This window comes from Limanda limanda, chromosome 15 (assembly GCF_963576545.1).
Source record: "Limanda limanda chromosome 15, fLimLim1.1, whole genome shotgun sequence".
NCBI classification, from domain to species: Eukaryota; Metazoa; Chordata; class Actinopteri; order Pleuronectiformes; family Pleuronectidae; genus Limanda; species Limanda limanda.
The window spans coordinates 24,067,517-24,137,914 of record NC_083650.1 but is presented as its reverse complement, the minus strand read 5'-3'; the positions used below and the strand labels follow the sequence as shown (position 1 = coordinate 24,137,914).

The following is a 70,398-nucleotide window of genomic DNA, read 5'->3' as shown; positions in this document are numbered from 1 at the left end:
ACTCTCACCATATGTCAGATGATGGAGATTAATCTGTGCACACTAGAGGTAGCCTTTTGAAGCCACATTCAATTTTCAAACGAAGAATGAAGAGAGAACGAAGGCTACAGGTGAAATGCAATGACACCACATGCTGTCGAGCATTAGGTCTGACTCCTGAAGGAGACAGATGTTTACTTAAGACTTTTGTATTATTATTCTGATATATTTACTGCTTTTGAGCAGAGGGTTATTCGGTATACATTACACTAGAGGCATTCTAAGCCTTGGCATCTGAGTCTGTACCTGTGTTTTTTTGAGACAGAATTTAAGAGTTCGATCACTTAAACAGACATTTGTCCCGGTCGCTGTTTTCCTCTGCACATAGGCATTAAGTGGAAAACACTACACAAACTGGCGATGAGGTGTAAGTCTGGACACTTTTCCTCACATTCAAGCTGAATATCCACCCTACAATGCTAAGTTAGCAAGCTACGATCTGTAGCGAACCCGGTCAGACGCATAATGGCAGGAATCATAGGACATATGACTCAGACAAGCAATTGGCAACGTATGTTCAAGGATTTTGAGCATTACAAGCGCATTTTGCCCAGAAACCACTCATGATAACAGAGAGGTTTTGCTTCCACAAACGAGATCAAGACGATGGTGAGTCTGTTGCACAGTTTGTTGCTGTTGTTGACACTGGGGCTGCTGATTCACGGAGGGGACTGTACCAAAGCTCCCTTTGACGTGTGCCTCTGCACCTAAGCTGTTCCAAAAGGCTATGGACCAGGTCCTCCTCGGTCTCCCCTTCAAACAGGTACTTGAGTGAAATCCTAATTACGCTTGCTGCAGTCCTGGGAAGTCTGGAGGAGTACAACCTTCATGTTAACCAGATGAATGTCTATTTTTCCAGGAGTCAGTGGTGTACCTGGCCCACATCATTGATGCAGAAGGTCTCCACAAATAGAAGGAACAAGCCATTGTGGCTGGTCCTGCGCCCATCTACGTCAGCCAGTCTTTTCTCTGAATGATTAATTAGTATGAATTGGCAGAATGATTTGTGCAGGTTAGCAAATTATGACACCAAAGTGCTCAATTTTTTTATGTTGCTATGGGGAGGGTGTTATGTGTTTTGTTTCTATTCTTGTTATGTGTTATGCTGTGATTGTTGTTTCGTAGGCGGCACACTGAGGCAAATTCCAAACAACTGTGTTGTGTGGCAATAAAGTATTAAATCCTGAATCTTTTGATGTAGACACATCCTTAGATTGATGAATCAAACCACAACATGGTTCTCCCCTTCAACAAAAAACTAGGAAAACACACCAACATTTAGGGTTCATACATAAGAACATTAAAATTGTGAAACAAACATTTTATCTTCTTTTTATTTCATTCAACTGCCTGTACCTCTCCCATATTGTTCTCTGGCCATCACCGACTGGCTTGATCATAATGTGTCTGTTACCCCTAAGCACCTCCTGCTGTTATCCTTTTACTACTATGGCTTATTTAGCTGGGAAATATCAAAGTTGTTATCAAAAGGAATCAGGAGGCAGTTTGCCATTAGAAGTCCAAGAACTCCTTTGTCTGAATCACCGATGTAAAGTTACGCAAAGAAAGACCTGGTTGTTTCTAGAAGTCATGGCGAATTTTTGGATACTTTTTGCCAATCTCCTTGTTTTAGGTGGTTGCATAATATGGGTGTTTTTGCAAATTTACTGATGTCCAGTACCTCTGCCTAAAACAAGGGGGATTTGGTTTATGTGTCTGTGGTACAATGTTTTATGGAATATTATTGTGTAGCTGCCACCAGCTGTAATACTGGTGGCATAGACTTTTGCAACATGAAGCCAGACTGCATTCGAAGGGCCTTCATCCTTAATTTAACATCCTTAACTTAGACTTAACTTAGACAGCTGGCTGTTCCATTATGAGTGTTTGGAGATGTTTCGCTAAACGCCAGAACAGGAGTACAGAGGATGCCATCTCCACGGCACTTCACTCCGCACTCTCTCACCTGGACAATAACAACTCCTATGTAAGAATGCTGTTCATAGATTTCAGTTCGACTCCACCGAGAAACAACAAAAAGACGAACCTGGATTGATCTGTCCAAAAATCCAAGAGGATTGTCCCTACCCTGTCTAGTGCCCCTGAGCAAGGCACCTTACTCCCCCAACATCTGCTCCCCGGGCACCGTACATGGCTGCCCACTGCTCTGTGTGTCCTGCACCAGATGGGTTAAAAGCAGAGGTTAAATTTCCCCTTGCATGAGTGTGCCTGTGCATGTCTATGCATGTGTGTGGGATAAATAAATGTATCTTAATCTTAATCTGTACATGGTTCTTATACCATTGTCAAGTTTGCAGACGATACAACGGTGATTGGCCTCAACAGCAACAACGATGAGTTGGCCTACAGAGAAGAGGTCCAGCACCTGGCAGAGTGGTGCGCCGACAACAACCTGGCTCTCAACACCAAGAAGACCAAAGAGCTCATTGTGGACTTCAGGAAGAAAGGTGGCACGCACACCCCCATCCATATCAACGGGACGGAGGTTGAGCGTGTCACCAGCTTCAAGTTCCATTGGTGTCCACATCTCTGAGGACCTCTCTTGGACCCTCAACACCTCAACCCTGGTCAAGAAATCACACCAGCGTCTCTTCTTCCTGAGGAGAATGAAGAAGGCCCATCTGTCTCCTCAGATTCTGGTGAAGTTCTACCGCTGCACCATCAAGAGCATCCTCACCAACTGCATCTGCATCTACAATAAAGTTGAATCTAATCTAATCTAATCTTATATGATATGATATGTAGTGTCGTAATCATCCCTTCACTTCTCAGAAAGGTGAGTATCATAGGCAGCTATGGCACTTCCATCCTGAGTCAGCTGGAATAGAATGGACTCTATCCAGGTGAAGCAAGTGAACAAGTGAAACACAGATTCCACTGCTTCATCTCCTCAGATACATCCACAGTAAAGGCAGCTGCCCTGATCTCCTGGGATGGTCCCTTTCCCTTCCATGTAATCTCAATCGATTTACAATTGTTCCAGGACATCTGTTTTATTTTGTACGACCCAGTTCTCTTCAAGAACCAACTTTGGTCACTCCTTCAAATCTGAATGGTGCCTCTTGACGGTAAGAGCCAAAGCAAAGGTAAAGGTTTTTTTGAAAGAGTGCCTGGTGGTAATGTCCTCCACAAGGAGTGACAGAACTCTTGAGTTCTCTGGGGGGGATTAGAGGTCCTTAACCTTGCAAAGGACAGATGGTTATTTCTCAGCATTATGCTCTGACTATTGCTTCCAGAACTACAGCAGGAGCAGCCCAGACAACAGGAAAACAGCTAGTTCTGGCTAGGTTCTCCAGGTTGTTGGTCAAACGGCTTTCTCAGAGTAGTAACCATGAAGTTCATCACCTCCCTTAGAACAGTGTCTTTCCCAAAAGTCATCCCTGAAGAGAAGCACTACATTGCCTGTAAATGATGTACTTAAATTAGACTTCCCAGCACTAGAAAAAATAGGTAAAAGTAGTTCAAACTTTACCAATATAAACGGTCAAATCCAGTTTACACAACACACACGTTTTTGGTCCTAACATAAGATGACCCATATGAGAAGAGGAAACTGACCTATGTCTTCATGCTTGCTAAAATGCAGAGGTTCTCAAAGTGGGGGTTCTCAAAGTGTTCTCAAAGTGTTCCCAGGGGGGCGCGCGAACACTCTCCGGGGGGGGCGCGATGTCACAGAGAAAAGAGAAAATTTAAAAAAAACGTTTTTTATTTTTATTCATTGCTTTATAAACAGTCTTTTTAAAGACTCACTCCTTCCTTAGTAATACCTTTCTGCACGTGCAGTAGGCCTATTCGTGGCCTAATCTAAGGAGTAATTTGCTTTATAAAGCTCGTAGCCCCAAGAGCTAGCCTTCTAGCTAGCTAACTTCTTCTAACTGCGGCTAGCCCTTTTCTCCTTAACACCTACCTTTACATCTTCAACCATCCACCGTGTTGCAACAAATAAAACACCAGCACTTGAATACTATTCAAGGAAAGTTTACGGCACATCTTTCCACGGGAATATTGAGCTCGGGAATTTGGGGAATTTTGAAAAAAAAAAAAAAAATATGCAAATTAAACGCTGAGCAATAAAAACATCATTCAAAACTCTATTTTAAAGATGTATGGAATGCCGCACGTTGAATTTCAACCCTCCACTGTGCATTCCTACAGCAGGGCTATTGAGGCCTGCTGTAGTGTGCAGGACTAGTCAGGTAATTTTCGATGATATTACTCGGGAAAATATATTAGCATGCTTATTGAGGATTGTTCATTCAGCGTATTTCCATTAATTTATCCATCAATTGTAAAATATTTTTACAGACTATTCCAATTGTTTGGCTAACTATTTATATCTCTGGCATTGCATTAGTGTTTTTTTACAAACTTTTTTCTAACCAACTACCCCTAACCAGCTTTTGGGGGGCCCAGCTTGCAAAAGTTTTAGAACAGAACCCCTGCTATAATGAGTTTGTTTGAGGATAACATAAAAAAATTGAAAAAAAAAACTTGGTTAGGTTAAGGTAAAAAATACACTTCTTTTTGGATTTAGGCACCAACAAGTTTAAATATCTGGGCATACCGCTGGACTGTACTCTTAAATGGAGTGCCTATGTAGACTTTCTGCGTGGGGAAGCTAGCTCAAAGGCTGCACTTCCTACTTAGACTGTTTGGTGTGAGCACCGACGTCATGTCCAAATATTATTCTGCTGTGCTTGAAATTAGAATATGGAAGGACAGCTTGGTATGGCACTCTCCCAGTCCAGCCAAGATCAAAAATTGAGAGCATAATAAAAACGGCTATGAAGGTGATGAACAAAAAAGACTATCCTTCCCTTTCAGACCATCTACGAAGGTTTTGTGGTCAGACTAGCACACAGGATCCTTAATGACCCGTCACACATTCTTATTCCCCAACTCGACAGGTTACCATCAGACAGACCTTATAGAGCCTTTAGGTGTAAGACTAACCCCCTCAAGCTCTTGTTCATACCAGCGTCCATCATACTACTGAACAAGGAGATGCATTGACTTGGTCATGCATCTTATAACCCTCGCAATTGTCTAGCACATTTCACACTTTGGTTTTGAAGTTTTAATGCAAGTTTCTGTTATCTTATCTGTCTATTTTCTTTTAGTATTTTTAATTTGAAATGTTTTAGGGCAGGTGCAATATTCAACTCACTTTTATTCTGCATTTTTATCCTGGGTCTTGCTTGATATGTCGTAATATGTACTGTTCTGCAGAACTTTGGCCCAAAACAAATGTCCCTATGGAACAATAAAAGTACATTTGATTTGATTTGAAATCAACCTTTTTTGGTTGAGCCACACAAAACATATTTTGTTATTTTTTGGCACAAAATAAAACATTTTTAGGTTTACGTTGTAATAAGAAATTAGATGCTTTACTGCAAGTACTGCAGTCAAAAACCTATAACCTATAAATCAAACAATAAAACACACCTGGATGCAAACCACTTTGTATAAAACCATAGAAACTTAATTTCACTTGCATTGCAATTTGGTTTCTTTATTCTGAGTCAGTGACAAATTGCTGAAATACTTTAATTGTACTCAGCAGTGAATCTGTTCGGCAATCAGTAACAACAGCTGCCATTATTTGGATTATAAAAAATAAAGATAAATTCTTTTGGAAAAGCACAAAACAATTTCATTACCTTCTTCCATTGCGACACCACACTTAAATAACAGGTGTAGGTTGCAGCATGTGGGCTGCAATGAATTCCTTACCTGTGGTTGTAAGTCATACTGAATCATGGAAAACAATCTTACACATATCAATTCAAGGTGGTGTTAGCATAGAAATCGGCACAAAGGTCACTCGGCTATCAGATTTCTTTTGACTATCAAGAGAAAATCCTCAAATGTCAAGTTAATCTAACATTCCAATATAAAGAAAAAAAGATGAAAAACAAATGTAAATAATAGTGCTGAATACAGGCTAAACAATAACATGCAAGTTCTGTATAATGCCCACTTACCCATCCTCAAATACTGTTCTAAATTGATAGTACAGAGTTTCACATCAAAAAGAATTATATATAGAATATTTCCTTTTTATCAAAATAAAGCAGGGTGTTGAACAGTGGTTATGTACACTTTATTTCCCACTTTATCTTCGTTTTGTTACAAATATAAATACTAACAGTGTTAGTCAAAACAAAACAAAAATATTGTGCAACTGATCCTGCAAATCCAAAGTAGAGACTGGTAATTTTTCCCTTGTAGATTGTTCCATACCTGAGTGATACACTTTCCTTCTTTCACTGCTCTTGTTTGGATTCGGTTTAGGTAGATGGATGACATGCCAAAATATCTTGATTGCCACCTAGTGTCCTGCTACAGTATAGATCATAAACTCCACCCCTACAAGTTAGAAAATAGGTCATGGACCAAACCATTAATTCAGAATACACATTCAATAAATAGTTTTCCAAAGAGGATGTCTGTATTTGAGGGAGCTCTCATCACACTGGTGTATATTCAAGTGTTTTGTGGCATGTTTAACTTAAAAAATGTATGCTATAAAAATTTGATGAAACGTCAAGAATGCCTTTGATATGGTGTAGTACTGATTAATGATCATTAATGCACAGCCATGGGCTCCCATTTAAGTCATACGTGTCAGATGGCAGCACCCGCATCCATGATATTTTTGTTTTCATGTTTTCAGTGGGAGGACATGTCAGCCATCTTTATTTTTAATCTTTGTGAATTGGGACAGATCAATAATAACAGTACTAGTACTATTATACTATACTATTTTTTGTTATAAGCTTGATGTAAAAACAATTAAGCAAAATAAATTGCTGTCTGTTTATCATCTCAATGGCCAATCTCTGAGTATTATGTCTTAACAAGCTTATCAAGTGAAAGAGTCACAGCAAGGACATTTAGCGCAGATACAGCTTCACATTTGACACAAATCAAAGAGTATATGTGTATTAACGGTATTATGTCCAGAAACGACTTTTGGTGGATGGATCAAAATTTACACTTGTATATATTACATAACCATATATTCTGTAACCCTTTGCTCATATAAAGGCTACATTGTTGCTATTCTATGGCTTAAAGATAGAGACAGGTTGTGGCAAGGCAAACCAAGGAAATATGGCAAATGTACAAGTTGCTCTCACGTTGAAAGAAATGTGTTAGTTTCATATTGTGCAAAAAAGAAATGTGAAATATAGAGGCAGAAACTAAAATAACAACTTTCAGGTGTAAAATGTTAAAGATGAAAACAACCGTTTTCTTACAACAATCAGTTCTGTATGGAAAACAATCTGTGAGTGTATATATTAAATAAATGAGTTGCTGTGTGTTACATTGCCTGATGGGGAATACATTATTTTAAATGGTAACTTAAACTATCAAGCAACTGAAAAATCAATTGCTATTACCATTAGCCTTTGTGTATGTCCAAGTGAGCTCAGGCCACTGTATTACTTTTTTATAAAATACAAGATGGACAATGTGATCAAATGGAGAAATTTCAATTATTTACACAAAACAATTAAATAGAGAAAACATATCAGAACTAAACAGTGAAAATGTAATGTTTTCCTTTTTTGCTCTTGTTTCCTAAAGTTACAGCACTCTGAGCTCTCAGACATCAAAGATTACTATTTAAAATTCAAATGTGTAGTCACTCCAATAATAAATCCTAATTTACATCCTGTAACTTTTTATGAAGATTCCATTCACACAAAGTACAACTATTGATTTAGATTAAAAAAATGTAACAGGCAAATCTCACCCACTAAACAATGTTTTGTAGCCACACATGCACCTTTTGAGACAATGACACTCTTAAAACAATTACATTTTACATTTTGCAATTACTCAAGAAAATTAATAGAAGAAAAATCAACAAATAAATAAAAATGAAACACCATTTTGACCCCGGTCTGTTTAAAAGGCAGCTGTCAATATGACATAAGGAATGCTTCTGGACATTTGATTTGAAACAGGATAATGATTATTTGGATTTTCAAGACAGATGAACGGCATTTTTTTTTGCTTGTACAGTCACTGCTGTAACAAGCTACTTTTTTGAATTAACTAAAGATGAATTCACATCATTGGTGACAAAGCAATAAATGATTTGCCATCATCTGATGAAAGTTTTTGAGTCGAAAGGTAAAAATAGATGTGTATTTACATGCAGTATATCTCATGGCATGTTAGAGAGCCTGGATATGCAGCATGCAAATGTAGAAATTGCAGACTTACAAAGTGTTGGTTTACACGAGGCCAAAATGTTTTTTTCAAAAACCATAACTGCAGAAAGTTTTAACTACGATATAATCAACACATGAATACTGACCTTTGTATTCCCACTGTATGTGAAATCCATGTTTCATCAATGCAAACTATTTACAAAGACTAAGTACTTTTATACATACAATCCTTTGTCTTATATTATATAATACTTACAATTACAGCATTGAATTGTGGTGTCCTTAAACACCTCAATTGCAGAGTAAAATATATATAACTATATCTCAAATATGACCAGAAATGATGTCAAAGCTGGTATTTCCTATACTGCACAATCATTCAAATAAAATGTAATAGCTGCAGGTAAAGTGATTTAAAAAAAAAAGGCAGTGTCATGAAGGAATCATCAAGAGGGTCTCCCTTAGTTTTTTTTCCCGTGTTTTTTTGGCTTTTCATGAAAACACATGGCATCTCTCTGCTCTGTGAGCTGCTCTGAAATCTTAATCACAGTTGCAGTATTGATGTCACAATTGGAAACACAACAAACGGCATTTGCTAAAGTGTCCATGACTTTCACTAGAGTTTTATAGATCTATGTGTATGTAGTCATCAGCAACACATCAGTAGGTACAGCATCTCTCCATGGCTTGTGATGGTTGTCCTGTCCTGAGAGCCTTCAATGAATAACTGGCTTGTACTTTTCACTCTTATTGAAGTTAAAATGCTCATTGCTGCCACTGAAGCTTCCAACATTACTGGCCCTGGGTCCAGCCTCCTGGAAAAACGTTGAAAATGCCAACTCCAGATTAGGTTAAAAACTCAAAGATATCTCAGAATGTCTTCAAGTTTCCTCTCTGTGTCTTCTCGGGGACAGTCTTGGGTAGCCCTACTTCTTAGCCAGTTGGAAAGGATGTTGACCCTTTAAATATATGTGAACATATACAGATTAATCACATCAGATGCAAAAGAAAAAGGGATTATTTATCCTTTATATCCAGAGTTCCTTAACCTGAAAACCCTTCGAATGTTGGTATCAGAGAAGTGACTGCTTAGTAAGAAGTGCTTTTCTACACATTGGATTGATAACTCTGACATAGCCCAGAGTTAAACCCTGACGTTACCTCACTAACCACAAATTCGACAGGTCTTTGTTCCTGCCTCTGTGTATGCGGTACTGTAAATGGTCATGCTAGTTTAGCTTTGTTCAATTCGATTGGATTTTTTTTTGTATAGCGCCAAATCATAAAATACATTTTATCAAGGCACTAACTATAGTAAGGTCAAGTCTTTAAAAATCAAAGAACTAAATAAATATTGTTGAGCATAATCAATATGGCTTCTAAGTTGTTGAGCCCTACACAGTGGCGTGCACTGGACATCTTAAACATCACTAAAAAAGCTAAAACAATGTTATGTTATACAAACCATGCTGTGTGCACACACAGTTCAGTTTCAATTCAAACAGGGTTAGCAGAGATGATCAGCACTTTATTATTTAGATTGATCAAGTAAAAATCAATGTAATTTCCTCACATTAAAATTATCTTATTTTGAGGAAAATTGTCGTACACGACCAGAATAGAGATGTGATGCTCATTATGGACATTTGGAAGTTGTATTGAGATTCTGAAGTGAATTAGTGCACAGAGACAATCCTTTTCAAAGCCCAAGGCTCTTATTTTTAAACATTAGACAGGAAGGATTTGTAACACTGTACCAGTGTCATTCTGTAGTGATTTGATCTCAGATTTTCTTAGTAAGAGATTTACAACTCTAACAATATGGTGCATCTTGTATAAGTTATAGCCAGATTATCATCTTAAATGTCATGTATATCATTTCATTATTCTGTAGATATATATGCTAGTATATTGCCCCAACAATAACTATGATTATTTTTCTATTAGCCTTACTTGACAGTGTCAGATCTTTCTATATTATTCTCGTCTTTCAGATGGTGCACTTGAGATACTGCATTCATCAATACACTCACCAAGCACTATTATCAGGGACAACTGAAATTTAGTTTTTAGAGACTATGGTTTAGTTCCAGACAACACAGGGTTAATTCCAAACCCTTGATCTACACTAAAACGAATGAGAGCAGCCATATAAAATTTAACTAATCAATTTCTGAAATGTTTTTAATACAATTGATTGTTTTCATTAATTATATTCATACTTTATTACACTGTACTTAATGTAATTAATCTTGTGGAAATCTCTTGTTCCATAAATGGGCAGATTTAAAACCTTTTTTGAGAACAAAACCAAAAGCTTCAGAAATTAATATTTAATTGTCACTTTAAACACCATAAACATTTGAAACATTTCAGAGCAAATCTGGACTTAGGTATGCCAGCTGGAGACTAAGGCAGGAGTTAATGTGAGGAACTGTGCAGCACCTGCAGCACATGATGGATTTATAACTGTCAAAGCTTAAAAAAAATCTCGCATGGCTGTAGACAATCAAACTCAGGCAAAGCGACACACAAATGAAAGGTTTGTCAAAGAGCAGCAGCACGTAATGGATCAAGCTTCACTCTGGTCAGTCCATCCATTTCTTCAACACCAACTCACTTGGTAAAGTTACTGAGGTTAGCTTAACAAGTACAGTTACACCATAAACAACTCATGTGGATAAAATCATCTAGTTCTTGATTTAAAAAAATAGTCCATAGTCCAGGCAGGTTAGAGCTTTCTTCATAAACGGATGAGAAAATGTGACAATTGCAGCAGTATGCCTTGAGGGTGAGCAGCAATATTTTCATCCAACAATATGGGCTGTACTGTGCCTCAGATTAGAAGGCAGATGAGCAACACAACAAACAGTTAATACATAGAGCCTGACAATTGTAAAGCAGGAAATGGCCCGAAATATTTGGCAAAATTATTTTCAGTGACCTGAAACTAGAGAGAATATGTGTACAAGAAGCTTAGATAAATAGAGCCGTCGCTTTCCTGCTATACAACTAAGACTTTAAAGCTTCAAATGGTTAAGACGTCTTGGTTGACACCCTCCTCCATGACACAAAACGTTAACAGCAAACTTTGATTGTCTGCAATACTTGTTGATAATGAGCCATCAGACCTTAGACACAGAATTTAAGGCTGTCACATAATGATTAGCCCACCACCGTGGAATAGTGTGGTTTGGATATAATGCCTGTTGAAAGATTCAGTCCATAATCACAGCTATCAGATCTCACCATTTAAATACCACGGCATATAAACCTTAAATTGCATTACCTCATGTACTTTATTACACAATTTATATTTTTTGGAGTGGATTCATCCGCTGGCGAGCATATTTTGCAGAGCAGACTTCATAGCATTCACTGCAGTTATAAAAACAACCTAGATCATAAACTCTTTGGGAGCCTTTAGTGCAAATCTATGTTTTATTCTATGTATACTGAAAGTCCTATCATATTTAGTCAGGAAATTATTTTTGTTTCATTAATCATTTTAATTTAATTATTATTATTTTTCATTTTTTAACAGAATATAGCCAATATTATTTCATTTTTGTTTGGTGCAACACAAATTAGCAAAAATGAGCAAAGGCAGTGAAATGAAAAAAAAATAAGACAATATAATTAGGGCCCGAGCACTGACATCAAAGGTCAGGTGAGACCCTGTTGAAATTGTAATTATTTTTGTTTTTCCTTCACCTCTCAGATGAAAGTTTCAGTTTCTTTTTCCACTTGATTTCAGCTTGTAAGCTAATAGCATGATACATTGATGTATACAGTTCTATTTAGGACTTCTCTGATTTTAATGCCTTTTGTTGATCACAGGGCTCAACCCTTAAATAATGAAAAGGCTGCTGCACAGTAGAATTTGTTAAACTCTTTACCGATTTTAAAACGTGGGTGGCCACAGACCATATGACCGATTTAAATTATCTTCTTATGTCAGAATGCAAACACTAGATCATTTGTTCACTTTCACACTAGATTTCCAGAGACTTGGAATCTCACAGAAAATTTTGATAAACAACATTTTGGTCCATTACCGCCACCTTCTCAACTGGAGTGTGTGAGTGTAATTTAGAGGAAAAACTAACATGGAGGAGGACCAATGTTGTCTGACAGCCTTAAATCTGATATGTCTGATAAGTCTGCATGTTCATCGGTACAATATGAGCACATGACCAAAAATTCAAAGTTCAGACTTTAAAGACCTTTCTGTCACTCTGTCTATATTAATGAAATTTGAAACAAGTGTTACTGTACTGCTTGTCCATGTTTTTAAGACTTCATCACAAAGAGGAGAGTTCAACTAAGACTTTCAAAAGGCTAACACATAATCTTTCCAGCCCCACAACTCAGTGCAGCATGGTCTATTACAATAGAACAAAACAATATAATGCAATAAGTTAATAAGCATTATCACTCACATTATGCACAAATATCATGCATATGTTGCAACATTATAATTTTTACTTATCCAATATTAAAATAATGCATTGGTATAAAAATTGAATACGCAAACATTAGCATACGTTTTAAACAATCTGTACAAAAACTTTGCCATATATTTTTAGGATTTTTTAAAAACATTTTTCCACGTTTAACAGAATAGAGATAAAGTAAAAAAATAAATATCCTATGTACAATCACATCAGCCATTCCAAAGTTATTGTCACTGCAAGAAAAAGAGCAAAAGGCGATTAGATATCAAATGTTAGTTCAAACAAGTTCATGGTGAAGTTTGCACACAGCGTGTGAGCTGCAACGGCGGCGAGCAACAACAGTGTCAAGCTCTCTAACTTACTTTATTCCAGCATCCTGGTACAGGTAAGCCATCGTCCCCCTGGAAGAATCAAAACAAGATTTGGAATGAAAAATAGTGTGCACTACAGAGATGAACAATATTATCATGCAAGTTTGAAGCCACTACAAATAAAACCAGTTTACAATTCTCTTCAGTTGAGTGGCAAAGTGGTGAGAGTAATTTCAGAAACCAAGGTTCTGGAAGTAGTCGTGTTCTATCAGGTCATGTTTTGTTACTGTATGTCTGTGCCCAAATCAGACCATTCAAAATGGAAACACATTTCCTTGTTACTTCTTGTGATATGATTTTCTACTCAAAATGATTACTGGTGGGTTGTAGCTATGATTGTGAATATAAAACAATGTCATGTCCTTAGTTATATTATAAGAAATTTGGTGCTTTCTCTTTAATGCTTAAGCCGGTATGTTCAAGTCAGTAGCCATCCTAACCCCCACTAATATAATAAGGCTAGGCAGTAATAACAGGTATTTTTTTTAGCTCCACTCTTGTCAGAAATAATGGAACCATGACATTCATTTTCATTGGCACAATGCTATGAGACATTTTCCTTGGTGGGTAACTTTTGTGACTCTTTGCATTCCATTAGAGTTCAAGCAGCACTGGAACATTGTTCTGTCTGTTTGAAGGGATTGAAGCAAAAAATAGAAAAAAGTAATTATGTGTACATTTACATATATATAAATATACATATATATTTTATGGAACCTGAAAAATAAGATAAAAGGAACCCTTTACTTCCAGAACCAGTGGATCACCCAAGCCCTCTATACCATATCGTAAACAAAGATTTCATTATTATGACAAATACAACAAAACAAATGAGAACAAAATCAAGGCAATCAGCAGCCTATATAGAAATCCCTTTGGATTGTGTCATATCAGAGAAATGTCTGTATGATTCTCCACACAGCAGGAGGTTGACACTGTTGTTTCAGAGCTAGCTGATGCCTTACACTTTCTGAGGTGTCACACTTAAATGGACAATTTGATGAGGATGATGAAGTAGAACAAAAACCTTACCTGTACAGATAAATACACATATTAAAGAGACTATTGTTGATTCCTTTTTCCATTACCAGACTTAAGAACAATGACCCAGGTACTGTACCTTTCAGTACCAGATCTAAGAGCCTACCTGTCCCGTCTGCTGTAATCACAAGTATATACAACTAATTTGAAGCCTCATTGTTACCAGATTACATTTTCTATTCTCTTTTAGTATTATCTAGTCTAGTCACAACATATTTGGTTTCTTTGAGTACATCCTATCTTGCAGTACACTCTCCAACTGTGGTGACGGCAATATTATGGCTATATCCAGGTTCAATTTGAATATGAATAGGGAATTATCATGGTCTGATTTATTGCAGAAAGTCCACATTCTACTTTCTCTAATCTAAACCAAACCCCAGGCTGAATTCTAGATTCAAACCCCTGGCTCTGGTGTCATATTAATTCATCTTATACCCGCACCAAACCTCCACTGCAGTTCCTAAATGCAATGCTTCATTCATTCACAAAAGATCTTAGCTCTGAATCCTAGCAGTGCTTATGTTTGGCACTACAACATTATCGGGAAAACAATTCAGTGTTGCTTTATTTTGCCTGATATTTTAAGGCTAAAGGTCTAGACATGAAATCCACATAAAATGAACAATGTTTCAGCGATGTCTTCCAGATTGATACTCTTTGTCCAAATAGATTTATCTTGGTCCCACTGCTTTCATCATCAATGGTATAATGTTGCCTCGAAGATGGTATAAATTGGTGCTCCATGCGAGAAATGTTGTAGGAATCAAGGGGTTATGTTAAAAAGCTCTAGTATTCTTAATACAGACTCTTCAAGGCTCTACATTAGAATATAATTATTATTTCTGGTAATGTAATTGTGATATTAGTCACTTTCACAGATCTGCATTTGAAGTTAATATCTATATATATTGTGATGGAAAGGTTTTGTCAAATGAGTATGTGTTCTTGTATGTGGGAAATGCTTGCTCGTGTTAGTTCTATAAGAGGTCAGTTCAGGAGGTCAGTTGGAAATGTTCTGGCTTGTAACCAGGTCAGTTGACTAAAAGAAGTTTAATTTGATGCAAATGTGCATGTTCTCTGTGAGTTTACAGTGCAATATCTGAGTGCCATCATGCAGGAGTGTGGTTAGAGATAGCTAGAAACATGCTGGGAAAAGTGAAGGGAAAGAAAGAGCACCATACCACAGGGCAAGGGGCATCCAGCCCGTCCAGGCCTGGCAAACCTGGTTCACCTTTCTCCCCTTTAAAGCCTCGGAAACCCTGTTTGTGAAATCAACCATTTAAAAAAAGGACGCAGCTCAAGTGCAGCAGGGAGTGTTTGTCCTCCCCTGCTCGATGGAAGGAGGATCTCCGCTTCCGTCCCGTTGAGTGGCTGGAGCCAGGTTTCCTAAACATGCAGGCAGCCTGAGCCTGACAGGAACTAGGCTCACTGAGATGAGTTCGCAAAAGTCTATTTTTGTTGTTTCTAACTTGTCACATATTCTTTAATGTAAAGGTCACAGTAACAGAAGGGAGGATGACATATGAGACAAAATGCTTCGGTACATTTTGATACTCATTAGCAGCAGATTTCTGTCCGTCTCATTCCTGCAAAAAAAAAGAAGCTACCCAGGCAGAGTTGTGGTATGTGATCCATTGAAGTAATTGAGTTTTTAAATGTATAATACAATCTCCCGTTAAGCTAAGAATTTTCTATTTCAATTCAGACACACATCTCCCAAGATCTGGACCAAACTCTTCCTGGGATTGATTAGAACCATTGAATACCAGAGCCAAAAGGAAGGTGACTACCGAATACAAACCTTCAGGGAAACTGAAGTGCTATGCCATTACAATATTGTATTCGAAAATAGTTCTCCTTCCCTTTGCCTCTTGGCTACACACGAAGCTACTGACATACCAACGGACAGGGGGCATCTAATCCAGGTGCTCCTTGGTCTCCCTTATCCCCTTTGGCCCCCCTGTTGCCTTTCTTGCCCCTCTCTCCCTGCAAACAGTGTATTAAAAAAAGACAAACTTTAGTCCTCCTGATTTTAAGCCACACATGAAGCAAATCTTAGTTTTTTGCTTTCACATACATTCATTAAGACAATATGAAAAATAAGTCTCCTTATTAGTTCAATAATGAGTTTGATGTTTTTTTAAGGAAATTGTGATTTTTAATAAATGTAGTGGAGTGGAAAGGTTAGTAGAGGTAGTTAGGGAAGGGAAGTTTTAAAAGCCAGCGTAGTTGGTAAGCAGGTATAACTAATTTTACACATCAATGTCTGTATATAGATTTGAGTTCTACTGTATATATGAAAAAAAAGTGGGAGAAAAAGTTTTGTGGCTCCTGACGGAGCATTAAGAAGTTTGATTGTGTCTTGATGACATAAGTCAATGATCAAACTTTGGGGGTGTAAGGTTAAAAATAAGCGTTCTACTAACATAATCTCTATAAACAGATTGTTTACATAAATATTTAGAATCTGTTGGTCAGGGATTTTGTAGGAGGTTTTTTTTGAGTGACCAATCTGTGTGGAGACCAAAAGAGGGGCAACACATTGACCAAGATTCAATGAATATCAGCTTTTTATTCATATGCAGATAGCTAAGTCAAAATTTCGTCTGGACTTGTAGGGCTGTAAACAATACATCGTGAACAAGATCAAGTCTTGGCCCAGATACACTGTCTAAGCCGGAAACACCAATATATTGGCCGTTGCCCCCAGATGCAAATTTGTTATCAGACCATAGCTGATGTGCTCTGAGATTGCTACTAACGTAACATATCAGGGTAGTTGCACAGTGGTCATCAGAGTCCAAGTATGCTATAAAAGTGCAATGTATGACTTCATTCTTACTGTATACAGTTAACAGAATGGGACGGCTTAGTCATAATATTAATTGAATACCTGCTCACCAAGGTCAAAGGCTGTAAGTGTCCAGATTAATCTGCTGCCTGACTGCAGTGTTCTCCCAGGACTGTCTTACCATCACAACTGCACAACTCGAATCTCACTTTTGTGCTGTTTAAGCCCTGATCAATCTGTTTTGGTGTTTTGCAGGCGAGGCCATGTGAAGTGACAGACTATACTTTCTTCGGTTGAAGCCAACATAAAAGAAGGATGATTCTGAGGCAACATTAAATCACATTAACTCAATGTTGTGAAGTAAACTAAATTCACGTTATTTAAATAGCTCAAAACTGGAGGGCACCTGCTCTCAGAGGCTGTACCATCAGAGAAAGCCGACCTATCAATTATTGAATTTGGAAAATGGGGGGAAAATACTATTTTCAAGCACTGCTCTCAGGTAAAACTTTTACTTTTAGGGTTTTACATGGCTCCTGCAAAAATACAAGGCAGTCCAAGAGTCATGCAGGACAAATGAGCAGGATTCTTTTTTAAATTTAAACCAATTCAATTTAGCAGAACACACATTATCCCAAGACACTTTATTAATAAACTCAACAGTTCCCACATTGGGCAAGCAACTTGGTGACTGTGGAGAGAAACCTCCAGCAGCAACGCGATTTGTTTTTAATGTAACTCAACCATTTCTTTCCAAGTCCGCAAATTGCTTTGAGTATTTCCAAAAGTTTGAACTTTTATGGTGAATGTAAGTTTCCATAAAGCTTGACAGCACATTTAGCTTTTAAGCTAAGTTTGGTAGCAAGCTAGCCGTATAATGCGCAAACTGCTTCCATATTTTAACAAGAAATTTCACAAAACTGGCTACAGACCTTGCAGGTATTTGATGCAATGAATTATTATTCATGTTTTTGCCAAAAACTGCGAAGTACTTTGTCAAAGTACACTAGCTTCTCCCCATAGCATCAGTAGCATCTACTATTAATTATAGACACAAAAATGTGTGAAAAAAAATAAGCTATTATTCACCGAAAAATGAGAATTCACTCATTATCTACTCAGCACTATGCCGATGGAGGGATGGATGAGGGGTTTGAGTCCACAAAACAATTCTGGAGTCTCAGGGGTAAACTTTGTTTACAATTGAAGTAGCTGGTGACCACTTCTTCAGACATAATAAAACAACATAAACACAATAGCATGCCCCCATACTGCTCCTGTGGTGTCCTACAAGTGTCTGTAAGCTCCAACATTCATTTACACCATGTTTTTAGCCTAAATGTCCACTGATATCCTCCTGGGAGCTGCATTCATGTTCGCAAGCACACACTGCAACAAGCTCTCACCCAAGGGCACGCACTGAGTGCATGTTAGCATCGCTGAGACTTGGATAACACCGCACGAGCAGTATGGAGATTTTTTTTACTTTTGATTTACGCCATCTGAAGAAGAGGTCACCTTGGCTGCAACGGTGTTTACTCCCCTGAGACAAAAGTGTTATGTGTACTCAAACATCCAATCCTTTGAAGGCTTTGATCCCAGATGCAATGCCTGGCTGAGTGTTGCTAGTAGCAGAAGCTCAAATTCTGAGATCATGCATTAAAAACCCTTAAAATATATATTTTTTAAGTGCATTCTTACTTATTTTGAAAACTGTTGTGCTACTTGGGAAATTATGAAGCCCACTCCATTGCTTTTAGTTGTTTGCAAATCATGACAAGGCTACAGATAAGGCAAATTAATTATCAGCCCATATTATGAAGAAGATTGTTAGAAGTCAAAAAGTCCTATAACATTTCCCCCAAAACTTTCTAAGAGATGTTTTGCTCAGAAATATGCTAAATCTCTGATGTGCTAGCATCTAGCTATAACATTTATTTTGACAGGGATGGGAGAGCACTGCCTGCCAATTTGGGATATGGATCACAGGGTCAGGGGTTGGGAGGGATGACATGAAAGGTTGCAAGGAAAAGGAGCTGTTAAGTGGGAGCAGGAGGAGTAAAGAGGAGGTGTAAGAGCAGTAAGATTAACCAAGGCCAAGGATTGTGAGAGGGAGAGAGGGCAACCCGGCAATAAACAGAGCCACGGGCCACAGAGCAAGGTGGAGGGAAGGAAAAGGGGATAGGAAGACCTGTGGAAACAAAGGAAGACAGGACAAAGAGTAAAAACACAAACACTATCCCATAGCTTTGTCTTCAACACCTTCAACTGGACAGTCTCAATGAGGTCTGTATACTAAAAGTATTGTTTTTATCCTGTGCTTTAAAAAACGTAGCTGCTTTTGATGAGAGGCCAGTTGAACGTGTTGAGAGAGCTTATGAAATGTGAATACTTAAAAGATGGGAGTGGAAATATTAAGAGTCACAGGTTAATGGGAAGGAAACGGAAACATTCATTTAGAGGAAGGGTACGTGGAAGTTACGATCACATTCTCTGAAATACTACAACCTGGTGAAATACAATATTCACAGAGTGTCATTTAGCAGGGCTTTATTTGAAGAGCTAATGAATGGAATAATTTGGTAATTTGGGAAACGTGTTTGTTTGCATCATTTCCAAGACGAAGAAGAGGGATATCAATTTCATTTTTTTGTGCTAGATACGGAGCTGGAGTCAGGATTTTGTTATCCTAGCTTTGCATTACGGCAATCTGCAGGTAGGAACAGCTAGTCTGGCTCTGTCTAAAGAGAGACAAAAGTTATTCCATCTGCCCAGCACCTCTGACTAAAGTGCATCACCTCACACCATCCATCCATTCATCCATTCATCCATTCAAAGCACCTTGCTGTTCACCAATAATATATGCTACACTAAAATCACAAACTATGTGGGTATTAAACAAATAGGAACTGGACACAATTTCATTTATGATTTCTGAACAGATTTTTTGGCCAGCTACAACAGCTCAAAGAACATAACACTGACACTGATATTATATCATATTAACAGCATTTAAATTAATTTTGAGTGGTCTGTCTGGCCATTTAATCTGTGTCTTATATTCATTCTTGTCCAAGTTTTGGTTGGGTCTCCAAACACCAAAACTTGGTCTCTTCTTATGTCTGCTGTCATGTGCAGGGAGTTTTGTCTATCAGAGTGTTTCTCACTGAAAGCAGCAGCCTGTTACTGCTGGAAATGACACTGAGAGCAGTGAGATTGACAAATGTGCAACACTTTCTGACCCACAACTCAAACTTAGATTCTTCCATTGCTGTTGCAGTATTTATTATAAAGGTTTTAATATGAGACTGATATCCACCTTCTCTCAAGTCAGACATTATGATATCAAATCGGAGACAACAAAATGAGAGACCTAATTGAGGTTAACATTGCTTGCTCAAGATCAAGATCCTGAGCAACCAAAAAACTGGTTCATAACAAAGCCACTGCGAAACCAATACAAACAAGGCAAAGAATAGCAAAAGACATCTTGATGTAAATTATTCAGTCATTAAAGAACACAATCAAAGCAAACTGTCTGACTCATCTGGTTATCTTTTCATGTATGATATCAAAGGGATCATCCCGTTTATTGATATGCAGCTCTTTAATTCATGTGCTCTACTTGAGAATATCTTTGAAGTCATCACAAGTCTCCTCAGGTGACCTATTATGGCCCAGCGAGGCATTTGCTAGAATAATGGCAGAGGCTGAAATACAAGACTCATAACGTGTTTAGTTTAGATGCTTAACTCAGTAGGTAAAAACATAGAAGCCTGTGTGTACTCCACAGGTAAAATGTAACGTGTGCCCATTAGCTATATCATGTCCCTGCCTCTTCTCTCTTTATCAATGTTTAAATAGCATTACAGTCAGTATCTTACCCGGTTCCCTTTGAGTGCTTGTGGTCCTACTAAACCCTGCAAAAAGAAACAAGACATCAAATTAGTGGCTGAATATATTTCCAGCCTTGGGGGAGGAAACAAAGCTCATTTGCGCGATTTTTGAAAATATGCTTGCATGCTGTCTTTGGTTATGTTGAGACTGACATGAGTGTTGTATTAACATTTTGTTTTAATTTAATGAGCTCCTCTGCCTCCCTGATTCATTACAGTGAGGCACAGAAATTCAGGTTCATGCAGTGAGAAAGTTGAAACTGGCTCAGCTTTGGCCAGAGTGTAATGAGATGATATGTGTCAGCAACAGCCTGCATTGGCCTGTCACATACAGAGTGTGCAAGTGTATATTCCCAGTACTTAGCAGTAGTAGTAATGTGAATTGGCCGATACTATTGTTCTCTACTGGACCGTTAACCTTTTGGTTGTCTATCTCTTGGTTGTTTTTTTCAGAGTTTTTTCACTTGTTGGTTGCAAGGATGAAGGTTGTGCTCGTTGTGGTCAATAATATGGACATATCATATACTGCATGACTAAAAAAAAGGAAAAGTTTCCTCAAGTATGTCTCATTTAAAATTGAATTACAGGCTTACAGGGATGCCTTGAGGCCCAGTTGGTCCTGGTAATCCTCCGTCTCCCTTTTCACCCTGCAGTGAAATAGAGCAAGAAAGTGAATAGTGCATATTGTTCTAAAACTCTATAATGATTTTAGAAAATGGTTCTAGAAACAGAAAAACACTCACTCTCTCTCCTTTTGGTCCCGCTGGCCCTGACACACCTGCTGGTCCTATTAGACCCTTTGAATAAGAATAATGAAAATAAATACCTGTCCGCAGATACAACCTGAATAGTACCAGGCCATTTATCATGGTTCAATCAGTAAATCAACAAGCTGTCTGGTGCTCATGAATAGCACAGATGTCAAAAAAGATAATGTCATGGACCAATTAGACACATTTTTCAGAGGAGAGGTCCTGACACATGTAGCAAAGCACCAAGCTTGTTGAGCTACTGGCAATACTGTTAAAAAGGGAGGGAAAATGAATAAAATGTCAACGGCTGCATATCTCTGTTTGAGTAGCAGTCAGGATCGGAGAGGAAGACCTTGCATCGCAGGCATATCCGGCAAGTACAGTGCTGTTTGCAATACAGCTGTCCAAACGTACTATACGTGTCAACATGCAGCACGAGCATCCCTGCATGCTCCTTTCTGGATTCTTAGCAATGGCAGCTTCACTGATACAGGATCAGGACGCAGGTAACTGTGAAGGCAGGATTGAGGACTGAGGATATACAGGACGTAGTTGTGGCATCTAAGATTAGACATGATGGGTAAAGCAGAACTAGATATCAATCCATGCTCATGATTTGTTTAGGCCAATATCCAGGTTCAGCTTTCAAACAACCACAACTTGTTTATTTCATAAACTTGAGGTAAAAATTAAGTGTTTTTGTTCCAGGCCTTTTCTCCATAAGTCTGTATTTATCTCAAGTTGAAAAACATTGCTGAAGAGATTAAACGTGTGTTGAAGAATCTGGACTTGAAACTTAATATAACAAATGTTATATTTTCAAAATATGCGGGAAAGATGCTTAACTCTAACTGAAAAAATGGCAAAGTTGGGACAACTGGACCCACTCGGTTAGTGGGAAATATAGTTTTGTATATTATTGTCATGAATTTATTAGGGCAGCATCTGCATGTGGCAGAAATGGATCACAATAATCTTTTTAGGAGAAATTTTAACCAGACAATTTTTACAGTTGAAAATAATGTTGCAATTGGCCACTTCTGTAATGGTGCCAGATTTCTACATGATAGATTCTGTGGGTGTCTCGTTTATGGACTATGGAATACACTTCTTTGCTTAATTTGAAATTTAGGCTTTACCAAATGTTGTATTACTGCTGTATGGGTTGTGGTAAGTAGATGAGTTTACATAAGCCTTGGCAACCTGGGCAACATAAGGGTGTGTACATGAGAAGCTTGAATCTCAGTGCCGGTGCATCCTCAGAACCCAACCCTGAACAGTTCTGTCCTGACAGAGATGCTATAGGAAGGAAAGAGACAGGACAAGCATGGGAAGCAGGAAAGCAAGCAGACATGACAGGCATACATGACAGACATCAAGCAAGCTGAAGCAAGGTGGAGGGAGGGAGGGGTCGGAGGAGGAAGAGAAGGAGAAGGGTGAGGGGACAGGACTTGCGCCACTCACCACTGGACCCGGTCTGCCGTCTAACCCATGAGCCCCCTGTATAGCGTTGTACACAGTTAGAGCAGAGATGTTGGGGGAGATGGTGGAGGGGGAAAGGTGGGACGGGGTGGGTTGGGAGGTGGGGTGGGGATGGGATGGGGAGGTGGGTGAGTGAAGCTGTGACTCAAGTGACTTTCAAAAACACATCAGGTGATGACAAATGAAGGGTGATGGAAGTGGTGGAGGTAAAGTGAATGACAGTAATAGTGAGTAACTTCTATGCTGGACACGGTGGGTGGTGACGTCCGGTCTGCGGCTGTGATGTTAATCAAAGTAAAAATTATAGTGTGCTCTGTTTTCGCATTCATAGTGATGACATAACATCATGTTGGTACTGTGCACAACACCATCTCTATATATCCCTGCATTAGTCAGTCTCACGTTGCCTGTTTGTCTACTGCTCCCAGTCTTTGTTTGAACAGGGTAAGAAGAAATGTGTCTAACTCGCCTTTCACTACTTCCCTTTCCACTTTTTAATTTTCTTTTGATATATCTTAATCAGCAGAATTATTCACATTTTGTGCTATAGGAACAGATCACTCCCATAACTACACACAAGAATTGAACATATCAACCCCGTGAAAACGATTACACTGGTGAAGTCAGGGGCTGGAAGGGGAAGAATCTCCTCAAGGAAACAATGAGACAGACTTAATGTTAGATAACAATGTTATGGCTCCACTGAAAGAGTCATTATTTACACCCTGAAAGTTGGAGTATTGCAATATATAAGAACAATTGCTAGTACCTGTAAAATTTCATGCACTCAAATTCGAGCGCAATGTACTTAAAGGGATAGTTCACCCAGAAATGAAAATTCCCTATGGCAATGGGGGGACGTTTGAGGAACACTTTACCCACCCCCTGACCAGCATAAGGGTGAGAAGATAATGAGTGAAATTTTTTGATGAACTATCACTTTAACTCTCAAAAGACCTACTATTGTTCCCAAATACAATTGTTTATATCTATTTGCATGGGTTTTGTTTAACTGCAATACAATCTTGGCCACTGTTTATTTCACTGAGATCCTCTTAGCCCCCTGGGTCAGCTGGTTAGCGTATATTTGCTCAGTCTTGAGAAAGGTATATCATGAAAGGTTTCTATATCACTGTGACAATACAGGATTATGTACAACATGATCCATACAGTCACATAAAAGAGGAGAGTGACTGTATACAAGCAGAGAAGATAACTGTTTTTTGAACGTGAGTGTAAACCAAGAATAAAGATTAGAACCCATGTTAACACCATTTTGAAGAGTTTGTTAGCACCCATGTTTAAAACAGCCCAAATATCATTTGAATAACATTATGAATAAAGATGGGAGTGTATGATGCTAACATTAATAATCAAGACTGATTAAGAAAACGTAACCACTGTATAGAGGTCAAATGTAAACCCTAATTAAAAATCATGAAGAATTTTGAAACTTACAGGTAGTCCAAGATGGCCTCTGTCTCCCTTGTCGCCCTTATGACCTGATGCTCCCTTTTCTCCTCTGACGCCGATGCCTGGCTCTCCCTGAGGGTATCATTTTAACACTTTAATCCATAGAATGGCTGTCAGGTAGACAACACAGCACTTGAGAAGGGTTTTAAAAAAAAAATCAAATAATAATAATGTCTCACCTTAGGCCCGGAAAATCCTTGGGATCCCTAGATGGAACAAAAACAGTGGGATAAGAGACACAGTCTATACTGTATTGGGTTGTCTAGGTTACAATGAGCTATTTTATAGACTCTTTTTAACATGAAAATGTATAAATGCTTATTTACAGATTATAAAAATTTCGCTAAATTACATTGTATTTATATAGGAGCAAATCAGGATGTTTGAATATTAGTAAAGACTGCCAAAAATAATATGTCAACATAAGTGCATTAGATAGAAATACTAATGAGGAAGTGACAAACGTGTTGTGTGACAAAGACACTCATAGTCCACTTATTTAAACTTATTATCACTCCTCTATATATTGACTCATAGCATTGAGTGTCTACACTCAATGTAGACACTCAAAAAACTTGTCCTAACTGATGAGTAAACAACTTTAGAGCATGTATTGGTTGTTTTACTTTTGTTCATTTGCATTTTGTTTTTTGGCTGTGATGTATTAATTTTCCATTTCCATTGCAATGCTCTATTTAAAGTTGATATTGTTATCAGTGGATAAAATATCTGCTTCAGTTTGTAAACTGTGAAAACAAACAGATCAAAAGATCTTTTCTGAGAGCTGTGTGGGGACTCTCCTATTGCTCTTGTTAAGGTGTGACAGTGACCACTTTATGACAGTTGTTGGGTTCTTAGGTTTGGAGATGTGTTTCTCAGCATATAGTACTTCTGGCCAGCTTTAACCTGAACTAAGGCCTGATCAGTGAGTGTGTCAGACTTTAATCTTTGGGGTTGCAACATTTTTGACTCACTGCTGGGCCAACTGGTCCTGGAGGTCCTGAAGGCCCTGGAGGACCATATATCTAAAGACGGACAAACAAAACACAAGCAACAGATTTCAATTTAGAAAAGAGCTCCAACACCTTGTGTTCGAACTGTCAGTGAATAACACTTACCATTTCCGACCTCGCTACTTCCCCAGGTTCGCCTTTATGACCCTGTCAAAGAAGGTAGCAAAGACACAAAGGGACACAAAGTTGAACAAATGGTCAATCAACTGATGAACTACTAATTAAATACAAAGAGAAACACAATAATTATTCACACAGCACTTGGGATGAAAACAAGATGTATTCGACTGTGCCTCCTTTGTCAGGCACTGGACATCCATAAAGATGCAGCCTGAAGGGGCACCATTGCATACCATTGCGCCAGGTAATCCAATAGAGCCAGAGGCCCCTGTAGCCCCCTTTTCACCAGTAGGGCCATCTAAACCCTACAGAACAAGGAAGGGGAGATAGACGTCACGATAATGGCTGAGCATTTCAATTCAGGGACTGATGACCTGATCTTCATGTTTAAATCAAAGCTTTAAAGAGAAATTATAATGTTTTCTTAATGTCCAATCTCAGTGTTCATCGCCACAACAATCAGTATCAGAGAGTGTAATCCTTTTTATTTATTTTTTCTCTATGGGACATAATCTAATCTTTTTTTTATACCTGTGACAGCAATGGAAGAAAAACTTTAAACTTTATCCATTTGTATGCTGTTGAAGTACCTTCATTTTTATCTGAATTTAATTAGCTAAATATTCCTGAAAAATAACTTCAATGCACAGTTTTTCAGTTGTTAACTGTTCTCAATGGCTCCATCCCATATAGTATTATTTGCAAAGCAATTTGAGTATTTCTTCCAACCTTGATGTACATTCCCAATAAGGGTAAATAAAAAGGTGGATAAAACTTGCAATCATTTCAAAATATGCTGCAAGCGTTAGGAACATAGGAACTGCACAAAGTGCATGATGGGACCATATGGATCAGCCATTATAAAATGAAACAATTGACTTGAAACCTAACGCTGTTGCCCTTTGTCAAATAAAAAAAAGAAATATAGTGAGCAAGAGCAAAATGTGTGTCCCTTTGCTAAATCTTTAACAAAACCACATATTTGTATGTACATGTGGGCTCTCAGAGTACCAGCACACTACTAATAGCATTGCCCTTTATATAGTTGCACATTTGGGATCCATGCCACAGTGAGTTAAAGTTAAACTCTCTGTCATTCCTGGGGTCTCTTCCAAGCCAGTGAGTCTCTAATTAGATAATAAGAGGACAGATGGAAAAAAACCAAGGCCCTCCCTCTCAATGATGACAGATGCAGGACTCTGCCTTTGACCAGGGAACCCCAGGCAGTGATGTGGTGTGGTGTGTGGTTAACACAGTGACTCACAGGTGAACCAGATGGACCCATGTCTCCCTTGGGACCCGGGAAGCCCATGACACCATCCTCGCCTCTGGGACCTAGAGGACCAGCTGGGCCTGAAGGACCAGGCTCTCCTGGCTTCCCTCTGGGTCCCTAAAAATACAAGGTCACACACATTTGAAATCATATTTAACACGTATCTATCACAATAGACATACATTTTACAATTCAACTGTCAACTGGCTAAAATATGGAGTAGCCTACTGACAACAAAGTATTACCTTCTCGCCGTCCAGTCCAGGTGGACCTGGTAGACCGACATCGCCCTGAGGACACACCAAGGCTTGATTACAAACTAGAATCCATGGCAGAAAAACACTTTTTTAGTAATATGATTAACTACACATTTTTTAGCTGTGTTGGTTTTGGCCGCATTTTGCTTCAGGCACTGGTGAAACAAAATGTACCTTTCAGGAAGTCCAGTTTGAGATCCAAAAAACACTGCACAGTGGTTTTCAATGATCTCAGGCCACTCTGGACATTTTTCATAAATTATTCTATCTCTTGTTGCATGGACTGGTAGAAATAGGGTTGTGTTCAAGAAATCTTCCAAGAATGAGACTGGCCAATATAGATGCTGAGGTATATTGTTGCGATTGAAAGTGAGCATTGATCCCATTGACCATGCCTTTTGCTGAAGCCCCCTGTGTTGGCACCACCAGCTGTGTTGCAAGACTGACTTCATTTAAATGAAGGAAGTACTGCATTCATATATGTATATATATGAATGCAGTACTATAAAATATATAAAGTAAATATATGTATATATATATTTACTGGACTTCAAAAGTCCAGTATGTAATGATAACATGTTTGTACATCAAATACCAAATGTCACTCTAAAATTACTCTACCTTGACACCTGAGATGCCAGGGGACCCTGGAGGTCCAGGTAATCCAGGGGGACCCTATTAAAGGCAAAGATAATGTAATTGAAAAGTATTTGAGGTTCTGTATTTGCACATGTTGTAATAAATACTAGACAGTACTTACCATCAAAGGTATGTTGCGAATATCCTGTGAGGGAATATTAAAATGTTAAAATATTTTACTTCGTTCTTTAGTTTTATTACCTCTGAGAAAAAACAAGAAAACAGCTTGAGATGAGTGACATACATTTTCATTATTCTGAATTTCAGCCTTTCCTGGCTCTCCGGTTGGGCCTGGAGGACCCTGTATGGTGAAAAACAAACAACATTTTTTAGTAAAAAAATCATATAGAAGACAGTAAAATTTTGTGTACTATCATCAATTTTTGCAACATGTTGACATAAGTGCGCCAAACATGACTTACTCTTGGTCCAGCTGGGCCTTCAGCACCTGTATGCCCCTAGAGGTTAAATGGAGGTATGAGACTTAGATTCTCCACAAATATTCTCAACTTGTGTTAGCATTTGGAAAGTCTTCATATGATATCTTGGCTTACCTCGACTCCTGTATCACCCTTTTCACCCTGTAAGAAGAATGTCATGCTGTGATATAGAATACATGCTCCGGTGTATGTGCAGGTATCTGTCCACTATCCAAACAATTTACCTTGGGTCCCGTTAGGCCTGGCAGTCCCGATGAACCTGGTTCTCCTTTAATACCTGTGGCTGCTGTGCTTGACTGTCCCTTCTCACCCTGCCAGACATACAAAACAAGGTCTGAGCAAAGTCCAAACTAAACAGAGAAATGTGTATTATTAATAATGACCAGACAAGAATAATAAATGAAATGGTTTGACTGAAGTATAAAATCACTTAATAAACGAAGTATTAAGTGGTTCACACAATGCATTGAAGCAAAATGTAATCTTCACTGCTGGTTTATGTGATAACAAGAAATCCACATCAAACAGCAGTCAGGATAAAGTAAAAAGCACAAAAATTCACATATACCTTGGAAATATCGGTTTGATTAAATACTTCTCAGCCCAAATGTCCACTCACAAGCTTTCACCCTAATTTCTTGAGAAATACGAAGTTTGCTTAGTTGACAGGGAGATATCATAGTTGGCACCATGTAACCTATGTTTATAGTTTTGTTTGTACTGTGTAGTCATATTGGAGGCAACGATATCCCGTATCTGTTCAAATCACTAATTCACAGACCATCTCTAGGTGTCAATACGTCAGTCTCTTGCTTGCTTCTATTCCTGCCACCCTCTGACTCATCATCAATGACTTTTGATCTTCTCCTAGTGCGACACTGGGAGGAAGTCTGCAGGTCACACAGGGCTGGTGTTGCAGGATAATGTCATGATGGTGATGTTGATTGTTTTTTAGTAAGGGGGCTCCTTTTGAGTCGCAGACTTGGGCTGGCTGTTCTAAATGTCATCACGGAGAACCACTAGCATACTTCTTGTGGTCGCTGGTGAGATCAAAGTCTGTCCTGGTCTTGAGTCAAGGTTGCACGGTATAGTCCTCATGGCGAACAAGAGATGTTAATGATGATTTATTGATATCTCATGACAACTGAGCAAACGGAATCTGTAGAAAGCTTGTATGTGAACTTGAGTTAAGATTATTTTCTAAACCAGTATATCTGTGCATTCCAATAGATCACAGCATATTCAAGAATGGATTCCAACAATCCATTCTTCCTTGATCCAGAATGTATTAGTGCATGTCAGGGTGTTGTGACAAATAATATGATATGAAAAGGATAGCCAGTCCAGTCATTAACGATGGCTGATTGTACCATCTATGACCAAACACAGAACCAAGCAGAATCTTTGACAGAAACACAAAATAGTGATGTGATGAATATAAAATTAGTTGGATGACTGACAGAAGCACAGACAGTGGATGAACATTCCATTCCACGCCTACCCTGTAGCCCCTCTTGCCAGGGATGCCAGGGGTACCAGAGATGCCAGCCTGACCCTTTGCAGTGGAAGAAAGACATTTATGACCCACTGATCTGACTTAGTATATAATATTTTCACACACACACTGCTCAGGTATAACTTTACCTTTAACCCAGGAGCGCCTGGGAAACCTCGGTCTCCCTACAATGGAGTTGGAAATGCCATAAATGTCAAAAATGGAAGATCAGGAAGAAAAAAAACGATTTCTCAACAATACATGCACACCCCCCAAAAAGACAAGGCTACGAAGAGAAGACTACAGATAGCAACACTATGACCAGAACAAGAAAATGACCACCCACTCCAAAGAGTTGCAAAATGGCCTAAAAAACAAATGAAATAACATCAGAGACATGCATCTCTGACCTGTACCTGTTTCAAGTACATGCAAAGTGCAAAACTGCAAAGCAACTTCAAAAAGCGTGTCTTTTAGTCTGGGAATGATTTTGTGTGTCTTATCCTGGTTGTCTATTTTCTTTGTCAGAGGTCTGGCGGGGGCAGGGATTTATTGTTTTATAATCCACATTCACTTAAAAGTGTAAAGTGTAATGAAAAACTGTGACTGATTAACATCTATCGTGTGCCAGGCACCACACGATGAACCCTCTGAAATTGGTTGTTAAAAATAGAAATGAAAACACACTCGTGTAGATCATCTGTTCTTGTGCCTCTTTTCAGATTAATGAGTAGATGATTTAAAGTTGATCTACAGTCGCAGCTGTGACCACACAAGCACACATATACTGTAGCTGCTTGGTAGAGGGAGTTTCTACACTCCTGTTTGTCTAATGCTTTAATATGTTTGCTCCATATTTGTAGTCAGGGGCTGACTGCTAGACTGCAAACGTTGTCTCACGTTAAAAAAAACCAACCTGTTTAGCCATGTGCATAAGAATTAATTTAACAAGCTACTATAATTGAACACATAAAGTCAAGTCTTTGAGAATATGTTGTGCATGTTTTAGGCCACCAGAGAGCAGGGCAACACTGTTTAACAAAAAATGTAAGATGTGAGAAGAAGTTGTCCTGTTTTTGTATGTCTTTTTGTTGGGAGCAGAATGAACCCTAGCATGAGCGCTCAGGTGGCAGTTCTTTTTGTCTAGTAGTAAATCCATAAATTTTAAAAAAGCTATCACATATGTATGTACAACACCTTTCACAGGAGAAAAGCTGACAAAACAGGCCAGAGCTTTGTGATTTTTTGTGTGCTAAAAACATGGGTCAACAATTGAATGCAGCAATAGCAATGCACAGCCTGATCAAAGATTACTCACACACTTCCTAAATTAGATTGAGAAAGCAGACCAGACACTTTACAATCCACAATGGCAATCAAGCAGACGTTACCATGCTTAAATGAGACATATAGCTGAATACCATCAGCATATAAATGACTTATATATCTCTGAAATGGATAATAATGTGACCTAAACTCATATCTAGCAGCGCCAAAATGGAACACTAATTCACATCAGAGGACACCACTATGAGACGAGTTGCTTCAGTGGCCTGCCGCTAATGGAAACCACCGTCATTTTTTATTGATTTATTGATCAAATATGATTAACCAATGACACATTATTGCTGTTATAATTATAAATGTTGATTGTAGAATATCTGAACAGCAGGGTATAGTTGTAAAATGTCATATAGGTCATGAAACTGTCACAGCTAATGGTACAGGTCCGATAGTTGACACTAATACTTACGATCGGCCATAATATGGAAAAAGTTTTCCTCTAGTGCAAATAAACTGTTGTTTGTAGCTGACATTCAGAGGTGTGTGACTTTACTTTCACAATCATGCATCAGCCAAAAGGTGGAAATGGAAAGGACTGTGTGTCCGGTAGTGAATATGGGTTTGTGGTCAGATGAAAGCATAACTGGAGCTTGGTTATCCCTGCTATACCCTCATGATTAATGATGACTCTGAACACACAGGCGGGTTCATTAAAGACGCTTCCCAACAACCAGCTGCCAAACAGGAAACAGCATCTCCCTTTGATCTATGACTGCTTCGATTGGCTCGCCCTGGTAGCCTCAAATATTTGTCGTTCATTCTGCCATGTTTCCATTTTAACAGCTCTCTCTTTCTGAGACACACAGCAGGCACAGGTCCACATGGCTCTGTGACAACGGCATGCCATGTCATGATTTATCACTATGCTAATCTCTTTACTGAGGCCATGCAGTGTATTTGTATCTCAGAGGAAAAGTAAATGGAGGGTCATTTCAAAGCAATCAGTTCCCATCACTCCTAAAGGAAATGTAATCATCCCCCTTTGATGCTAGAGGATCACTTCTGTGCTGTCATTCCAACAACCTGTCATTCCCTCTAAGTCAAGACCAGCAGCTGTACTCTGTATTTTGGCCTGACTGCTTCCCCTACCTTCCACATCCACCTCTACATTTGCAACTAATCACTGATCAGCTCCTCCTGTCCTTGTTCTAGGAAAGATCAACGCTGTGTTGCTTTTGTTGCCATTTACCACTCTTGCCTACGTTAGCCTTCCTGGTTCATATCTCCTCCTGTAAACCTGCCTATGCTACGTGTGTGTAGACCTGTTGCCGCTTGGGCTGCCAAACATAGGCCAGTTCAATGACAATTCAACAGGCAGGCAGGTTTGTTCTGCTTGGCCTTGGTGTCGGTGGCATCTTCCTCTTGGCTGTACTTATGAAATATGACATTGGATTTCGTCTTGATCTCCACAATCGTCAATTCACAAATGGTCTCTACAGACCGGAGCTAGTTAGATAAACCAAATGTGTCTCCTAAGTGAATGAGACATGGAAATGTCAACTCTTGTCTTTTTCATAATTTCTGTACTCAGCGATGAAAAGTTAAAGATTCATTGAAAAAAGGAAACAGCTTTGTAAAATTCCTTCCATTTCAATTCGCTCATAGAAATCAGAACAAGAAGAGTTTCATAGAGACATTGAGAACCTCATTTCCTCTTGCTGGGTACCTCATTGACCCTCATTTGCAATGGAAGAAAGGCTGAGAAACCTTCTTCATCGAGTCTAATGAGTGCAACTGCTGGCACACACTCCTTTTTCCTGAGTGCTGAATCGTAGCTGATTCACCCTCAGGGACACAAGCCCATTAAGCTGTTTTCAAAGAAAGAGCTTATTAGATCAATCTAAACAAAAGTCTCTGGGGGAGTTGTTGTGTCTGCGTCCTTGTCTAGAAGTAGGCCTGTTATCTGCTAGGCACTTTGGAACTGAAATGCTTGGGTCTAGAAAAGTCATTATTCATGGCCTGCACCATGCAGATGTTGATAATCCTTGTGTGGACCACACAATTTATACCTGGCCCACTTTACTTCACTCACAAGGTACCAGCAGCCAGCTCGATGAGATTATATACAGAACAGATTTCCTTTGGGTTGATTGAAGCCGCAACTCCTCAAGCAACCATACCCAAAGAATGAAGGAGCCGCCTGCAAAAGCACTTTCTCTTTATTACTAAACAATGAGGGCCATTTCCAGATCGCTATTTCCTGTGCATATCAACAAGTATGCACTTCGCTTGAAGTTTTTATCCACTTTTGACTTTTTCTTTCCCTTCCCTCCCATCTGTGTAGCTTAATGGAGAAAACACATACTGCACAATACTGGCTTAGACTGCTACTGCCATGCTACCATGACCAAGTGGACCTGCTGTAGTTGTAGGTCACCTGGGTATCCCGAGGTGCTGGAGAACACCAGATAATTAAATTAGAAATTAAAATAACTAAGAAGAAATAACTAAATAGGAAACATAAACCATAATGGCAAAAAAGTTTTGATTCTGTCTGGGTAATGTCCGCACAGCACGAATACTAAAGCTGTGTTAAAAATATATTCATGCGTAGGTTTCCAGGTTGTTTGCGTTAAAAAACAAACATCAGCTCTTCAGCAAAAAGGGCTTTCCACTCCGAGATAAATTTTAACCAAGTTTCACTCATCAAGACTCAAGCAGCAACATCTGTGATATCACCATGCATAAATAAACCTCAACATGCCACACACACACACACACACGCCCCCACACACACGCACACACTACACCATGCTTGCCTGTCACTCTACCTTCTCTCCCCTCTCTCCTGGGAAACCTCTCTTTCCTTCATCTCCCTATAGAGTGTATGAGAAAAGCCGCTCAGAGAAGCAGCGGGGCAGTAAAAGCAGACACGCTCTTTCAACCAGGACTAAATCAGAGATGAGCAAAGTCTCAGGGGGGGAAAGGAGTGCTCCCTCTTGACATGGAGCTGACAGGAGGAACTTTAAACCTCTAGAGATGACATTAGTCTATCAAATTGGCCCCTGGATCAAAGCAAGCAAATGATTGCCTTGAAAAAAAAATGTAACTGTAGCCAGCAGAGAGATGATTCCTCATCCAGACCAAAAAAAAAGGGATGACTCATATTAACCCTCTTTCATTAGCACAAGCTTCAAGTGAAATATATAATTTAAATCCAATTAGATAACATAAACTCCACATGCGACAAAGCTGAAAACTAGCTGGAGATATAACTGCCAAAAGTAGACTGTTGACCTAAGGAGAGCAGGTAGGACTCAGGACATCAGCACTTCTAAAGATTTGACTGAACAAAACATAGCAAACAGGTTGCAAGCTTCAGCTATTCCTAATATGCTATGACACAGAAGAACATTTTAGAATCTTACCTCAATTCCCTGATCGCCTTTAATTCCCTGTAAAACAAAGCAAATACTGTCATTAAAAAAAACAAACTTACAACAGATACAGCAGTCCACTAGATGGAGTACAAGATCCTCTATATCCATTGGCTCCGGCTGATCTGACAGGTGAGGTATAGAATAACAAGTAATCTAGAAATAACATCTACAAGAGACATAGACTGAAAAAGATTTAGTACATTAAACTGAGGTCTCAGTTTGTTTCTAATTTACAGGAACTATCTCTATGACATGTGAGGCTGTGGAAGTTAAACAGTGTGTGCATTCTACCTCATTCAGTCTGTCCCTCCCAGATTACTAGCGCTAGCTAACAGAGGTCTGCGATATCAGGCTGATGTGATGTCAACACAAACAGTGCAGATGAATTGAACATGTCTGTGGTCTAAGTGATTATTAAAGCAGATCTGTTCTACTTTGTCCAAGCATCTGCTATTGACAATCCATGTTTAAGCGTTGCATTTATTTTCTTACAAGCTGAATAATTAATAGGTAATTTGCTTTTGCCAAGGAAAATAAATCCATGTTTAATAATTTAGGGTTTAATAATTTGTTTCCAGATCAACTTCCTGACTTAACTGAATTAAATCAAAATGAATAAATAAAGGGAGGTTGTAAATCAAAATCTAACGATATTGGGAAAACAGTGGTAATATCTGGCCTGAGTCCAAAAGTTGTATGTGAAAGCTGGAGGAGCGGTTTGCATTTCATCCAATTTATCTAATCTCTGTTGAAGAACCTCTCGTTCAACCACTGTGCCTGTGAGGCCCTCTTCTCTTCTCCTCTTAGTGACCTTCATCTCAGTAGCATCATTACCTCATAAAGCTCATGGCAGAGAACAGATCGACAGGAGTCCAGTTTGATTTCAAACAACAGACAGAAGAATGGTTGAAGTTTACGAGGCAATAATCTGCACAGAAGCGAACAGCAAAAGGTACTTCAAGCAGTCAAAGCCTCCGAAAAGCTGCAGTATATAAACTCAAGAGGGACATTGTGTTTTCAGTGTGACCTTTTCAGTTCACTCAATCTCAGTTTATATGTCTTGTTTCAGGCAAAATGACTTTCACAAAGAACCATGTTATTGATAGAATGTAAACTGTGGCTGTGTTGTAGCTGCAGCAGCACCACATCCACCTCACTGGAAAGCTTTGCTCTATATGGAATTTAGTAGAGAGGTAGTGAACATGGGAACCTATTCATATTCTATACTTAATGAATGACACAGTTATCAATTAAGTTTTCAAAATATTACATTTGAAGGCTCTGTGTAGCATAAAAGAAAAAACTCAGACTGAATCCTCAAAGGTCCATTAATGTATTTTTTTAAAAACATGAACAACGAATTAAATAACAAGGTAATAATAGTAGAGCGACTGCAGAGGATCACCAGATCACTGGATCTCATTGGAAGGATCAGTAACAGTGTTCCCCACTCAGTCTGCGTGGGTAACATTTGGATTCGAACAGCACACAGACGTTTTTTGAGGAGCTGGTGAATGTAGGGGATGAATCTAGCAGCTGAAGAACGAGCAGCTAACAGCAAGCTGACAGGAAAGTCAATATTTAACTTGGCCAGAAACTCAACTCCAAACGGATGCTAATGAGGCTCTGTGTCTGCTCGATGTCTGCTATTATGTTATCCATAGCAACTTCACGAGGTGTTGATATGTCAGACTATCATTTTGCCCTTAACACTCTTCCCAGCATTTATGCTCCTTCCCTTCTTATACTATTTCACTCCTACTCAATTGAAGTTAGAGCTTGGTCTTCATTCCTTCAACTTGAGTGAGACACTTCCTAACCATGACAACCCATCCCCGGCCTGCAACAGACGCAGAGGCCGCTCATTTTTTAAAATTTTCTTTTTAAAGTTAAATTCTCCTTTTCCACTTTTGGCAGCTTTGCTCTTGTCATCTATAAACCACCCAAATATTCTCATCTAGTAATGCCATATAATGGCTTGGATTAGAGTTGAACAGTTGCTCTGTACATGTGCATGTGTGTGTATGTCCATGTGTGTTATCCAGAGGAACTCTACTAAGCCATGGAAAGGTGGAGAAGGACAAGCACGTGGAGAGAGCAGCGGGCAGAGCTCACTTTGACCCCCAACACACAACTTCAAAGCCAAGGTTATATCAGCTGTCATCACAAAGAGCGTGTGCATGCTTTTGTTTTGTGAGTGTGTGTGTGTGTAAGTGTGTGTGTGTGTGTGTGTGTGTGTGGGTGGGGGGTATACACACTGTGTCCATGCCTGAGAATAATGCTCAATAATAATAACACTTGCCATCCATTGATTAAATGTCAAAACCATAAATGTAGCAGCAGATGCTACCTGTATCATTTTGTGAGGTCAGGGCCACTGTAATTCTATGGTATCAGTTCTAAACAACCCCCAAAGCTTTATATAATACCTTGTTGTACCATTGAATAGAACAATAATGTGTTTTTTTCCAAGACTAAACACAGATAAAAAACCTACACAGCTACTAAGTTGAATAAAGCCTTACGCCACAGTGAAATATACAAGTTATAAAAAAGGTAGCAAGTGAAATACCTTATGGCCTTCAGGACCTAATGGGCCTACATTGCCTCGATCACCCTGTGGAGAGAGAGAGAGAGACACAACATTTGACCAAAGAATGATTCACATGAAGTTGACATAATTCTTGTGAGTGAGCACAACACAGGTAAAGAGGCAAAATATGTTCAAACCCATCTTTTCATGAGGAGCTTTACTTTTTGATTTCCTTGATGTGTTGTTATCTCTGCTAAGAGGTTAAGTTTTCACTGCCATTTGTCTGTTTTTCAAGGTGTCTATTCTATCAGTTCCGGGAGAGGGATCCCTCACATGTGGCTCTTTCTGAGGTTTCTAGTATTTTCCTCTGTTTTTGCTACTTTTTCCTGAGGGTTACCAGCAGAGGATGTGGCACCTTGTAAAGCCCTATCAGACAAACTGTGATTGAGCAGAATTACGCAAAAACTACTGAACCGATTTTCTTGAAGCTTAGTGGAAGGATGGGGCACGGACCAAATCAGAACCCATTAAATGTTTTATCATCTTCTATAACAATGTGAGTCAGAGATTTTTTAATGATTTGTTTGTTTTTTCATCGATTTCCAAGGAAATAATGAATGGATCTTGATAAAGAAAATCCAGCATATTAAGGGAACTGATGTTCCCTTAATACTGAATTACTGATGTACGGCTTGATTGAATATAGATGGACTGTGGCAGAGGCTGGCATTCTATTTAGTGCCTTTCTTGTTCATTCTGATGCGTTTCTATTCGCATGAATAACAGATGTGTATTTCCGACCAAACCATGCGATGAGAAATACAATATTACTGCTACTGCATACACCACCCACATGTACATACAAACGAGTGAAACATACATGTCCATGATTACAATGTGTACAATAGGTTGTGTACTGGAATAAATTATACACAATCCATCAACATCCAAGCTACTGTACATAAATACATAAGGCAGCTCACCTTATGCCCTGGAACACCTGGCTCACCCTGGATGGATAAAACACAGTGTAAACATAAGTACATATCTAGCAAGTGTGACAAATGCAAATGTACATTGACAAATACAAATGGGGACACAGATAGGTACAGAAATTCAGGCTTGGTTTGTGACCTACAAAGCCATGTTTTCACCTAAATGCTTGTGTGGTTGTTCAGCTTTTACTGCTCATGCTTAAATCTATTATGGTGAGAACAACTGAGATTCAGCTCTAAACAATGTAAAATCTACATTGCTCTTTTCAATAATTTGTGACAGTTGATTTGTCATGTGAAGATCCACTCATCCTATCCAAAGAAATAGAGACCAAGTGAAAACATTTTGACTTGAGCCCTGTTTCTTGTGGCCTGTTTTATTTGGGCCCGAGTGTGTTTGTGTGTGTGAGTCATCTTGAGAAGGCACAGTGATGCTAATGTAGTTTTTCAGAACTGCAATTTCACAGTTTGGAAAAGAGGAGAAATTGGTTTACCTTCAGTCCTGGTATGAGCTGCAGAAAGAACATAGATATAAGATAAATGTCATATAAACAAACTTTTCCTAATGAGAAGGTTCTGGAAAAATATAGGTGGAAAAGTCACTGAACCAGACTTACCCTTGGGTCTTTTCCTGGTTTGCCTGGCTCACCGGGTTTACCCTGTATGACAAGAGCAACAGTTCTTCACATGTATTCTACAAAACTAACTGTGATAGCAGTTGCATAGTGCAGTTAACATTTGCAACAATTTTGTGCAAATAATAAGACTGAGACTGAAGACTGAAAATATTCACTAAGGTAATGACCTTAAACTAGCACAATAGGAAATTGAAGAGCCTTTTTCTTTCATAAAAATCAACATCTCCCATGGTTGTCAAAGTGAAAATGTTGAGGTTCTTAGGTGGAGACATGAAAACATAGTCAGCTGTTTAATAGCCGATTTATTAACAGCATGTTCAGACTGTAGGTCCCTGTTCTGACTGAAACTGTACTTGTAGTATTCTTACTATGTTTTCACTTTTCTGGGAGCAGTCTGAGTTTATTTATCATAATGCTGTAATATTGGTTTTACATGTTGCATTAAAGGTTTTTCAGGCACTTTTGCATGTTTAACAAACACATATAGTGGAACATTGTTCGATGGTGTAGCTTTGATTTGGATGTGGATGTGAATACTATTTGTAAGACTGCAAACTGATAATGCATAATCCCCAGGTGTGAAACAAAGCCCGAAACATTAAGTATTAAGGAATGTGTGCCTGGTTGATTGAACTCCATCACTGAAATCAAATCACCAATAGCAAGAAGGTCGGTTTCTTTTAAGGCTCCAAGTTATTTGCTATTTGCTGAACCAAAATGATTTGGACCGTAGCCTTGTCTACGATGTGAGAACAGCAAGAAACGATCCTTTACATTGTTGTAAAGGAACTGGGTTTTGCAGAGATGCTTCTATTGCATCAGTTAAATCAGAACTGGATCTCTTCTTTGAAAGAAGAGACTATTTTTGGTCTCCCAGCTGACTTTGGCAACATGATAGACAGGGACCTGCCTTTTTTGCATCAGTTTCCAACAAAGCCCTCCCAGATTGTTATATAACAAATCATGTGCCACAACAGCTTCAAGGTAAACTAACACATCAAATTACTTTTGGGGCAAAAAGCTGAGATGTTTTGTAAGATTGAAAATTAACAGGTGTATAAGTAGTGGGACTTACCGGTGTGCCACCAGTTCCAATCAAGCCTGGGGGTCCAGGGGGTCCTGGAAGTCCTGGGGGTCCCTGCGCTCCAGGCTCGCCCTGCTGAGAGACCTTGAGTTACAACCTGCCATGTTGGAAAGAGCCTTACCACACTGGCCATGCCAACACAACAACATCACACTACAATCCAAATCAATGCAGCAGGGGCGGAGATGCAAAGAGGAATAGTTAGATGGGGAGCAAGGCAAGTGGTTTAATGCTTGAGCATCGACGATCTTGGCAATTGACTTGTCTCTGTGATATTATATTGTAATCTCGAGGTTCTCTTATTAGATTCTGTGGTACTTTGAGCATATTCCATGCACTTCATGAAATGTAACTTGTTCAGGTGTCTGGATGTGATCATGGAGCCTTGTTACAGGTTCTTAGATAATTCCCTGGGTGAGAGGACACCAGAAAAATACATTAGGTGTCTTTGATTTTAAGACCAAAGCTGGTCCCAGACTGGAAATGATTTGACCTTAAGTACGGAAATTCAGTCATACATTGAGGAATATTTGTGGTTATGGGAGCCTTTTACTGACTTTGATGCCTTTTCAATAAATGGGGACAAAGTACCCTCAGTACCCCAGGCATCCCCGGGAGCCTGGTCTGGATCCCAAGATTCAGGACCAGACAAATCATCTGTCTGTGACTGTGGGCGTAAAACTGCTTTCAAAACTTTGAGAAACGATGGATCATTACAGGGTATGAACACAGACATGTAGTTTCCGCCATTATGTTACAAAGTTTGGTACTTTAGGTCCAATGATTACACCTGAGCAACTTCTATTTGGTTTCTAAGACCTTGTGCTAAGGGTTACTTGAGCAAATACGAGTTTCCTTTAGCCTTAGTTATAATTAAATCACAAGAGAAAGTTTTTATTATTTACATTTGAAAGAGATAGGTTTGAGTGGGACATTGATATTTCCTGTGGTTTCTTGGTAATAGACAGCTATTTTGTGTGTGGTTATTCTGAGGAGTCTCCACTGACAGCGAGCACATTGGGAATTATCTCAAACCAAAACCAAGACTAAACAAAATCAAATAAAGGAAATTTACAATGAGCACAGGATATGAAAAGAATAAACACACCTCACCGGCTCAAATAAATCTGTCAGGCTGCTACACATCCTGAAACCTGAAATTATTTTGTGTTTCATTCTTCTTTTACAATTTATAAAATCTAATTTCCTGATTGCAACTGGTTTAATATTTTCCCTGTATGGAAGTATCAATTGTCATACAGGGCAATGAGTTTGGCACAAGATTTAATGCATGATGCTGTATACTGCATGATTTATTTTCACATGTGGTCCAGCTTAGACAAAACACCAAGTGCTAGGCTTACTTCAGTCACTCAGCAATCACTTTGTAACTGAAGGAGAACACACACGTACAGCAGCTCAGGAGGAGAATACGTTGCCAAGCTTCTATTCTCCTATAATGTAGAACATATCCATCTACATTGGCTCCATATTTTATCTTTCCTCCCCTATACTGCGGTGCAGAATGTCTCCAGATATGATTTATGTCTCTGGACATGTTGGGCTTTTCTTAGAGGCCATTCAGTACACATCAAAAATGTAGTACACCCCTGGTAAATATCACTGTAATGTTAAGAAATTACGAATCCTGAACTTAATACAATTTTACTGGTTTGTAGCCAAAGCCCAGAATCAAAATTAAATTATGATGAAAGATCCATACTACATTCTTATGCAACGCAGGTCAATACAGCCCGAGATTGATTGTTTCTTTTTAAATATGTTTTGAATTATTAGCATTATCTGTGATGACAGACTGAATCCTCCTTGGCATAGATACCAGTGTTGTACAATTCTCTGGAGAAACGTTCAACCATTGCCTTGGCTCTACCTTTTTCTTTAAAGTATTCAAAACAAGGATTTACTAATGGATTTAGGTTGGTAGATTTTTGCAGTTTATTTTGGATCATTGTCATGTTGGAAAATCCCTTCTTCTACCAAGGTCCTTGAGTCTGGAAGTCATCTTTTAATTCAGTAATCTATTATACAAACCTACTCTATCACTTCCCGTACATCTTTTTTCACTCTTGCTGACCCACAACAGCACACCCTCCTCTCCATGTTTCATGGTGAGTACTGTGCAGTCACTATAGAAATCCTGCCCAGGTCCAAGCCAAATATTCTGGGCCTCATCTGATTCAAACCAATTCCTTGTGGTTTAATCTGACCCAAGAATGTTCTGCCAACATCCATCAGGCTTCTCTTACTGTACTATGACAAGGTTGAATCTTGCAGTTTTGTGAGTAATGGTTTTCTTTTTGGACGCTAACCTTAAAGTTGACATAATTCAATGTCTTCCATATTGAGTCATCAGTCAGAGAAACTCTAATTTCCACAGACAATCCTTGTGCCAAGTCAGAAGCACTTACTAATCTTTTTTTTTAAATGTCAAGTTAAGTTAAGTTCATTTTGTTGTTTGGCTCTTCCCAAACATCCTTCACCTCCTAATAACTGCTGCCCACTCGCCTGCTGATGCTCCTCTTTCATCTGGGTCTCACAGTTTGAATTCTCACTGCAGTGAGTTCCTCGCCAGGTGGAGACATGGAGACTCAGGCCTAAAATGACACAACTGTGGGGCCTACAGATTATTTTATGATCTTGTTTGGGACCAATATTTTTTGATTTGCTGTAGCTAACCTGCTTATTTTCAAAGGACCCGTTGGATTTGAGGAATCTTTTAATATAATTTTAAGAGAATATTCAAAATTTTAGTTTAGTTCAGTTTAGATTAGTGCATAATTACCTAAAACTGAGAATTGCAATGTTTTCCTTATCTAAGAATGAGCTATTTCACTCTCATATAGAATCTCTTCCACAGGAGCCAACATGGCGCCCTACCATGTAGCTGAAGTAGCCCAGAGTAAACCAACCCTGCACTAGCACTTCAGACAACACTGAGAGCAAACATTTTAGATTTAACCTTACATAGGTTCTCCTACACACATAGTTTCAGTTGGTTGCCAACTCACCCCTGACTGGTACTAAACCCTTTACAAGTCTGATAAGATAAAACAAGTTGAAAGTTGGTTTTATTAAATAAAAATATTTGAGAGATATTGCACAGGGGTGTACCAATTTTGGCTGTATTATACCCATCTAGGTTGACTTTATCTCAAACATAATTTGAGAAAAATAAGGATGAAAATACACTTATTTTTCAGAAGGTTAATAGTGTGTGTCCAACTTCCCTTCCCTATCTGCAGATTACGACCACATGGTTAGAGGGCCATTAACGTCAGTTTATTAACCACACAGAGACCTACTCAGCTCATGAAACAGGAAGCTTAAGTTACAAACTTCGGGCATATGAAGTTTAAATCATGAAGAAGGAATGAGATACGTAGCATTTTGGAGCTGAAACAAGGACATAGCCTATATCTACTTAGTTTTGTCTGAGTCCTGTCTTTTTATTGAATTAAAGTCAGTGCAGTGTTCCATAAAAGACTAAGAATATAATTTTTTGTTCCATTGTACATTAGATTATTTTTTTACATTTTTTGCCTGAGACCAGGAAAATAAGGCTTTTTTGTATGATAACTTGCCACGCATCCATAAAAGACAAATCCTTTTCACTTTAGTAAGACTCAACATTCAAAAGCAGTAGCAGCCAAAAGTTGGTTAATTACAGCATGATGGTGGAAGGGGTCGGGGAAGTTGTGGCAACAGATGACGGCGGTTGGCATCTACAGGGCGGACAGAGAATAGAGGGCAAGTAGGGGCAGAGAGAATTGTACCTTGAGGCGTTTTAAGATTAGAGGGCTTATTGGGGGCATGTTTCGCACGGTGATGGGCAACATCTGCTGAGGGGGAGTCACAAAGCACAGGTGGCCACCAGTGCAAAAAGGTCACCAGTCAAAGGTCACCAGGAGGCCAGAGAAAGGAAACAGGGTAGAACCAGGTGAATGATGGAAGGAGGGGGGGTTGTGGAGGAAAAAGAGAAATAGAACATGAGAGTGAAAAGCAAGAAAATGGGACGGCAAAGGAGAGAAAAAGGAAACAAGGTTGAAGAAAGAGAGAACAAAAATGAGGCACCGGCACAGCAAACTATGGGCCTGGAGTGGCAAACGGGATGGTTGATGTATTGTGATAAAAAATGTGAATGCAATCTAATTTCTGTTGTTTGCAAATCAAACATCCCTCGTTGAGGATTTTAGAGCATCAATGTCCCCAACAGTTCACCAGGCCCGTAGATTGCAGCGGAGCAGAGGTGGGCGCCTGTCTTGCCACAAAGAGAGTACAGCTGCATAGTTAACAGTTCACATCCAGACTTACTGTGGCCAACTGTCCAACACAGGGCTGTACAATACGCCGCTTCTGTTGAGATGACCAGCATAATCAGATACAAGTTTAGGAGAGGGTGGTACAGGTGAGATCCCGCTGACAGCCACATACAAGTATACCCACTGACACCAAGTAGAACCAGCTGCATGCAACGTGCCTACTTTTCACATAGTGTACATATTTCCACAATTTCTATAATGCTGTTTAACTAACGTACTGTAACTTCTTTGCCCAATTTTTGACTTGACATCAATTTATTTCTACCATTCGGTTACGTTCTCAATTCTTTTGCCATTGTCAGATCAACTGTGTAATCTTTGGGACGATCAGCTGTAAAAAAAACAGCATTATTTCTATGGAAATATATACAGCATGTTATGAGTAATTATAAGTATGGGTATGAATGTAGTAAAAGTAGGCAAGTGCGCGGCTTTGTCCCATTTCCAGCTATCGGACACCAACCTGGGCTCAGGATTGAGAATATAAAAGTAAAGAGCTGCCAATATTAATATATAATATAATAATATAAAGAGATTTTATTTTCCATTTGTGCTTTTTAAATTTTATGAGATGAAATTTATGCAGATGCTGTTATATTACAAGAACAATAACTGCAATTTCAACTTGCACTACATTTGTTTTTCAGCCCATTGTCTTTTCTGTTTGATTTTAATTCAGTAAATTTTTTTCAAAAGAATTAATTACAGGGAAAGATAAATCCCACACATCCATAATCATTATCATTAATTTCAAATTAACTTTCAAAATGACCTGAAAATTCAATTGTCACTTTTGTTATCACATCATGAGCACACAAATGGATTTCTTTTAATGAAAATTAGATTTTAATATTGGCATCGCTGTGCTTCAGCTATAGCTTATATACAATTAACCTTAATTCCGGTAACAATTTAAAGAGCTATTGTCTCTTTTATGAAATTGTCACTTGGAAAATTGTTTCCGACAACCTTGTTATGACATTTATGTTTTCTGTGTTTTCCTGTGTGTGGAGAGCAGAGGGATGAGGAGAGCCTTGGCTCTGGGGCACTGGCTCTCTTTGCGGCACGACTTGGTGACACCTCAGCTCAGGGTTATCTATCAGGGTGTGGAGGCACCCACAAACCTTTAACATCAGAGACTGACTGGAGCGCAAGGCAGCCAGGGTTTTCAATGGAAGATCCTGCACAAAGAGGTCCTACACACCAAGGAAGTGGTCATTTCAGTCAGTGCTGGGAAACGAGTCATAGTCCAGCCACACGAAAAAATATCCAGTTTGAGTTTAAAGGTTCAGTGTAGGATTTAGTGGATCTATTGGGAACATTTTTATTAAATATGCAGAATGATGCCTTTTGCATTTCTAGGTCACACGAAGGCCACCAAAGGTTCTCCTACATGTTGGAAGCTCCGGGTGAAGGGAGAAGCAGCGATTAGTTGTGTACACGCTGCAAGCTCTCCACTAAATGTCGCTTAATCCCAAACATTGAACCTTTAAAATGATTTCAGTTTAAATGAATAGCTCAAAAGTTGTATTTTCTTTCAGAGAGTGAGATGTTAAGCACAGAGCTAGAGTCCGAATGTGCGTAGCCTAGCATAGCATGGAGACTGGAAGATACAGCTATACTAGCTTTTTGCATGGCGGAATTTTTTATTTCTCGTATATATGAAAGGAACTGTAAAATAAAATTAAGTGAGTTGGTAAACTTGAAGGTAATGCTTGGTGAACCTGTTTTATAGAGAGAAATACACCATGATTAGTCAAGAAACTATTCCCACTGCTTCCAGTCTCCATGCTGTAGGCTAAGCTGAGCACAACCTGAGTGCAGCACTGTGCTCACTGAGGTATGCAAATATTGAAATCATTCCTCTCATCTCACTGTCTTAGAGAGAGAAAAGTGTTTTCCTAAAAATACTGAATCATTCCTGTAAACAAATGTCATAAAATGAGTTTTTCTTTCTTCTTGCTGGCTTTGTCTTGAAAGGCAAACTCTCCAAACACTGAACCTTTACCTTCACCAACAGTAACCACCACCCCCAACCCCCATGGGTATTTCTACATGATTGAGGCCTGGAGTGTGAGCACACACAGGGCCTGGACCTCCCATAAAACTGCTGTAGGGGGCTGAGAAAAGAAGTGTATGAAAAACAAAATCGAGAGGTATTCGGCTTTGTTAGGGAACTTTACTTTCTTCCAGGCTTAAAACATCAAACCCCCAAACCTCTCTGGGTCCTTCTTCCTCTGGACTCCCCATTCTGAAATTTGTCTGGCCTGAGGCATTTGCAGTTCAGAGATGTATATCACAAAATGATGCATTACTGATAACAGCTCATAAAAAAACATCCCAACATGCATCACACTGTTATTTTGAGGGGCTTTAATAATGGTGGTGGTTTAATAACCGAAAGGTTGAATTACGCTGGAAATGGACTAAGCTATCTAAAAAATCCCCATTTACACAGGAGACTCATTCTTGGCACCAACACCACCACACACACAGACTCTTATCATGTCTGACTGTGTGCTGCCTGTAATTGCCCTTTTTTTTTTCCTCTCAACTAACCAAACCCCAGAGTCCATGGGCCAAAGAGCTGCAGAGCTCCGCATGTGCTACACATCACTGTGCTAGCAGACATGTGTCTGTCCAGCTTATGCAGTGGTTTCTCCTGTTGCAACTTTTCTTTTCTGTCTCCTCTGTAAAGACAATGTTTAAAACTTAAGGGTTGACAACAGAACAGATTCAGCTTGTGGCATTATAAACAACAAGTTACAATGCAATAGGTGTATCCATTTCTCAATTTTACCTTAAACATTGATGATGAAGTGGGAGAGAGAAAGAAGTGCACCGTAAAGTGTTCTTACCCGGTGTGTGTAGTCTCCACATACGCCCTGGAGAGAACAGAAGAACAAATTACAATCAGAAATCAGATGTTTCCACAGACCTTTATACTAAGTGGTCATAGTTTTATACTAGGGCTGGGCAAGTTAACTCGTTTAATTGAGTTAACTCAAGTGATGAGTTAACTCGATTAATTATTTTATCTCGCATTAACTCAGGTTTGATTATTTATTGTTTTATTGTGAAAGTCAGGCTTTTATTTTGTGAAAGTCTGTTGCTGACTGCTGCAGAACAGGAAAAAAGAAAATAATTGGCGGATAAACAATCGAGTTAACTCATCACTTGAGTTAACTCGATCAAAAAGAGTTAACTTGCCCAGCCCTTTTTTATACTAAAGATGTTACAGGTGATGATCAGCTATGATAAGTGCAGGTCAGCCTTTGAAAACAGTCTATGTTCTGAGGCTTAAGAGCTTGGCCATAGTCGGAGGGCACATCCTGATGCTGTCATGGTGATGTCATCAGATATATTCAATATGCCCCAAAGTGAATGATCTGAACTAGGCTGGTAAACTCTGTGAGTTAGTCATTGGTCAAATTGTGAAACTACTGAAAACCATGTCTCACCTTCTCTCCTTTGGGTCCAAGTTCCCCCTATAAAGCAAAAACATGTGGTTATACAGTTAGCTTTCAAATAAATCTGGAGAAAAAAGGCAGATCAACATTTAAGATTCGGACTTCAGAAACTTACCGGCTGTCCCTTAGGACCACGTTGACCCTGAAAGACACCGGCAATGCAGTCAGTCTTACAGATTAATTTAGGAATTCATTTTCCTCCGAACACAAATTCTTTTCTTCATGACTTTGGGGGGCTCAAACGCAAAAGTTCAAAAAGGCAACTAAAGTGAGTTTAACAGCAACACAAGGTTCAATGCAATTTTACATCAAAGGCTAAAGCTGCTCAAATGTGGGCTTCACTGCTGGTAATAATATTATAGTGCAATTCAGCTTCTGAAGAATGTAAGAAATGCTCACCATGTCTCCCTTCCCTCCGTTCTGACCCTGTGTAAACATTAAAACAAGAATGAGTGCAGGGGATAAAATCACTAATCTCAATCTAAATAACTTGATTGATATAGTTATTTTGTTATAAAGACTCTTAGAAACGGCCATAACATGTTTAACCACAACCTGTAATAATAGTAATGACGCTAATAGAGATTTTATTACAATAATAACCATAATCATTCTTAGCTTAATTATTGCTCATTATCTCCACAGGGAGCTGGAATCTGGCCACTGAATGAACACTCAGTTATCCACTAGTTTAACTATCAGACAGCTGAGAGGAAACTCACAGATTTGCCATCCAAACCAATTGGACCCTAGAATGAAAGAAAAGAGAGAGAGAGATATTAGAGGATACGAAGAGCAGGGGTTGCATCACAAATACATCACAAACGCAGCACTGCAGCGGAGCAGATAACAGATCATTTATTCTGTACCATTTCTGATGGTTGTCTTAAATATTAATATATATATATATTAACATATATGTTGACAATATAAAAAACTACTGCTACTACTACTTATACTCTTGCCTTGGACCAATGACCACTTTCTTATGTAGAAAATAATCTCAGAATGAACAGACTTTGCTTCGTCGTATTAATTCAACTATTGAAAGTAATCATTTACAGAATTAACACAACAAACATCACAGTGATGACTCACCGGAAAGCCTGGAAAGCCTCTTGTTCCGGGTTGTCCCTATACAGAAGCAGAAAAAGCATCAGTGAGTTTGTTATCATTCTTAAATGTATGGTGGGAGAATCAGTTGGAGGCAGGTTAGTGAAAGGAGATACCAGCGCTGTTCAGCCTTTTTGAAAAAATGCTAAAGCTTGTCAAAGAGCAAATCATAAGATCGAGAATTAACTTCCATGATCAACACAATTGTGGAATTAGAGTCTCGTAAATTCTCAATGGCAAGGATCCATCCACTCGACCATGACATAAGTTTTATTTTGTCAAGTAAAAAAGTATCACTCACAACCACTTACTAAAAAATGTTTATAGAGAAATCGAGATGCAGTGAAGGTAAAAAGCTTCTGTAAAGGCTTATGAATTAAATATATTTAGCTAGAGTGTTTCTAAGGTCAAGGTTTTCCTTTCAAATTGGCATGGAAATGCATTTTGTATTGAAAACTACAATCATTTCCTTTAACAATGTTCCCTGCATACATTTAATACATCAGTGTGTACATGCAAATAAACACCATACACGTGTGCTGCTGTTTGCAGCCCACAGTCAAACTGTAAAGTTGAAAACCTGTCTCTCAGTGGAAATGATCTCTGCACCGATCTACCCAACCTGATGACCCGATGACAATGTGGCAAAGAAGTCAGGGCACTTGGCAATTCCTCTGGTTCCTTTTACCTCTCTGTTGAAATACCTGAGTTGTTTCATCTATGGTCACTACTGGAGTTCCTCATGTCAGTTTTATCTGCTGTGGTAAACAAGCTTCTAAGTGTAAGGGACTGACTGGATCTCTAGGTTCAAGACTTGGCTCCTACTGTGCGGAGCTTCCTCCACAGCCTGTTACTAATTAGAAATGCCTATTACCATCCAGGAAGTGTGGGCACACACAGGTATAGATTGTAATAGCCATCAATTAGAAAAACAGATGTGTGCCCCACTTAAGTTGACTGGGCCCTTGGTTATGCCATATTCTGCAACTTAGGAGGCAATATTTTCCCGGAAATTGAAAACAAAAACTTAAGTAATTTTGCCTCCCAAGATTTTGTGTTATAACAAGAGGAACCATTGAGGCCTGGTGCCTGATGAAGAACACTGACCCCAGTTGGACCAGGATGAGGTTTCTCACTCTGCTTCCTGATAAAACAAGCATGACTAATGATCCAATTTAAGGCCAAATTACACCTCCAATCCAGTTGCACAACGCTGCTGTCTCTACAGTCTGTAAAGAAACGTATTATTCCGTCATTTGTGGTGAATTCTTCCATCTTGAACTATGACGGTTTAAAACCTGAGCCCAGAACCGCTCAAGTCTAGAAAGAACAAGTCACTCAGTCACTCCAATTGTCAGGTTTAATCAACAGAAATGAAAAATGTCGGTCAGTGTCAGACAGGCTGATGCATTAAGCAGAAGTCTACTAAAATGGTAGCCCATAAAATATTTTGGCATGCAGGCAGGCAGCAGTAATTGAAGATAAGAGGTTTAGTAGGTGTAGGGACATGTGAAGATACTTACAGGAGGTCCTCTTGGTCCAATGATAGATAGACCTGGCTCGCCTGGTGCTCCCTGTGGACAGATAGACAGACAGGAAGAAAACATAAGTTGCTTTCCAAGTCAACCCCAGAGATCAGTGAAATTCAGCACATCGATGCATTCCTCCGAAGGTAAATACAGTAGCAGCAGACAGGGAAAATGACACCACCAGCACCTACACACACAATGTGTCTACTTCCAACACAAACAGTAATACAACTTCTCAGACAACCACGTGGACATGCATAATAGTGTAAAGCTCTGAAAGTTTCACAGTAACGTTAATCTGCTTTGCCTTGTGAAATAGCTGGTGGTACCTTAGTGATTATTTGAAGGGAATATTGGATCTTCAAATGTGATTATTGGGGTCAGATAGTCAGGTTTTAGTATTTCTGAAACTTCAGAATCTGAAATTATCACTCATGAGTCCCGAGAGTTTTACTCAGAATGGTGAGGAAAACAAAAAACATCAAGAAATGTGAGGCTGAAGTGATGCAGTCTCACCAACACTGCACAGTTGAAGACTGAAAAATATAGCATGGTCTGATGAATTGGGATTTCTACTGAGGCTTCTGCTTTTAAACTTTAGGACATAGGACATTAATAATATTAATATATTTCTGTCCATTTCCATCCCTTAATGGCCACAGTTTACCATCCTCTAATGGCCACTTCCAGCAGGATTATGCTGCTGAAACCGGTTTCATTAGCATGACAGTGAATTCAGTGAATGTCAGTGATCTCTCCAGTCACCAGATGTGAATCCACTTAGATGATTTTTGAAAAAGTTTCCAAAATCTTGTGGAATCAGTGTCAAAGAACTGAGGCTGTTTTTAGAAAATGATGAGGCCCTTCCAAGTATCAGTATGGTGTTCCTAATAATGTGCTCGGGCTGTGTATGCTCCCTGCATTCAAATAAAAAGGAAGCCAAAAGATTATTTTAGATTTTCATCTGAAGAGTGATCCAAGCAGCAGCCCCTCCATTTCCCTGCACTTGGGGGGGGGGTCAGGTTACTATTTTACTGTTTCCCCGTGCTTTGCTAACAACCACTTATCGCCGTAGTGTGACAGTACAAGAATGTGCGTTTTCCTTTTCGAAGCACACTCAACCCGACACATCACAAATCATGTTGTATTAGAAGAAAACAAATCTATAAATCTTCTGTTTCTGCATTTCATACAGTGGATACAACATTTGTCAACATTGTCCAGAGTCAATGTCAGTGGACACAGATTAGTCATCGTCCTTTCATAGCGTTGCATATACATTATATGTCAATTATTCCTTTGGCTCTGTTTTGACTCAGATGCTGAATGTTACTTTTCTTCACCAGCGAGTTGCTAACTATGTCTGTCTGCTGTTGGGTGCCTGGCAGGTGACACTGCTGCAAACAAAGTTGATAAGAAAATCTGCTGGCTGGAAAAAAAACAAAAAGTCCAGAAAGGAGGCTAAAAAGCTGTAGAGCTGATGGGGGGGGACCCCAGATTTACTGATAATAACACAAAAGTGAGCACATATGGTCAATTTAGTCATTGTTAGAAGGAAAATTGCTTACCACTGCAGATGAAAAGAAAAATAAACCTTTGGGGAAATATGGTCAGTCACTGAAATTAATTTCCAACTTTGAAGGGGCTCAATGGAGTTTTCTTTTTACATTTAGAGTTTCATACTAAAATGCAGTGTGTGAATCCTTGAGGCCGGATACCTGTGGTGAATACATGTCCTTCCTCATTAAATATTAAAGCCCCAGTTCTGTTCCTTTCATTGTTTACATTCATGTTTTTTGGCATTCAATTTCGCTGCCTTTTCTTTCCATTGGCTACATCCCCACTAACTCGTCTTGCTTTTTGCCCTAGCTGTTCCTCGTTCAAAGACCACAACCAAGGTTAATTTCTTAGTTGTATTGAATATATTTGATCTGGTTACTTTTGGTCTCACATTTTAATTTAAGGAGCGTACTAAGACTTATGTATGACTTGTTGTCATCACCTACATGGGCTACGTCTATGCCTACTGCATCTCTACTTGACATTGATTGGTTTGTAGACAGAAGTGATTATTAAAGACAAAGAAATATATATTTTCATTTTATTGAATTTATAGATGGGTTCACTTAATTAATTTGGTTGCCACTGTAATATCATTAGGGTGTCACTAGCAAATCGTCTGAGGTGAAGCCTACAAGCAATCCTGTTAGCTTCCTCGACTCCTTTATCTTCTTTTGTACCTTAATGCTGTCCCAACTTCCAGCAATTAGTCCGAAGGTCTTAACTATTTAGGTTTCGTCCTCTGAATGACCCAAATCAGGGTTTTTTAGATCTGGACCAGGACCACCTCTGAATATTGGACCAAAGTTTTGTCCATTTGGTCCAGACTGTGGTACGAGGCACCTTTCACACTTGTTACTTTCATTCAGACGAAGGTGTGGACCAAACCAGGTGTGAAAGCCCTCGAAACCCACTGCAGAGAACTTCTTCCTGTTCACACCCCCCACAGGCTTGAACGGTGTGCCTGAATGGTCATGTGATAATGCATTTTCAGGTATGTTATGAAACTGATACATTCTCTTTTACAACAAAGATTTTTAAGCAGTTTTAGCCACTGATCTTTGGAATGTTGTGAAAACTTTAATAAGCATCACTCACATGCTCTGTGTCTTTGTGAACATGCACAAGACTGGAAAGCATTGCTTCATAGCGCTCTCAGTGATGAAACACACAATTAGTTTCAGTTTGGGGTCAAAGTTTACTTGTGAGCAGCCAAGCATTTTATGGGATGGAACCATCGATGCAAACATCGGACATTTTGTGGGTAGAGTTCATTACCTTGATGTGAATAAAAGTGATTATTTAGATTTTTACGTCCTCTTTCTGCTGACATTGGCAAATTTACTTTTGCATTTCATGAAGCCAAGAGGGAGAGGGTGGACCTCCAGTAAAATGTGCCTCACTTGCAATTTTCACCTTGAGGCGAATATCAATCTTTTCCCTCCCAGTTGGCAGCTCATATTTACAGTAAGAACATGACAGAGAGCTGAGATTTAACTGTAGCCGGACACACCAGTAAAAGCATTATTTATCTCAACGTGTAACTCTATTTATTCTGCCTTCTCTTTGAGAATATCCTCGTGCAATCTGCTGTGGCCTCTATAAATGTCACTCCGCTTTCTTTGGGGAATCTTAAATTAGAACTTTTAGACGCTTATGTGACAAATTGTTACTATTGTGTTTCGATGTGTAAAGAGCTCAGGTAATCCAACCAGGGTGGGAAAACATTTGTAGAATGGGATTCTGACACTGTTTAAAAATACAGACTTCAGTTCCTGATATAAATCACATGTTACCTGTACACACAATACAGCTGTGCACTAGCAACTAGCACCACCGCCCACCATCTTTGCAATATCTCAAATAACAGCCTATTTTATATATGTCAACGCTTTATTACAACTTATCCTTCTTGTGCTGATGACAAGCAGCCTGGATTCAGCGAACGTGAGCAAACTAACAAAAGACACCAAACCAAAGCCAGGAAATGAGAGGACAAAGCTGCAGTTTGTCTTCGGCTTGTCCTACATTGCATAATCCTGCTAAGAGCACATGCTCCTAAACTTACCTTCTCCCCTGTGTGTCCTTTTAAGCCCTGGGATCAGTCACAGCAGACACAGTAGCATGCAAAAAGGTGTGAGGGGAGGAGAGAGACACAAGAGAGAGAGGAACCAGTGTTAGAGTCATGGAGAGGGTTCAGGACATGCAGCATCCTCCAGCACTAGTGATGGGGAGGGGATGGTGACAGAGCTAAGGGGAGCTAGTATATGTGTCAGTTAAGTGGAGCTGAAAGGAAACTAAAGGTGTTTCAAACAAAGTGAATGTCAGATTGTTTCAACAGTGTCTGAAACATTCTTTCTTACAATAGAATCAGGTCCAAACGTATTATATTATATTATATTATATTATATTAAATTATATTATATTATATTATATTATATTATATTATATTATATTATATTATATTATATTATATTATATTATATTATATCATATTTGACTGGACAGCTGTCAAGGAGATAGTCCATATAACATGATACATGTCATGATATCATGTTACATGAGGTGAAAAAGAGACCAATGTTTTGAGATGCTTTTGTATTTAGATGTGGAACATCCTGAGACATTAAAGTTTTTTGTTAATGCAAAGTAACAACTTATATTTAGTTAATTAAAACAAGTGCTGCACTCAATTACAATTTTGAGGTACTTGTATTTTCCATGTTATGCTTCTTTATACTCCACTACATGGCGAGATATATTGTAGGCTACTTCATTAATTCAGTTTTAGTTATTAGTTAATTTTAAGGTGGCGATTTTACACCGTGGATAATATAACAAGCTTTTAACATACAACATACATTTTGAGAACTATAATAGGACCAGCTCCATCTGGAGCAGCTACAACAGCAACATGCTGCCCACATACTTGATGCATCACTGTTAATTATCTAATGATGCTATAACAGTAATATATAATTAGACCAAAACTGTATTTTTACTTTAATACTTCAACTACATTTAGCTGCTGATACGTATGTACTATCCTGCTATCCTGCTTGACCTTTACTTTTAATTGCTTACTTTTCTGCATATTGGTACTTTTCAGTTGAGAATACTTTTTTTTACCACTGATGATTGCTGTAGGGTAAATAGCTACAGCCTAAGGACAGTCAGTCAGTGCAGCATCAAGAGGGACTATTTTATCAGACATCGTGATACAACAAATCTGAGTAGGGGTTAAATATGTTACTTCACTGAGGGAAACACAGCTCTGTTTCAAGAGCAGAGTTAGACAAACACTTCAGTTCACCAGTTCTGGCCTTTCACTTAAAATCAGAACAAAATATGTCAGTATTGTTCACATTTAATGAATCAGATATGATCCAATTTTGGTCATAATATATTTATTGCAGACTTTCCCAGCTTTACACTAAACAGTAACCACATTGTAAAACTTGTTTCAGAGGCCTTTATGGATAAATATAGGATATCTGTTACTAAAAGCCTCAGTTAGTTGATCTTGGCATTCAAATATTCTCATACTTCAGCACTCTCACTTAGTTTCATGCTGTCCAAATTCCTGTGCAAGGTGAGAGGCCTGTAAGCTATGGAGACCACACTGCAATGTGAGTATGTTTTAAACAATATCCACATGTGGCAGGGCTGAAACTGTTTGATATATGGCTATATCAAAAATAAATATTCATAATGAATTGTGAGGTAACCTTGGAAATTACAGGCCGCAGTGACTACAAAAACTACCTGAGAAAAAATATTTTTAGTAACTTGTGACAACTTTATATTGTTTGTTATTGCTAATGCTGTATTTGGTAATTACATTTACTTTGTGAAATGTTAAGTGGATACCTCCTGACATTGAGATTACTGGTCTGTAAATTATAAGGCCTTGGTCTGTTGACTTTTAAATATCTGCACACATGAAACAATGTGGGAGGGCAATATATGCTGGTACAAACATGACAGAAAATGTTGTTCCTAATTAAACTACTGTGATGTGAAACACGACATACCCTTAGAATATCTGTAGCAGTGGTAACAGCATTACAATGTGCACGTTCTTGTTCTAGAGGCAACATTATCATCAGTGTAACCTTCAGTTAAAGGCCCCAAACACCTCTGCAGTTATGTTGGTTGGTTTACAATTACAATGATAAAGGTGGAATTTGTTCCACCCTTTGCAGAAACAACATAGCAGATGAAAGAGGGAAGTAGACTTTCAAAGAGCAGCCAAGATAAGTAAAAAATCCCGTGTGGGTTTGCCATAGGTGTGCAAGGCCTTTACGACTATATGCATTTTAAGCATGAAAACAGCAGCCTTATTCTTAAATCAATGCTTTCTATACAGCTGATATGCTGCTTTCACCATTGCCCACGTTATGAATGTAACCACTACTATAGTGTGCGTCATACTCAAACGCAAGTCACTCACCATTCTCCCTGGTATTCCCATACTTCCTTTGTCAGCCTATTGGCCGGTGCAAATTCAGAAGAAACACGGGTCATAAAGAACATTTGAGTGGAGACTGAAGTGAACTCTTAAACGGATACCTTGTCATTTCGACATATGGGCCATCCTTGACCATTACAAAGTACATTTAACATTTAATCTCATCTATGTTAACCATATTTAATTTGTATTCAACTGTAGCGTGATAAAAATAGCAGGTGCCACATTTAAGTTTTACTAAATTGGTGTCACTGTTAGAATTGATCAGTGAACGGAATGGGTCCTACTGCAGGTAAAGAGATGCTAATGCTGGATATTCACAGTTTGTTTTAAAAAGTCTTGATGACACGGTATCCATTTAAAGACTCCTTTGTGTTGTTTAGTCATTTCACCATGCCATGCCTAATGTGGAGACTAGAGACAAGCATTTCATGATGCTGAAAGGAAAAAAAGCTACTCTGAGGCAATCACTTCCAGCCCAAGCCTCAAGATAGATCTGAGATAATGTTGCAAAGCAGTGGGGGGCGGGGGGACTTTCACAAATAGGCAGCAGTATGACATCTGACAGCAGTGAGACAGATTAGGACATCTGAGAGCAGTGAGACAGATCAGGCGTCTGACAGCAGTGAGACAGATCAGGGCATCTGACAGCAGTGAGAGTTGAGGGACTTGTCGTGGGTCTTAAAGAGCTCATGCACTGCTAGTTCACAGCTATACTGCTAACTTCCAATCTGCTGCAGTCAACAACCTCCACCATCACACACCTTCTTTCTCTCTTTATTACCCACTTGCAATGCAAACATTTTACCCACTGAAATCTACTGCAGATCTTACAGAGATAAAAAAATAAGTGTAATCCACTTGTTCACTTGCTATTGCTACCTCCGATTAGGAAGAGAAGTCTGTTGAAGTAATCTTCTGAAGTTCAATTACAGTTTTCACACAAATCTGTGGATTTGTAAAATTATGCCGAAGATATACCTGATCTTAGAAGGGTGGACAATGAGTCAAAGGCAGCCTGACAAGCACACTTGTCTGTAGCTAGCTATAGTCGGTCACCCATCAGTGATCCAAGGTTTTATTCTCAAAGAACAAAAGTCCAAAACAACCTGGACCCTTGTTTTCTCTCACGTTACATCAGTGAAGCACATAAAAAGCCAACGACCAATAGCCCTCTCAAATTCAAACAAGCTCCACCAAATTGCTCACTAATAAAAATCAGTCCCCTAACGTTGTCAGATTGTTTCATCAAGATCCACGAATAAGGCTAGTAGTAACTGCAGGTAAGTCACAATGTGACTCACAATGTAAATGGATTCTAAAAGAGAAACAAAGTGGAGGGGCAGTTGTTTCTAGTGGAGACAAGCAAACTTGTCTAGAAAAGAACAATACAACTATTGCATGTCTGTCATGTCTCATGACTGTTATGATAGTCTGTATGACAACCAGCATTGCTGAGCATCAAACCTAGAGCACATGGTCACTAGATGAATGGCTGTAAGAAGCTTAAGTCAAAATTCATGTATTTTTCTTGCAATAAAATGTATCGCTAGGAAGTTTCCGTTTAGAACCTAAATTTGGCAAAGAATTATGGAAGATTTTGTAAATGCTACCAGAATAATCCCATTTGAAGTCCAGTGAGTATCAGGTGAATAGTACATTTTTCTGATCAGATGTTGGAATTGTCCATGATGGTGTCTGAGTAAAATCTTCTCAAGCAGTATATACCCTAGTGAAGCTATGGTGCTTGTCTTCTATATTTTGATCAAACATGTAGGGCCCATCATCTCCTCTATGTAGCCTGAGTCTGAACATGGCTTCAGCTGTTTTCTGTCCTGGTACATCAGATTTGCAAGTATCTCTTTCATTAGTCATATGGCATATTTTTAAAGCACTTAAATACTATCAGGCTACAGCTGTGTTCTTTGAAGCCCTGTCCAAGCTTCTGAGTTAAACCGAGACCTTGGGAAAAATGGCACCACCAAAAGTGGTTTTGATCAAGAGCACAGGGCTAACATGATTATTTGCTGCGACCACAAAATACAACCTTCACTAAAGTAGGGTTTTGTAGCCATGAGACGAACCGAGTGCCAGTTTATGTGTTGCACTTCACTTCCACAGACAGAAACCACATCACTGCCGCACTATTCTTTCTGCTCTACGTCCCAAGCATTTTTCTACAATACTAAACTATCCCTGCCTAAAAGATATAGGTCAAGTAGGCTGTTTTCCCTTCTCACCTTTCCCCTGTAGAGGCTGTCCCTCTCTCTGCGGTTTTCAGAGTTATTACGGCCTCGGTAGTCTCACCACACACACAAAAACTAAGCCTTGAGCTGACAAACACATTGCAGTCAAAAGGATTAATGCAGGTCCTTAGCAGTGGAATGTCAAGGTGTCTGTGGTGTATCTAAAGTGTTGATGAGACCCAGCTGGACCTCATATTCAGGCCAAACATACACAAACATGTACTTCTATCTATGTGAAGACACTCACTGATATAATCCAACCCCTGCCTCCTAGCTGTAACCTTAACCATCCCAACAGAATATAACCCTACACCTGAATTTAACTTGAACCTTAAGACTGAGTGTCAAACCTCAAACATCCTTTGAAAGGCGTGTCAGAAAGTGAGGACCAGCCAAAATGTCCTCACTTCCACACCTCCATGAAACCATGAGTTGCGATGCAGCAGATAAAGATGACTGCAGAAATCTCACGGTAGCTTTTATGAGTTATGACTGAATGGTCAATTCTTAAGTTGCATGTGTCTAGCCAAGCGGTTAGTAGGAATTCTAGGAATACTGCACAAAGTGAGCTCTGTCCGCATGTATGATGGGAAATATAAGGAGTATAGAAGGAGAAATGTTTTTAAAATACATCGATCATATATGTGGGTTCTAATTCCTTTAAGACCTATATAAGTATGACCACCTAGTATGAAAAACACTGATCCCTTATTTGCTGTTATAGGTTCTCTTTCAAAAAAAACACATCTTCCCAACATCATTCTGTCAAAGACCACTCGTGACTTCATTTCCCGCTGCTCAACGGAAGTAATCCATCACAAATCATTGCAAAGAATATCATCCACTCTTTGACATAGAGAGTCAACCCTTTGCTTCTTGTAACTGGCAACATAGCACAAAGGTCAGACACTAGATGGCCACCTGTTTTCAGTAAAGGAACCCTGTGAGGTTGACATGTTGACTAGGTCAGCAGAGTGAAGGAGTGAAGAGCGAGCGTTAGATTGGAAAGAAAAGAGGGTTAGATATGACAAAACAGTAGACAATTTGCAAGCATTACAGTACATTCCAGCTATGGCAGAAATAAGGAAAGCATTTAAGTGAAAACAGCTAAGAGGCCATGTTGTTTTGAATTGATAGTGTTTTAAAGCTATAAGCATTTAGTTTCACTGCTGTATTGACATCTCTGAAGGTTCTAGACTAATCACAGAAATAAAATAGAGGTTGTTCAGTGATTTCTATTCCCATGAGAAAAATGTGTCTAGATATATTTGAGTACAATAACAGTTTAACGGTTGATGAATGGTTGTACACAAGGTTCAAGTTGGAGTCATAACATCATGTTTTCTTAGATATATATACACGCAACTGCTTTGCAGAAGAAACACGCAAAATGTTATAGAGTAGAGTTATACGTTAAATAATTTCAGGTTTAAGGGTTATAAAAGAGGCGGATTAACCTAATGAACGTAATGATGTGAGTCATTATTATGCTCTGTAATATGTAAACAGGACCATCAATGGAATATTTGGCTTAAAAATAATGTCAAAAGCATAATCAAAAACGGTCAGAAATATTTAGGTTTGAGGAAGCATGAGAAAAACCTAGGCTACAGAAGATGTAGCATCACTGCAGCTCTCCTACATCATGTTTCCTCAAAAACTAATTTAGTAAAGCAGGATATATTATATGTATATATTCTGTCTGTGATTTGTTTGGTTACTAGTTGTTTAAGGCTTATCTGGTGCCAAAAGCTTGGATATATTCATTTCACTTTACCTATGCTGAACAAACTAATTTAATAATCCAAATATTCAGCAGAGAGCAGAGAGATCAATACTGCAGTGATCACATATGCAAATACTGTATCTAGAGACACACAAAAACACCAGTTAAAAAGAGAGTTACCGGAAAGCCTGCTCGTCCAGGAGGACCCTGAAAAAGGGGGTGAGAAAAGGTTGGTACAAAAAGGAAAGAGAGAACTTTACAATTAAAGTCTACATATGAAAGACAACTGCACTGCACCAGGCCAGAATAAAATGATAAGGAGAGATTCATGGTAATTACTTTCTTATAGGGATGTCACCCTGCCAGTCATTTTATAGTCGCTACCAAATACAATTGGAATTCAACGACTCTACTTAGCCAAATGAGATATCGTGCCCTTACATAGTGACAGTGTGAAAATGTTCATTCAAAAAAATCAATTCTACTTTTGCAGATTGACTACCAGTGTTATTAGCTGTTGCTACATCTCAGAGATTGCATTCAGTGACTATAAGAAATCTTTGAAATCTGTGTACAGATCTGGATGCTTTTCTTTGAGGTGCTTGTATAAAATAGCAGTGTTTCTTCCTTACATTTGAATTGCTCTGTTGCATTGTTTGCATACTTTGCAATGGTTGTCAATAGCTTAGGAGCATAATGATTCTTCATGATTCCTCCATGAACAACACTTGCCTTTCCCTAACGGTCACTCGTGTCTGTCTTCCCTTTTCTTCTATTTGCATCATACTAGAATGCCTGTTGGTTATTAGTACTATTATCTTATCGTACTATAAAGACGGATACTGTCACATATTCAGGAGTTCGTTAACGACCTAGTACCATGACATCTCTACTGTTATGTATGTTTTATTTTGGCCTTTTACTGGTCAGTGACAGCACAAACAAACAACACTACTGATGCAATAGCATGCCTCTCTAAATTCCGGTCCAAATGCATCCAGAGAATCACATTTTAACACAACACAGATTTTTCTGAACACAAAAGAACAGTTTTCTCATTTCACCACAAAGACGCATGCAAAGGTTGCTTTTGGGAAAACACATGCTGAAAGTCCACATTTGTCTGTGTAACCGACCCTATTCAAAGCTTCAAACCCTACTTGAATACCCCACTAATGCGGATACGACAACATGTCAGCTTGGTGGCTTTCATCAAGAAACAAATCACAAGGAGCTAGAATACAAAGACCTTCAGTTATGTCCCGGTTCTATGAACAAGAGGGAGAACACAGTCAAAAGTCCAGTGTGCTTTGTTTTCACTGAGGGAGCGGAACACAAATCTGTGCTTTTTGTAAAGGATGGAACGCTAATTGGTTGGAAGTCGAAACAGGAACTCTTGACATGTTCCAAAAAGCCGCTAAGGAATTGACTCTCCACGGAGGAGATTGATGATTGCCTGCTCCTGAATGTCTGCATGTTATTAATATTCCTCCAGGAGGAGTCCTCGGTGCGTGTGTGTGTGTGTGTGTGTGCGTGTGTGTGTGTGTGTGCGTGGGTGATTGCTGGCCGGCAGCAGCAGAAAGGAAGTTATCCCTCTCTCATCAGTAATCCTGGTTGGAGGGAACGTGAAACATCAATCTGAGCTCCTGATTATTGGCTCTATTGACTGATTGTAAATATCTTTGAATACTGTTGTGTCATGTGTTCATTCTGTGCAGTGGCACGATGTTGAATTGTGACAACTATCATTTTTTCCCATCAGACTTTATCTGATGGAAAAAAGTCATAGATCATTAAAATGTATTAATTAATATCATATCATATCCATTAAAAACATCAGTCTGACAGCAATCCACTTGTCCATTGCTGATCTGTATCTTTAGAGTGTTCCAAACAATCTTTGCCATTAAATCACTTATTACTCAACGTTATGAAGAGACAAAAGTGTGACACATAAAGGATGGACAAATACTACATTAGGACCTACCCTGCCCAAGATTTTCAGTTTTTGTTCATGTCCTTCCAGTATAGATGTTTGTTTAACTTGAATCCTGATCTTCCCTGTTATCCATTGAAATCAAACTCTGTACTTCCTTCATTTTTAGTTGTTGTCTCCACAGGCGAGAATTGTTTTCACCTACAGTTAAGACATAGTACATGAGTCCTGCTTTTTCCATCAACTGAATCTTCTCAATGTGATAGAAGTTTTACTTGTACCGGGCAGAGAGCGGGCAGTGTATGAAGGTGCACGGCCAGGTGGTGAGTGTGAACACACTGCATGTCGGCGTCTGCCCATTAGCTACTGGCTCAGGCGCTGTCTGCAGGGGGCAAAGGTCACCCACTGCCGGAAGGAACCTTTCACTTGAATTACACGGTAACCCTCCAACATGTGGCTCCCATTTGGCAAAGTGCTGCTGAATGAATGGGATGCAGGGGAGGGGGGGGTGGGAGTAGCGTTTATTTGGCCATTGTGCTTGGGATATATAGTCTCCTGGGCTCTTCTATGCTCAATAAGAAGTGAGTTGGGGTGTATAGCAGAATGAGGGGGTTTGACGTGCTCCATTCCTCTTTCTATTAATTTACCCAAAAGCTGACTGGCTTTACCCTACTACTGAACTTGGACACACACACACACACACACACAAAGACACAAACACACAAAGAAAACATTTTTAAATAATCAGTCATAATTACAACACCTCCTTTTGGTAGCTAGATTGAATATATACATGTCATAATTTGTGATTTTGGGTCTTGTAGCTTTGGACTGGCAGCTAGTGCAGGACCACTGTCAGTATACTGTTCAGCTTACCTAGACTCAGGGGGGTTTTCTATCATCTGTGATTATTTTAATGGTGTGTTACATGCACAACACCCATGCAAGGACCAATTGACCCTGTGATGTGACCTGTTAACAGTAATGATCTGTTGCTTTACAAAGGACTCTATCTAAGAAGAATTCTTAATTAGCCCTGTGATGGACCTGGCTATACTGTGATCCTGCTGCAATGGAAACCAGTAAAATATCTCTGTAAGATTTTGACCTTGACTTGACACTATGTGAACCATTGCTGCTCAGAAATCTCTTCTGACAGAATGGACTCGTTCATTACAACTTTGTCTTTTTACTTTAGAAAGGTTCCAAAGGACAGATAACTCATTGATATGGCAGCTTAACGTTAATCAGACATTTAATATTTATAATACAATATATTTGTTCCTCACTGTCTAAAATACCTGCGCATCCTTTACTTTTTTTCTGAGCATTTTTCTCATTTTTGCTCATGTTGCAGAAATATAGATTTGGGGCAACTGTGACATTTTTAGAATTTTTACTATTTTAAGATCAGACACAGCTATATGACATCTGAAACATTCTGTAGTTTTTATATGCATGGTTATTTACTCTGTGAAACTCTAAACTCTTTTGCATTCATTTCCCCACTTGTCTCCCCTTTCTTTTTCATTTTACTGGAAGCTATTTGTGAGCTAATCTCATTGCAAATGATTTTTAGATGACATTTGTTTGACTCAGTGTCTGCATGCCATGAAAGGCATAAAGAAAAGTGGAATGTGACCATGTCTTTAAATTGCTCAGATCCAGTGGAGATGGAAGTGTGTGTGAATGGAAAATGAACTTCTTTTTCGCTGTCTGACCTCATGTACCTTCAAACCTTCTTTGTACGAACTATCCCTCACATTTTCCAGGGAGGGATCTTTTGGCAGATGTGATTTTAAAGCTGTCACGGCTGTACAAAAGTCAAACTCATAGTGTCCAGATGGTTGGAGCGGTCTTCCTGAACCTTGTGGCATTAAGGCACAGGAGTCAGCAGGTTTTCCATTTAACCGAAGGCTTGATTTCAACTTTGCATGCATTCAACCAAGTTCGGTGCAGAGGTGCCTGGGACTGAAGCCTTTCCCAGTGCGGGGGGATGCAAGCGGTTGGGTACACCTTGGACAGGTCACAGGTTTTTCAAGCACATTTTAAAACCATAAAATATATAAAACATTTGGTCCATGACATAAAAAGCCAAATAACAGGGCAGCATACAGATTATCACTGCAACCAGACAAGGCAATATACTGGTATCAGATAAGTTCAGGTTCATCTACTTCACACCAACATACAAAGATAAACACAGTCGTCACTTTACCACATGCAGATCACACAAGGCACTGGTCAACTTACTGGAGGTCCTGCAAGACAAGAGAAAGAGAAAAAGAGAAAAAACATTAACATTCACATGAAACTATACATTATATACATATAGTCTGAATACCTCAAATGCTTGTGATCACGTCATAATGTATAAAACAAATACATGTGCCAGATTAACCCATTTTCTATACCCAGTGTTTATGGGTGGTGCTCAGTTTGTAATTTAGCCATGACTGTTGAGCAGCACTGACAAGCTTCCGAATTTGTTTTGTTTTGCAACCCTTATGTATTGTCCTTTCTCTGTTCTAGCTGAAGCTGAAACATAGACTCTAAAAAACACCTCTCCCATATCAAAAATGACACATGGGTGCCAGGTCATGACTCACTGATGTGTTTAACCTATCTCCTCAAACAACAAGACACTGAGACACTGAGACACGCCACAGCCAGGCTCGACCATTTCTTCAGAGGGACGTCATGATAAATCATTCCAGCATAAATCACAATCAAATGCAAGGGATTCAATGACATGTTGTCCAGTGATGACCGCCACAGCACAGTGAGCCCGGTAACTCGAACATATTTTACTGCCCTGGCAGAGTTTGAGATAGTTTTACTACCAATCAATCCTGAATCTGAGGGAAGTAAAGACAAAGCAAGGGACAATTTCTGAAGCGGGGTTGTAACTCAAAATACTCTGCGCCCAATCCATAAACATTTTGATCCTGATATACAATCGTGTGTTCCAGTAAGAACCACGGTGAATCGCTTTGTCTGTGTCCGTTGCTCAAAATGGCCTCTTAAAATAAATGATTGCCAGTCACTGCGCAGGGAAATAATGATTTGATATTTATCGTTGAAACAATCAGCATTATTGACTTTTATAAAGTTTACACTTTGCACATGAATGCATGTCGACAGGTTTCCTTGGAGAGATCCTATCCTATTACCTGTCATGGTGTCGATGGTACGACCCAAACGTTTCCATTTAAAACCTGGTTTTGCATTGAGCACATTCCACAATTTACGTACATATGCTCCAATTGAGCATTTAAACTTCATGGCACATACATAATAGAACATTGTTTGAAAAAAAAATTCTCATTTGAGTTCTGAGGGTCCTTAAATGTTCCAACCATCTGCTTTTTTCCCCATGAGTTTTAAATACTTTAACTACTTAAATTTGGAGTAGACAACAACCATGTGCTTTTGCTTCACAAGAAAAAATGGAAACAAGTATTGATAAAACAGAAGTTCTTATTTTTGCTCCAGCTGGACTTGACCTAAAAGGATGCAAATCTTGTTTCTCTCCTTCTGAAATCTAGATGAGTCTTTTGGTTATGAGGGTCACAGGTGTGATCGGTCATTGTCATATGGTCCAGGATGTTGCTTTTCTTAATCTCCTATAACTCAAATTTTAAATCTTTCATTTTTTTTTTCTGGGTCTCATTTACATTGGGTAGTGGAAGAAATCATGGCTGACAGAACACAGCTGCTTTGCTTGGTTTTTATTAATTTACTTTAAAAGTCATTACATCTTACACTTGAAGGCTTCGGAAAACACCTCGCCCCTGCTGCTTTCACTCATCTTTTCCCGGTTACTGAAGTCAGTGGTTTTAACTTTCAGACGAACAAATTTGTGGTGCCGTGCTGGTGCCAGTTTTTTGGCAATCCAGTTTGATCGATCATGTATATCTTTACCAAACATATTACTTGCATAATTATTTTTATTTTCATTTCTTTTGAATATGGCAATGTCGGCTTGTGATATGCTTTACTGGTTCCTGCTTTCGAGTGGACCTTGGTGAGTTGCCAAAGCTGTGACTCCTATGAAGGCACTGACATCATGTCGTCTGTATTTTGACATTGTAGTACACATCCACACACACACACACACAATCATAAAAATAAAAAATAAATATATGCAACAGTTTTATGAATATATGAATTTATCCCAAAACTCTGTGTTCAGTAACAGTAGTGGCCTCACTTATGGTGAAGCACTTCTATCATTTGAAATCTATAAAATACTCAAATGTGAATTTATTGAGCAGCTGGGTTTATTAGTATCTCCAGTCAAGGGAAACTTCATCAAAAGCCCTACCCTGTTTAATAGTTCAGATTCTACAGGGCTCAAAAACGCTCATCGAAAACATATGGGAGAGATAGACGACCAGGCCCAGCCCATGACTCACACTCTGCAGTGTAAGATAGACCTTACACAAAACACCAGTATGCTACCCGTTGACCTTTTCACAAGTACAATGAGAGAGCCGGGAGTCATCCGACATAATCAATTACCACTGAATCAGGACAGGGGTCACTAAATATGTTGTTACGTCAATCACAGCAATGTGAGGAAAATCATTAATGACAAATCTCATCAGCAAAATGTCAAATCAAATCCCGTGCTTTAGCTCCTTGGAGGTTTATGCTGTCTGCCCCTCAGACTGGTCCCTTCCAGCCCAGAAGGCCACTGTCAACTCAATTTATTCACTTTGTACTCACTTAAAATGAAAAGCAGTTGGAACAAGGGAAATAGACAGTTCTGTGAAAGAAGATGGAATTATATAGACAACTCAAATAAGTTACTGTTAAGAATAAGAATGAAGTAGAGGTTCAGAGTTTTTGTCCCAAGAGTAACAGAAAAAGTATGTGTTGTAAATTTTACATAGATTTCCTGGAGAAAAAGTAAAGACACAGCTTTACGAGGAGCCCAGCATGAAATATGAAATAAAAGTGACTGAGAGTGCAGAGCATTTGATCACTTCCCCAGCCCTGAGGCCTGACACGAGCAAAAACATCCAGGAGTTACCAATGACGCAGTCAGGGTGACAAATGTTACCCCCGTGGGCCCAGACCTCATTCTCTCTCTCTGCCTTTTAATTTGGAGGTGTGGTTCCTGTTGTAATTTGAGGAGTTTTCAACACACCCGGGGCATACAAATGTCAAAGCCATGTCAAAGTAAAGCGTGGCAAAACTCATACTGACAATCCATAAAGTTCAAACGGCTTTGTTGTCCTGATGATGGAAATGAAGTGAGTTTGAGTCATGGACATTGTGTGGGATTTTTGGTTTTCTGTTAAAGTCAATATCCTGCCTCCTGCAACACTCTGGAGCTACTGGAAGGTTTGTCACGAAAACTTAATTTTTTTCTCTCCTCGATCATGTCTGTTTGTTCAAATTTGTCACACCTATGAATCGAAGGAGCATGATTTAATGTAAAATGAAGCCATTGGGTGCAAAGTACCTTAATCGTCCCCATGAGTTGTGTGACATAGCTAATGCGACCTGTGACCGATCATTGCCTAACCATCGGGTTAGACTGCAGTGACTAACTTCCTGCTGTTTTTAGAACACCAGCATGCACCTGTCCTTTTCACTTCACATATTAGTCTACATTTGCCTCACATTGTCCCCCAAAAACCCTCCATTCCCCCATCCCCCACAATGCACTGCTAAGAAAAAACTGTGCCCTAGTGAACAAGTAGTTCCACAAACAAAATTATGAAATTCCAATGTGCTGATTTCCATAACATTAGCTATATATATATATATATATATATATATATATATATATATATATATATATAGGAGATAATACAAAATATTTCCTGAATTTCTGACCAGGCAGGTTTGTGGCGTCCAATAGCGAGAAAGATTTGTCATTTCAAGCAGAATGGCAATTACCACTTACCCTGAAGTGACAATCATTTTGAACTAAAAGGGCTATAATTGCTACTTCAAAAAAAGACCCACAATATCATAATTTGTGAGGTTTTAGTAATCAGAAGGGATGTGCATAATGAAGTCTCAGTTACAGCCGAGCATCACATTTCCAGTCATTTCTGAAGTTGCGTTCCAGTCCTTGAAGGGTAAACTTAAACTGTGTCTGCATGAGTGGGGAAAGCAAACATGGGAGCCAGATTCCTGTTGCATTCTGGGCCTGCCATCACATCCTGTTGGCTGGAGCCACTCACCCAGGGGACATACTGTAAAGCACCTTGATCCAAAGGCACTTTGGGAGGCCTGGGGGAAGGAGCTTCAAATATAGCGCATGGACTGGCGCCTGAGGAGGGGCCACTGAAGCAACAGGTTTATGTGCAACAAGTAGTAGGCACAACATGAAACAACATTACACCCATAAACACACACACACACACACACTGAGTGGGAATTTGCTTGACTACATTGATACCATGTATTCCAAGCCTTCTCCTCCGCTGGGCTTAATGCTGTCTAACTATTGCTAACACCTGTTGTTTCTGCTTATGTAAGGGTACTGGATAGATGCGCCCGGAAATGGAGCTCTACACTGGATGCCAACATGCAAAGTCATGGGCGTTCCCCCTTTCCTGTCCCCTATTTAAGTCTATCATTTAGTCAACACTGGCTCTTGCATGTATTTTAAGTAATCACACAACCAAATGTATGGCATTCTTTACTACACCAGCAAATAATGTAGAGTTACCAATAGGCCACAAATCTAGAGAGGTCTACCATAATGCTGTACTTTAGATGTTTTTTAAGCTTATTTGACCTTTTATGCTACAAAGAGTACACTGGTGTGGTGGGCAGGAGGCCTGCCACCTTGAGGCTATCTCTGTCCCAGCATGTGCATCCAGGAATAACCTGTGGAATTTCTGAGAATATCACAATCTAAAACCCCAACACTGCCTGCCCACCATCCCCAAGCTCTCTCAGATTCCCTGCTTCTCCCATTACCTTTATAAACACAGCAGCCTGCCCAAATGTTTGTGCTGGGACGTTTCTGCCAGACTACACTGGACGATGATTGAAAGAACAGACATCAGAAAGCACAGTGAGCTTGAGTCCAGGAGGATGTGGAAGGTAGTGAGCATTGCATTGTCCACAGGGGGGCCCCCCCAAAGTCTGCTCCCCCAGAGATATCATTTTCAGGTTTAATGGGAGAGTTGTATCAAACAAGTGCTCTCACCAAATTTGTAACTACCATAAAAACAACACATATGGATGTTTAAAAAAAATGACTGTATTGTTTGGATTAGTAAAACGTATTGATTGAGATAAGAAGAAAAAGACCATGTTCTTTGTATAATTAAACCAAGCAGCCTAAGTAGGATAACGCTAAACCTCAGCCATGTCCTCAGTCAGAAATGGCATCCAACTTAAAATAATCATGGTCAGATCCTGGACCCCCTTAAAAGGCACAATGCTTCAAGTTTGCTAGGTTTTGCCACAGCTAATGCCAAAGGTGTTTATAAATGTTCCAAATTGAAGTGGGAGGTGGAGCACAAACCCCATTATCAGAGCCTCCACCTGATTACATCCATGTATCATGTGTCCATGTAGTTGTTAGTCTGAGGCATACTAAGACATCTATGGTTACATAAAAACAATGATCTTCAAATTTCTTCATTGTGGGAAGCAAAAGTGTTCTCTGTCTGTGTTTAGAATTACAGAGTTATAGACCAAGTAAAAGCTTTATTGGATACTAAATATTTGGTAGAACTTTTTTTCTGGGACCAACTGGAGACATTCATCCTTTATAAAGCCTCAATGCAGATATAAACTGTATTGGTCTACAATACAGCTCAAATGTGCATTTCATCCACTTTTTTCATTCGGGTGAGGGTTAGAATCAGACAGCCTAGACCGATAAGTAGCCCGATGAATTGTATACGTAATGTGAGGTGTGTTTGAGATCTTAGTCCAAACAATGAATCCACCTCGATGTCCAATATGGTGACAGGAAAGTGAAAAGCCTGTTTGGATTGTCAGCAGAGCATGTCCAATCACCTGAGCAGCAAAGATTCAAAAACGTGGCTGTGTTGCCAAACCCACTCTAATTTGCAGGTTTTCACGAGGAAAGAAATATTCAACACTCTGTAAATTCACTTTCACACCTCAAGAATTTACAGTTGCAGTTGTGCAAACAGTGGAGGGGATTTACTGAGGGGTGTGTATCTATCTAAGGATAAAACTGAACTTTTGCACTTCTCTCTGTCATAGGGAGGGAAAACGCCTCCACCTTTTATTGAGCCCTGGAAAACTAATTTTTCAGATTTGATCCCTTTTC

At 39.1% G+C, this 70,398-nt stretch overlaps 1 protein-coding gene across 1 annotated transcript; it reads right to left on the bottom strand.

Annotated features, from left to right (window-relative positions):
* Positions 1–10,567: 10,567 nt before the first annotated feature.
* Positions 10,568–64,375, bottom strand: col13a1 (collagen, type XIII, alpha 1). The gene is made up of 40 exons (XM_061087149.1): positions 64,371–64,375; positions 60,362–60,388; positions 56,192–56,227; positions 53,807–53,833; positions 50,173–50,223; positions 48,635–48,670; positions 48,259–48,285; positions 47,936–47,962; positions 47,652–47,678; positions 47,528–47,554; positions 46,925–46,951; positions 45,191–45,262; positions 39,718–39,798; positions 38,622–38,663; positions 38,499–38,516; positions 37,993–38,019; positions 37,049–37,093; positions 34,465–34,491; positions 29,902–29,937; positions 29,759–29,812; positions 28,482–28,568; positions 28,372–28,398; positions 28,240–28,275; positions 28,062–28,118; positions 27,939–27,962; positions 27,800–27,853; positions 27,167–27,211; positions 26,913–27,038; positions 25,882–25,953; positions 25,634–25,675; positions 25,490–25,540; positions 24,695–24,721; positions 24,501–24,587; positions 23,025–23,060; positions 21,552–21,605; positions 21,402–21,455; positions 20,797–20,832; positions 16,021–16,107; positions 13,069–13,107; positions 10,568–12,939 (listed from the first exon to the last, which is right to left on the bottom strand). The coding sequence occupies exons 3-40, from the start codon at positions 56,210–56,212 to the stop codon at positions 12,937–12,939; spliced, it is 1,716 nt and encodes a 571-aa protein (XP_060943132.1). The 5' UTR covers positions 56,213–56,227; positions 60,362–60,388; positions 64,371–64,375; the 3' UTR covers positions 10,568–12,936.
* Between the last annotated feature and the right edge of the window lie 6,023 nt (positions 64,376–70,398).

Coding starts and splice junctions, on each gene's coding strand:
- col13a1 (XM_061087149.1), bottom strand. CDS start 56,212: ATGGGAATACCAGGGAGAATG. Junction 27,854..27,938: donor TTCGCAACATACCTTTGATG/GTAAGTACTGTC, acceptor TGCCTTTAATAG/GGTCCCCCTGGATTACCTGG. Junction 21,456..21,551: donor CGGGACCAAAAGGAGAGAGA/GTGAGTGTTTTT, acceptor ATTTCACTGCAG/GGTGAAAAGGGAGACGGAGG.